We start from the raw sequence: 57,739 nt of genomic DNA, 5'->3' as shown, positions 1-57,739 counted from the left end.
AATGGCTCACCATTGGCTATGGTGGTTAGGGCTGATGGGAGTTGTAGTCCAGCAACATCTGGACGTCACACATTCCTCATCCCTGATATAGTTTTATCAGAGTGCATAGTGCTTTACAAAGTGTAAGAAGGCAGCTCCCTGCTTTGTGGCGCTCACACTCCTAACATTTTCCCACAGGGGAGGAAACAGAGGTACAGGTAAGCAAAGAAATAATGTGTTATATCAGATATATGTAAGGTTTAATTACATTAGGGCAGGGACAGGCAACCTGGTGCCCTCAGATGGTTTGGACTACAACTTCCATAATGCCTGACTACTGTCATGCAGGTTAAGCATTTTGAGCTAAACATGGCTTAGCATTTTGTGTGAACCATTCCTAACCACAGTGGCTACACGGTTTCAACACACTCACTAAGCATTTGCAGCAAGAGTTAGCGGCCGAACCATGGCTTAGTGTGTAGTCTGAACAGGCCCATTTTAACATTGCACTGGTTGTACAGCCAATCTATCCCATTTTACATTCAGGCTGAGCACACCCTCCCCTTACTGCTCTGCTACTGCTCTGCTACATCCTTCCAATGGGTGGGGGGAAGAAGACATGGAGGCAGAGATTCAGCAACTCTTTATTTGGCCAAGCCCCTTACATGGGCAGAGACACAAAGGCACGAGGGTGGCATTGACACGCAGACATTCAATGTGGAAGTGGGCTGGCTACACAGGCTCCAGCATGGCACTTAGGGACACACACTATGCGGGTCAATGCATGGCTAAGAACACCTCCCCCAGTCTCAACACAATCCCATGTTTCATTTTAGTGCACAGATACACAAAGTGGTTGGGCAGAAACAGAGTTCACTCTTCAGTGACCACTCAATCCCAACTCAACCCCTGCCCCATTTTACTCGTCCAGTCTTCCTTGCTACTCCCCCACAGCAATTAACTTTCCCTTCTATTGTCCTAGGCCTCCATTTCCATTCAGCCTGCATCTATAGCAAGGATCCTGCCAGAAGCTGGTTCTTCCTTCCATGTCATTGCTCCAGCTTAGCTTGCATTAATGTATCAGGGATGCCCTGCAATCTCCATACTGTATGTTACTGATGTGATGGGTTCCAGTGTTCGGTTCATACTTAATCCATCAAAATGCTTCTGAAGGGAGACACAGCATTACTTTATCTTTGGACCTAGTGGGTGAAATGCAGAGGGTCACCACTTATTTTTGGATGTGTACAGGGCTGTGTATATATCATTACCCTGTGACTGTATTATACAGTATTGGTCACAGAGATCAGCATCCTGAGATGTAAGGTTTTTAAAATTATTTATATTTTAAAGCAAATTTCTAGCCATTAAGGCAGCAAAAGTAGGCTTAAAAACATGTGTGCAATGCCTGCTAAATCTCAGAAGCCAGAGGCTGCACTGGACTTCCAGTGGTTCCACAATAAGGCTTTAGGTGCTCTACAATGCCTTTCCCCATGACTAGCAAAAGCAGAAAATTCATAAAATACACAACTACATGCCAGTTGTTTTAGTCTGCATAATTTATACAGGTTACCGAATTCAGCTTCCTGTTATGTAGAATTTTGGCTTTTTGAAGAGCAGGATATGCACAGTCCTGTGTATGTGGCACTATGGTGCATGGATACCATGCAAGTGCTCTGGAAGCAAAGTGGGTCTCTCCCTTCTAGGCCCTCCGGGTCAATTAGTGCAGACCCAATGTAAGGGAGGACAGCTGTGCAATGTTGACTTTCACCTAAGAAGCAACTCACAGTGAGATGGGCCCCAGCAAATTGAATGAAGCACAAGAAAGCTAGAATAAAGAGTGGAAAGAAGTCCCAGGTACACTCTGGAGCATAAGGGATAGTATGGGCCGCCTTCCTTTTGCTGATCTGCAAAGCTAGGGGAAGGCACATTCAGAGGTCTAGAGTTCTGCTCTATATATCAATACACCATTTTTGAATTCCTTTTTGGAGGGGGTAAGGGGAGACAAAGAGAAAATCTGAGCCTCATGGAGAAGGCAGGAGACAACTAGAGCTGGGTTGGACAGAAAGTAGGTTTCCAGATATTTTGAACTTCAACCCCCAGAAGCCCCTGCCAGCATGGCCAATAGTTAGGAATGCTGGGAGTTGAATTCAAAACATCTGAAGACCTCCTTTCTGCCCATCCCTTAACTAGAAGTTTAGGGCCACGTGATAGACAGGGCGCAGTGCTAATATACGTACCAGCTCCTCCTTTGACCACTGAAACCCAACCTGACTGATTTTACTGCCTCCCAGCTGCATTAACCTCAAGGTGAGGAAAGATGCAAGGCTATCCTTATGGATTCTCACAACGTATGTGGAGTCATTCCTTGTGTCTCACCTCTGCTGTAGGTGGGGAGAGAGGCCCAGTGCTTCCCACTGTGTTCATCAAAGCTGTGGGGCCATAGCATTTGCAGGCTGTCCTATGGAGAATGCAAGTCCTGACAAAGGGAATGCCACTACCTCTGAGTGGCAGTCACTCTGTCTGGCAGAAGACAGTGGCTGTACAGCTGAGGTTTGGCACCAGGTCACACTAGGGCCCCCCAAGCTGTTTAAGGAAATGACCCAGGCAGGCTGCCCAACTGATCAGGGTTGAGTTGGGATCATCTACCTCTGAGAGATGGTATTTGTGACTCTTGCACTCCACACTCCTGCCAACCTGCAGATTAGGCTGCAGATCATGGGAGAGTCCTGGGGTGGGGTGCTTTACAGCTTGCACCCATCATGCTGTGAGTCCATGTGCCAATTTGGAGGCACTCTGTGCACGGTGGACCACTGCCTGGCACTTCTCCCGTCGCAAGAGTTTGTTGTTTTCAAAGAAGCCTTCATTACGGGGGATCCCGTGGGAGCCATCAGGAAAAGTCAGGAGCCCTGTGGGAGAAATAGAACATCCTTATTCAGCAGGACTATAGGGCTGTGGGTATGCAGCACAGGGAGGGGCGGCAGGGAACAGAGTTGCAAGGATCCAAGTAAAGAGCCAAGTGATGCTATGGAGAGCTGAGAGGCAGTGCTTTGAGTCAAGATTGGACATTGGTGGAAACAGAATTCTACACTGTACTTGGATGATGGTGTTCGCCCATTCCACACTGTGCAGTGCTCCCCAAACAGATTTAGTCCTAGATAATGAGTATTTCTACTTGGCTACACCCACAAGTGAGTAACTCTCAGCACTCACCAAAGCCATCAACACGTCCACCCTTGAATTCGCCCTCGAAGATCATGTTGTCATAGCGTGTGAAGACTCCAACACCATTGAACTTGCCCTGTACAAACTCCCCTTCGTACCTGCATCAATAATAGAATTATGTCAGGATGGGGCACTGCGGTCCATGATCTGCCATCAGATATTGTAAAGTGGGCTTCCCCAATGTGGCGCTCATAGGCACTAATGCATCCACAGAGCTCTGCCATGACACCCATGCACTTTTCCTCTTAAAATAAACCCTCCCCCTGTAGGCCGGTCACACTGTGAAGAGCAGTTCTGCCCCAGGCTCCAGCTGCCCCAGAGTATTTCTGACAGGGCAGCTGATGTTTGGGCCACTGCTGTACTTCACAGTGTGCCCAGCTGCCCTGGAAAAAAGAAACCCTTTTCCACTGATGCTTGGTAAGCTATGGTGGGGGCAGGGAGAAGGCTGTGCAGGACCATGGGGGCTGTGGAGTAACTGGGAGAGGCAAGGTATAGATAGGGAGCAACTGGAGGAAGGAGGCAGCGAAGAGCCATGGGTTGGGGAGGGGGAGGAGGAGGAGGGGGATGGGGAGGGGAGGAGTGTGTATGTGTGTATGTATGATGTGTCTGTATGTACAGGTGTGTGTAGATAGGAAAGGGAGCAAGAGAATATGTGTGCATGGTTGTGTGTGCATATGGGTGTGGATGGCGAATGATCTGAGGGAAAGGAAGTGTGTGTGGGTGCTTGCATAGATGGATAGGCTATGAGTATATGAGTGGCTCTTGTATGCTAGGATATGGGGTGAAAGAGTGAGTCTGGGGGGCAGGGGTGACCCTGAAAGAAAGAGAGGACAAGAACTGTGGTTTCAGGCATGGTTTTGACTTTTTAGCTCAGACCCTGCTTCTGCCTTGAATTTCAGTTCTTGGGATTTCAGTTCTTGGGAAGTCTCTTTTCTTTTAGCCTCCTTGGTTTGCCTTTCTGTGAAATCGGCATTTGTGACTGGCTGCACCCACCACATGGCATCAACCCATGGCAGCCATTTTGTAACATCTTTCATGATATTTTTCAATGTTCCAAATTGCTCCCCAGCCCAGGAAGTTGGGGATCCCTTCTGAAAGGCTTTGGAGTACATCAGCATGAGCATGCTGTTCTGAACAGAAGCCAAAGGGCCAAAGAAGGGCTTTAATCATTATTCTGCAGTAACCCCAGTGGCTAAAGAGGAACTGTGGCAAGCAATGGTGTAGCAACAAATACCAAGAGGTGTTTATTTATGGCTGTGAGTTGCATAGGCATGCTCATGAAAAAAAAAGGTCTTCATGCAGGTGGTAGCAATGCATAGACATTCTCCAAGTTCAGTTACAAATCTGAGGCAGCCTGCACTACAGAGTGCCATTTACTCTTATTTTCCTAGGGCCATTTAGGTCATGCACCTGCACTCTCGCTATACTAGCCTAGGTCAGTGCCAGTGTGCCCACAGCCCTGTACCCACCTGGAGCCATCTGCAAAAGTGAGCACCCCACAGCCATTGAAGAGACCATTTTCAAAGTGTCCCAGGTAAATGCTGCCATCAGCAAATGTCAACTGCCCAACACCGTGCCGGCGCCCTAGTCAGAGAGAACAAGCAGTATTGCTCTTGTGTCAGTTGTCAAAAAAAGGAGACCACAGTGACTGGAAAGCCATAAATCAACAAGATCTATGGCAACACTTTTAACTTCAAGGTAGCTGCAAAAGGAACAGGAGGCAGGCAGTGATAGAGGCTATGCCAGCTGATCTGGGGTGCAGAGCAAGGAATGGACAGGACCCTGCTGTTGCTTGATCCTCCCACCAACCATTCCTCAACAAAGCATGCAGAGGCTCATTATACAGTCACACACAGGCTTGCAGTGCAGGCACAGCACCCTTTATAACGGGCTTTGTTGGCCATGAGGGACAGGCTCAGATTGGCAGGTTTGATTGTGCAGCCAGTGAAGGCACCGCAAAATGTATGTATCACATGCAGGTCCCTAATGAAGAGGTTTGGGCTTCCAACACCACGTCCCAGACAACAACTGCCAATGGAATATAGGGGTCAAGAAGACAGTCCTTATCCTCCCCACTTCCTGACAGGAGCACTTGGGGGACCAGGGCAGAGAGCACCATCGGCCTGGGAGAGAAGTGCCTTTTTCAAAGAAAGCCTGCATGCAGAACTAAGCCCTCCTCTCGCTATGACAGAACAGAAGGACAGAGTTACTGTCCAGCCTTGGCTGCCTGGTGGGGTCACTCTTCTTACAAGGAGGAGGATGGGCTTGTGCAGCAGAAGCAGAACATACTGTGGTGGGGTGGGCACACTTAAGTCAGGAATTTCCAACACCCCCTTCCTTAAAAGCTGTGCAAGAATGTGTGTTGCTAAATGGGGAGGGGAGCACCAGGGCACATTACTACTAGACAACTACAATTATCTTCTCACCCCATAACGTGCTTGAGAGATAGGAAGGTATGCGCATTTTGGCAAGAGCAGACCTGGTCCATTGTAGCAAGGTCAAAGAAGGGCTGCCTTCAACTATCCCAGCCCCACTCACCTTCCTTCCACTCCCCACGATATTCCTCCCCACTGGAGTAGGTGAAGGAGCCCTTGGTCAGGGTCATGGTGCCAGCTTTCAGGAAGGCGGGACAGCAGCTGCAATGGAGGGGGGGCAGGAGCATGAGAGAGCAGCGTAAGACAGGTATGGGAGGAGCACTTGAAAGTCTGGGGAGAGGTACAAGCAGTGGGGAATGCAGGCAGTGGCATTACCAGGGCAGGACTGCGGGGCAGAAATCCAGGGCCCCACAATGAGCAGGAGGGCTCCACAAAGCAATAGGACCGCACTCTGAAGCAAGCAAAAGAACTACCACCGAAAGAGCCCCCACCCCACCCCACCCCACCCCACCCCAAATAAGGCCAAGATGCCCAGAGTCCAAAATGACCTAACTGAAGGAAGGAAATCCATGTTTACCAGATTTGGCTCCACGTAGCATGAGCTACATGCACACAAGACTGCAGTGACCCAGACACCATTGCTAAGCTTGATATATTATATGTAATCCGGCGCTGTAATCTGTTCACAGCTCAGGATCACAGACATACTTGTGCAACATCAGTGGACATTCCACTAATACAATTTGGAGGTGATGAAACGTGTAGTAGTTAGAATACGAATGGTTGGGAATGCCTACTTAGCCTAAAGACATAGGATGATATATATGCAGAGCTAAAGGGCCAATCAGGGAAGCACAATAAGGCTCCTCTCATCCTTGATTTATCAAAGGGCTATAGAGGAAAGTGTTAATTCTATTAATCCTATCATTGACTGTGTCGGACATGTTGAAAGCCTGAGCACAGGGGTGCAGAACTTCTTTCAGCCTAAGGTCTGAATTCAGGTTGGTTTTTTTTTTGGGGGGGGGGTAGTTTCCAGTGGTTGGCAGGTCAAAATAGGTGGAGCCAAAATACCAGAAAATTATAGCTTAAAGACTACTAGTAATGAAGTCTTAGGAGAGGCATTTCAACCTTTTAGAACAGGGAAAAACTGCACAAAATCCAGCAAGCCACCAGTGATTGTGGGAAAGGGGTAGGGAGGGGGCATCTGGGGAATCCTGAAGGACCAGATTGGGGCTCCCAGAGGGCTGCATTTGGCCCCTGGGCCTGAGGTTCTGCACCCCTGCTTTAGTGACTGTTCAGTAAGCATATGCTGATGAACCCTTGGTCTGATGTTGCAGAGTAGAGTGCTCATATTCAGAATTACAGACAGACAGACAGACATGTCTTCTTTCAGTATACTCCATTCCATTTTTACCCCAAGAGCCAATAAGCATCCTATGCCCACACAGCATGCTTAATCCTCATTATGCTATTGGGGAGCAGGGGGCAGGGAAGAGCACTTCCCCCCATAGAGTTCCTTTTTCTACAGATTTTTGTACTTGCCTCAACCTTGAGATTCCTCCAAAATTGTTGGTAACTCCCTCTTGTGCTCAAATGGTGCTATTTCTACATAAGGATTCATACTTCACTCTAAGAAGGCACTAATGTTACCTTGTCCATCTCTTTTCCTTGAATGTGTTGCCTTATTTGGTCCCCAGCTCATAATTCATGTCTTTCAATATGTTAACTGCAAAGTTCTGACTTACCTGGACCAAAGGACGGGTGAATCAAGCTGTATGACAGTAAGCATGACAGAAAGCCACCCAGATGAGGCTGGGCTGCAACTCCCATCAGTCAGCCAGCATAGCAATGGTGAGGAATGATGGGAGTTTCACTCCAAACTCATCTGGAAGGCCACAGGTTGCCCACCCCTGTGTAATATGCAACTGGCTCTCAAGATTGCTTTACCACAGCTGACAGATCATTTAAGGTCCTCCAAAAGAAGAGTAGTGGTCTATGATAGAATCAGTGGCCACCAGAATGAGCCATCGATTTGGGCCTATTGCAAGGTAGTAGCCTCTGAGCAGCAGAAAGCCTCCTCTTACCCCCAATCTGATAAGGAAATATTTTATTTAAGTTTTGATACTGCTTTTCCTTCAAGGAGTTCAGGGTAGCGTAAAATGCTCTCTCCCGCCTTTTTAGCTTCATGACAACCCTGTGAGATAGGTTAAGATGAGTGAGCATGAATGGCCCAAAGTCACCCCATGCTGAGCCTGGATTTGAAGAGGGCTCAGCCCTGGTGTTGACATTCTAGTCCTAGTCTTGACACTCTAACCAAGTCTTCCCCAACCTGGTGCCCTCCAGATGCGATGGAATTCAACTGCCATCATTCTCAGCCAGCAAGGGCCATGCTGGCTAGAAAAGATGCAGTCCAACACACTTGTAGGGCAGCAGATGGGGAAGGCCACTGTAAACGATACACCATACACCTGATATACCTAGGATATACAATGCTTTCTCCTATATGAGATTATCCCTCAGCAGGTATGGATAGACAAGGCTGTAGCCATGCTAGCTCACTTCTACATCTCGGAGGACTTCTGTCCTATTTACCCACACCAGTAACAGACAGAGCAATTTCCTGCCTACACCAGACAAGAGTATCCATTCCTTGTACAGGAAATTAAAACCTTACATCTCAGGTTGCTCCTGCTTGTTGGTTTTATTTCACCAGGCTAGACTCAAATGAAGGTTGAGCAGAAAGGCTCTAGCTCTATGCAATATTCATGTGTGGAGCCTGTCCGGACTACCTGTGGACACAACCTGGTGCCCCCCCATCACAGGGGCTTATTCAGGCAGGTCCCAGCATTGAAACCTGCTTTCCTCCCACTATTGTCAATGAGGGACTGGCATTGCTGTCAGATGGCCAGGCCTCTTTGTGTAGATGGATGGAATGTATCACTGTGTATATATCTCCAACCCACTTTAAACAATTAGTAGAGCCTACATCTGGGTTGAGGAACCTGTGACTCTCCAGATATTGTTGGATTAGAAATCCTACCATCTCTGACCATGGTGACTGGGGCTGATGGAAGTTGGAGTCCAATATCATGACCCCTTCATCTCCATTTCCTTTCAACACGCTGCTGATCTGCCTTCCAGAAGGTTATTTTCTGGGGGGCGAGGATACTTATGTTTAGGCCCGGGGTTCTCAACCTTTTTGGTCCTGTAAGCACATCTGGGAATTTTAGCAGCTGCTGTTAGTGCCACAGCAAAATCAGCGAATTATGACTTCGGTGTGACATTGAACCAGGACTGATGGGTTGTTCAAAGGATAAACAACTCAACAGTTAACCCAACAACAAACCATGGGTTAACTGCTGGGTTGTTTACCCCCTAAACAACCTAGCAGTTCAGGTCCAGCTGTCATCCTCAGCAGCCTGAGAAGGAGCCAATTGTGGGTTACTAACTAAAAGCGGGAGAGACAGGCATGCTGCAGGCAGCACGACCACTCCTGCAACCCAGCATTTTTTAAACTGATGGGTTGTCATTACGTGTGAACAGGGCCATTATTATTAAACACTATTTCTACCCGGCTTTTCAAATGAATTTCCCAAAGTGGCACTTATATAAAAGTGTAAAGCATTAAAAACCAGACAAACACAATAAAAACAGTAGATCCAGTCTTAAAGTGTCTTTCAGAATAAAACCATTTTCAAACATTATCTAAAGATGGGAGGAGAGAGAGTCTGTTAATGTTAAACTTCCCCAGTCAAAACAAAGATAAAGTAGTAACAACAACAGTCACTCCCAGACAACTCCATTAACACCTACCAATCAAGACCTTGCATACCACACCAACATCTGCACAGCACACATGCAAGTAAGACAATCAATGAATGTCATAGAATCATAGAATCATAGAATAGCAGAGTTGGAAGGGGCCTACAAGGCCATCGAGTCCAACCCCCTGCTCAATGCAGGAATCCACCCTAAAGCATCCCCGACAGATGCTTGTCCAGCTGCCTCTTGAAGGCCTCTAGTGTGGGAGAACCCACAACTTCCCTAGGTAACTTTGTCGCACTGTCCATTGTCGCACTGCTCTAACAGTCAGGAAGTTTTTCCTGATGTCCAGCTGGAATCTGGCTTCCTTTAACTTGAGCCTGTTATTCCATGTCCTGCACTCTGGGAGGATCAAGAAGAGATCCTGGTCCTCCTCTGTGTGACAACCTTTTAAGTATTTGAAGAGTGCTATCATGTTTCCCCTCAATCATCTCTTCTCCAGGCTAAACATGCCCAGTTCTTTCAGTCTCTCTTCATAGGGCTTTGTTTCCAGACCCCTGATCATCCTGGTTGCCCTCCTCTGAACACGCTCCAGCTTGTCTGCGTCCTTCTTGAATTGTGGAGCCCAGAACTGGATGCAATACTCTAGATGAGGCCTAACCAGGGCCGAATAGAAAGGAACCAGTACCTCAAGTGATTTGGAAGCTATACTTCTATTAATGCAGCCCAAAATAGCATTTGCCTTTCTTGCAGCCATATCGCACTGCCTTGATTATGTCACTGAGTCTATTGCATCCATTCTCCCACACACAATGCATGAGAATACTCTCAGAAAAAACTCATGATTGTTCGTTCCCAGGGCCTAATGATTACGAAGAGATCATCCTAACTGCTAAAGAATGGTTTGGGAACTTTTTTGACCAAAGGGCCACATGGCTAGTCTCTGGAGGGCTACATACCAGCAGTGGGCAAGTCCAGAGCAAAAAGTGGGTGGAGCCATCCATCCATCCATTCCTCTCTCTCTCTCTCTCATATATGTATATACAACCCCATACCCTTCCACATGTTCATGCACGCACACCCACCCACACCCCTCCACAGTAATTAGGTTTGAAAGAAGCCTCCCGAGGGAGCCAGCTGATGTGCATGGTCTGCTTTTTGGGGAAGGAAAGGCTAATCATTCCCTCCCCAGCTGTGTCCCCCCTGAAAAACACGCCCATGTTGCAATTAGGCTTTTTAAAAGGTTCCATTAGCCCTAGAGCCATAAACTCCAGAGCACTCCTCAGGCAGAATCCTGTATCCCAATCATGTTCCCTCTGAAGGACTCCTCTTTAGAGCATGACTGGAAGAGGAGCTGCTTTTGTTTGGTGACTTTGAAGTGGATCAGGGGCATCCTGAGCCCTCAGGGGAGATAGTCATTAACCCTAACCCTTCCAACATAGTTAGCCCCCTCTCAGACTCAGAGGAAGATGCTGAGCGGCCACCTAGCATAAGGGAAAGTAGGCATCAAAAGGACAGGGCTTAGTCAGCTTTTGGATGAAGAAATGTTTGCCTTTGTATGCTGCAACTGTGCTCTGGGTGGGACTCTGAAGGCTCAGGCTTAAAAGCCTTAGATGCTGGAACAACATCTAAGTATCAGCTTCTAGATTGTGCATCTTAATTTTCCTGACCCTGATTCTTCTTCTTCTGACTGATCTGTTCTGTTGACCCCTAGACTCCTGATAAAATTCTGATCCTTGGATTGTGCTTGTATTGAACTGTTTACCCATGCTTCTGACCTCTGCCTGCCTTTTGACCTTTGAGATAGGTTTGTCCCACCGACTGCCCTAGATAATCCCCTGGCAGTGCAAACACAGCCAGCAGAAGTATATAAACAATCCTTTTGCCACAGAAAATCCAGGCCAACTAGGAAAGAATTGCTATTTCAGTCACAACAACCAGCTCACTCTGTTGCCTCAAGGGTAGAAGGGCCCACAAGAAAAGGGTTCGAGTCCTGCAGTAGAACCAAGAATTCTACATAGACAATTTTCAGAACAATGGACACAACAGCTATGTGAGCGAAACATGCATCTTTCTAATGAAGGAAAGCCCCTCGGCCAAGGAAGACGGCCAACCACAACAGTAAGCTCATAGCAGGCAATGCCTTGAGCTGCCTGACAGCTCTGTAGAAAAGAGGAAGGGAATGAGAAATATATGTCTCTATTCTTGGAAGATCAAAATATGGCCTCCGAGAGCAATGCTTACTTTTTAGGGATCAACAACTGTAACTTTAGATGAAAAGGGAAACACCGCAGGACTAGAACCTAGGGTTCTCTCTCCACTCTATGCATACTGCCACAGGAGCAGAAAGAAGAGAGGCTCCTGATGGAGCCTTTGTAGTCTCCAAGGGGCTTAGCATATATGGCATCCCCTTTCCCTGCTCCCCACTTGCTCAATGCATGTTACCCAGGGATACCAAGCATATAGCCCAGAATTGTAGAGGCCTTATGTGTTATGCAAGCCTAAGTATACAAGAGGTCCCAGGTTTGATTCCTGGCCACAAGCTCCCAGGAAAAAGGGAAATATCACATATACACCTGAGACAAGGTAGTGAGATACTTGGGATGACTAACATATGCATCAGTCAGGTATCTGCTCAATGGCTTTATGCCTATCATTTTTCTAATTTCACCACATCTACTATGCAATCAAATGATCCATCTCCCCACCCCTGTCCTGCTCCACATAGCAACAACACTACCTGTCTTATCATTACATCAACAGTAACAAGGCAGGAGTCAAGGGTATGTTCACTTGGGGCCTCCACCCTTCCTCTGGGCAGGTACACAAATGGCAGGCCATGGAGATGATGTAAACCTTCAGCACTGGTGGAGTGTTAGAGTAGTAAATTAATTAATTACCACTACCCCTTTCTCATTGGTGTGCCCTTTCATGAAGAGACACACATAGACATGACAAAGTTTTAAACATTATGCATGGTGTGGTGAAAGTTGACAGACAATTTCCCTTCAGTTTTCACTAGTACTCAGGGTCACCCAACGAAACTCATTTGTACTAGAAGATTCTGGACAGACAAAAGACTCTCAAATACAAACATGGAATTTGTTGCCACAAAAAAAAGTGGTGGGCACTGGTTCTTCAAGTTTATTAATTGTCATTGGGTGTGATAGTTACAGAACCTCCAAGTTCAAAGGCAGCATACCACTGAATATCAGTGGCTGGGGGTGGTGGGAAACAGCAGGGAAGGGTAATTGCTGCCATGCACTGCTTGTGTTGGCTTCTTGGAAGCAGCTGACTGGGAACTTGATGCTGAACTATATGGGCTCTTAGCCTGATCCATCAGGGCTCATACTATGTTTCTTTTAAGAGCATTTGTTGTGGTTATTTCCTGTCCTTCATTTTATAACATTTGTTATAAACACAGATCAGAATCCTTTTTGGAGCATGTATGTTTAATTTATAATAATAAAAGAGGATGTGTGTCTGTCCATCTGTGCCATAGTCCAAGACCATGAAACCTAGACAACTGAAACCTGGCATGTATATTAAGCAGTCTCTAGGGGTGTGCACCTCCAATTATTTTGTTGTTAAAATGTATTTTTAGTTTAAATGTGCCCATGCGCAGAACTGTCTTCAGTTACTAGGTGATAGAATTTTCTTGCCAATACATAGCTTTGCAATTGATACAGTTTGAAGCCAGGTGGGAGTAGTCTGAGGGACAGAGCAATATGACTATACCCTCCACCCTACTGTGGGGTAACCCCCCCCTCAGGTGAATGCAGTGAACAGACCCTTCCTCAGGTGCACTATGGCAGGGGCTGTGCCTAGGGGTGCCAGTAGCTGTGGCTTCACTGAGACGGAGCATACACACTGGGCTGGTTCACACAACAGCCCACTGAGTTATTTAGCCACGGTGAAATTGTGGTGCATGCCTCCACCATTTTGAATATACAATCCTAGCTCAGGGGTTGTGCTGTGTAATCTGGTAAGATTTAGTTATGTGAGGGTTAACAACCCTCCTATATCCCATGGTCTGGTTAACTCTCACATAACCCATGCTCTCTAGGCTTGCACGACACGACAACCTCTGAGTTGGTTGCATATATAACCTGGTGCTCTCAGGAGGTTGCATAAGTAACCTGGTGTCCATGGGTGCTGTGGCATATCATCAGAACCTGCTCACTGGGTCCATCTCTGGCTGCTGTGTAGCTTTTTTTGAGGGTTTTACTGTAGGGATGCACTATGGCTTCACTCAGACTGGGTACAATGGGTCCACCTCTGACAGCTGAATAACTTTACTTGAAAGCATTGTTGTCTCAAACTAAGCCTGATACATTTATATGACAACAGTAATTCCATGTGTGAAACCAGTGCGCTGGCCAGAAATATAGGAATTCCTGAGGAATAATCACATGTGGTGTGAAACACAAGGGCTGACACTGTTTCCCCCACTTTCCTAATGGCATCTCTGATTCATGTTTAAGCTTTCCCCTGGTTTGCTAGTGCTCAGTTCTGGAAAGAAAGGATAGCTAATCTATTTTCAAAGTCTACAGTGAATGATCGCATATCAATACATCATTAAAAATGGTATTGCTTGTCTATTAAACTGCTACCTTAGTAGAACAGAAGGGAAAACGAGCAATGACCACCCAGATTTTGAGGCTTGCCTCAGACTCATAGCTACATAATAATAACTCATTACAAGTCTGTGAGACAAAAAATGTTATAAATGTTATAATATAATGAAGGTATAAAGTGCATTAAGTGTCAAGCTGTAATTTCCACTCTTTTCACCACAAATAGCCAAGACTCTCAATAAGACAGAATCACATTAGACAAAGAAAAGTCATTATTACGAAAATACAAGCTTAGTTTGTCTCATCTTCAATACCTATTGAAAAGTGTGGTTTTGGTGTGGGGTTAATGGTGGCTGGTAGGGTACACAGGAAGAGATCAGCTTTGCCTACCCACCAAGGGACCACTGCTTCCCTGAAAACAATTACAACAGACTACTGAACCAGCGCAAACGCAGCTGCTCAGCAGCAGCAAACCATGCATGTGTAGCAGTTTCTCAAGCTGTGAGGACATCCCCACCCACTCTGCAACCAACAGAATTTGGCATAGTAACCATCAGGTCGCTTACGAGGCAGGGGAAGTAGTGGCATGATTCATTCCACAGAAAGGCAGCTACAAAGAGAGAACGTCCCCCTAGATCTGCGGGTTCAGTTCCTCACGCCACGACAACCACGCCTTTCACACAACCCTCCTGCGAGTCCCCACTTACCCCCAAACCGCATCCCTCACCAGCACTCCAATCCCGACTCCTCACTGCGAAGACTCAGGTGCTCACAGCTCCGCATCCGAATCCAGGTCCTTACAAGCATCCTGAAGTCACGCCATGTAGCCCGAAACCACGCCCACCTCATAGATCACGGTTACTACTACTGCCCACACCGCACCGCTGCACCCCGCCGCCACGCAGCCCTTCTCAGTGCTACCCTCAACTGTCCGTCCCCACAGCCTCCCCACCCCACCCCACCCCACCCCACCTTGAAGCGGCACCCACCCAGGACATCCCCGCCACGCTTTCTTTCCTTCCGCTCGTCATGGCACCCACCGCGAGCGCGTCCCTCACCTGGGCTCCGAGTTTCTCAGCAGCCGCCACCAGCCCCACACCCCTGTACTCTGCCCCCATCGGCCACCGCCTCCCTCCTCTCCGTCAGCTATACCAGGCAGCCCCCCCACACCCACCACCCGGGGCAACCGCCCACCAGGAACCATCCCTTCACGCCGTTGGCTGTTACCCTGGCAACCAGTAGTAACGCGGCTCTCCATTGCCCAGCCTTCCGGCTCGGCTCTCCCTCCCTTCCCTCAGCGTCCTTCTTTGTGAAGGGCAACGAGATTTTCTAGCGTGCGTCCATATTTATGACGGGCAAAAAGACTACTCTTTCCTTCCCGCCAGAGCCGAAAGCCTGCTATATTGAGGCCCGCCTGTACTTCTTTCCTCTGAGGGCAGGCTCCTGTTGCAGCTCTCAAAATATATAATTCAAGGTAAAACAGGGAAATGACCAAACACTGGGAAAAAGAAAGAAAGAGATTTCCGAAATTAGGGAAATATTTAAAGTTCAAAGCATTTTTTATTGTATTAAAGACTGACATATACAATTTAAAATGTTAGTTTCCTCTCTCTTTGGCTCTTTCACAATTTCACTTGGTGGATTTTGTTAGAAAATTTCCAAATGCAGCTTGATAGCTATGTCATTCAGGTATCCTTGATCTATCTATTGGAATGGGAGTAGATAATAAATCTCAACTCTCATACTACTGAAGCAAACTAGTATTTTATTCCAAGCTCATTCAAGTTTGATGCAACTCCACAAAAGAGTTAAGAGTTTAAAACGATCTAGCAAAAACAATTAAATGGAGTAAAGAGACAAGGGCTCACATTTTCAGAATGTCCCATTTCAAGTCAACTCTGTTATGGTTTTTTTTATTATTATTATTCAATAGCAGCTCATTGTGTATATTAGCCTTGCTTCCTTCTTGTTTTCACCTTCCAAAAAGTTTCAAACCAAACATAATAATAATAATAATAATAATAATAATAATAATAATAATAATGCTGTGACCCCCCCTTAAGTCATGACATGTTCCAGTTGTGGGTCACAACCGAACATCTGGATGGACCAAAGGAAACTTACTGGGGTTCCTGGCATTCAAGGAGTCTGAGATCTATTACCACTGGAAAACCTAAAGTGTCTTATTACAGAGACCAGGCGAATATCACAGTAGGAGATCAAAGTCCTAATCTCATCTTCTGCTTCCTTTTGACCTAGAATTAGCAATAGAAGTATCCAAACTGCCAAGCTACTAGACATAGAGAACAGTCAGAGGTCTAAAAATAAGCAAAGGGATCCAGATCGCTATGTCATATTCAATATGTTATGGAATATTCAGAACATACTAGGTAAATGTGGATGAAAATTCAGCTGATGTTATATACTTCACTTATAGTTGTTGCATTTTGTGTGCAACTTAGTTTATCTTACTGGTAGTGCAGATATCATTATGGCATATTTAATTCTGACTTCCATGTAAAATAAAGCATTTTCTTAATGTAATTTAACGTAACTTAATGTGTGTTTCTGAGGATCCAGGCTGCTACCTTTCATATCTTCAGTGCTACAGGTGAAGGAACCAATAGCAGGTCTTTGAAGCCGGGAAAGAGAATATTAGACCACACAGCTATAACGGGAAGGGAGGGGGGTACACGTTAAGCGCTAATGCACGAAACAGTAATCCGACGTCTTTTTTTAAAAAAAAGTAATTTCGCGTGGAAAGGGGAGCATTTACAGCAGAGAGCAGGTGCGGGGACCGGGGGACGCTTACGTCTTTCCTCGTTTCGTCCCCATCCCCCAGCGCCAGAGGGGTTTCAAACAGAGTACGGCCGTCACGGATAGCCATCTTTTCCCAATATTTCTGAATGACACCTGTCATTGTTAGAATGATCCACGCTGCCATTCTCCTAACTTTACAATGACTTAGAAAAACGTGGGTGGGGCAGGGATTGCAGCAATATGACCTAAGGGTCCAAACGGGTCGGGAAATGGGAAAACCAGGAAGGCTGCCCAGGACCTTCATCTTTCAACCGGAAATCTGTACATATTTCCGATGAAAGTAAGCGTGATGGGTGGAGAATTCCCCAAAACGAGAACCATGAATATACAGAGGATACGCCCAGATCATGCCTTTTATTGTGCAACCCGCTAGCTCCTCGGAATGAAAAAAAAGATGAATGGTGGCTGGGGCTTACAGAGCTTTAAGACTTGAATGCATTTGCACTTAAAGTATGGCTTTTCTTGCCTATGAAAGTTCATGCCACAATAAACATATTCGGGTTGAATTCAAATATAGTCATGGTGGATCCATTGAAATCAGCGGGACTTAAATTATTCCTGACTAACTCATCCCATCTATTTCACCTGAATTGAACTGAACTAACTCATGACCCGCTGATTTCAATGGATCTACTAAGTCTTGTCTGTAAAGTCCATAGGATATGTTGCTGGTTTTGCTACAAGTTTACATGACTAGAATCCATCCGGAAAAATGTAGTAGCAGGGGGTCTTTTTGCAGTGGAAGGGAGACAGTAGTATAACGTTTTCTCTTTTAAAGCGATGGGTTGGGATGCGGTGTTTGTTGAGATCGCACGGGATGGCAAAAATCAGTGCATGAATGTCTCTATGGTTTTTAACGTCATGGATGGTGACAATGCAGGGAAAGGAGTTATGCAAAGCAGGGTCAGTGCAGTAAATGTCGGCGTGTTTGCAAGGGAGCGGTGGAACGAGATGCCTGGAAATACGTTTTCTGGCTCAGTCAAGAAGGCGCTGCTGAATGTGCAAGCGTGACTCTTTGCAATGCGGGGCGGGGCGGGGCTGCGCTCGAGAAGCAGAGGCAGCGTCGACGATGCCGGGCAGCAGGGGCCTAGTAGCGAGGAAGCCCGGAATTGCAATACAAGGAGCGGGAAGCTCTCCATACGTACTTCGTTCAGCGTACATGACTTCGCTATGCAGCGGGAGGCAGGCTCGGCACAATGAAGGGGCGCGGCTATGGGAGCCGCGGGGCAGGTCTAGCTTTGCGAATGGACGGCGGTCTCTCTAGTGGGCGTGGCCTCGGGGCACCCTGTAAACAGGGGGCGTGGCCGCGCGGCGATTGGCTGGTAGCGCTCTGGCGGAAACGGCGGCGGCCGTGGGGCCGGTGTCAGGTGATCCGAACTGAGCCGCGCCGAGTGGTAGAGCGCGGGGCCCTTGTCCGTACGCGCAAGAGCCCGCCCGGGGTTAGATCCGCGCCTCGGTCCATGGATGAGACGAGCCCCTTGGTGTCTCCGGAGCGCGGCCCGGCCCCGGGGTATGGGCTGCCTGGGGCTGCCGTGCGCTCCCCGCCCTGCTCCGCCGCTCCCAGCGCCCCCGCCGGACCGTGTCCCTGTCCCTCCCCGCAGGGATCGCCCTCGGGCGGCCGCGACCGGGAGCGCCAGCCCCTGCTGGATCGGGCGGCGGGTGCGGAGCGTGGAGGGCGAGGCGCAGCGGGGATAGCCGGGGCGGCCCAGGTCCAGGCGCCGGCTGGGCTGGGGGCGGGAGTGGCCGCGGCCCGCTGCGAGCGGGAGCCCCGGAACGAGTTCCCCGATGACCCAGAATTCGCCGAGGTGGTGCGGCTGGCAGAGCAGGCGAGCGAGCGCGGCATCTACCCCGAGCGCATCTACCAAGGCTCTAGCGGCAGCTATTTCGTCAAGGACCCACAGGGGGTGAGAGAGCCGGGCTCGGGGGAAGTATTCCGACCAGGGTGCGGGGGCGCAAGCGAAAGTGGGGCATGGCTGGGTTTCCCGAAGGTGGAAGGTCGGGGGCTGGAGGCGTACGCGTAGGCTGGAGACTTGGCCTAGTTGGGTGATGTTCGCTGGTGGGGACTTGATCTGCTGCACTGTCTGTGGGGCAGCAGAGGAGCGACTATTCGGAGAGTCCCCGGTTCGAATTTTGCCTCTGTCATTAACTCACTACGGGTCCTTAGGCAAGTTCAACGCACCCAAGTGACATGTTGGGCACTTGGAAGCAGTACAGACATGTTAAGTGTTGTTTGTTGTGGTGGCACATGCACTGTCCTATAACATAAGCAGCGCCCAGTTCTTTGGAGTGCAGGGTTCAAGTCTCCCCTGCTTGCCATCAGATGTTGCCTAGATTCTGCCTCCTCACCTTCCCCTAGTTTATTATGGCCTAACCTGGCCCTTTTCCCCAGTCTGGGCTGGACCTTCATAATGGGCCATATGTAAGAGCATACTATAATCCAGAGAGTACAGCTATTTTGAGAGGGAAACCAAGCATAGGCCTTGCCCTTAAACAGAACCAGTATTATGATTGTAACAAGTAGCATATTTAGGCGACATGATGCTCTTAATGAGACAAACTAGAAACTCTGAGATGGTTGACTACATAATAACAGGATTTATGTATTGGGTTCAGAGAGAACATGATTGAAAATAATTCAGGAAATTTATACTCCAAATATATAATTATAAGCATAAGCCCTACTTCCCCAGTGATGAGCCTCAGCAGTGCTTGCCATGTTGAGGTGTTACTAGTGAGTTGTGTGGAATTTAGCTTGGACTTTAGTGGATTGGCTGTTTAATTGGACTGACATAGCTTTGACTTGTTTCAATTGCTATCATGGATGACCAGATTTGTTCTGTTGTTTAGGTGGTGAGAAATCTGTGAGAAGCCTTGTCATTTATTCTGGCCTCCTCATCTTCATAATGAGCTTCTGTGTGGCTGGGCCTCTGGCTCTCTGAACTTGAATAAGAAGCATATGGTCTTCTTCTAGGCTGCGTTACTGATTCAGGATGCTGTTTGCTAAGTCTGGGGTGTACCACATAACCCTTGTTACTGGAAACAAGGGTTGGGATTGGCACAAGATCCTTTAGCAATAATATGTGTGCTGTGGATAGACATGATGAATTCATTGCTGTCACCCCATTGTCCAGTTGGGGTTGGAGCAGAGGCTTATATTGCTTAGCAGCCTTCCTCAACCTGGTGCTTTCCAAATTTTTTGTACTTCAACTCCCATCACCTCAAGCCAGTATGGGCAATGGTCAGGAATCCTGGGAACTGTAGTCCAAAACATCTGGAGGCCACTAGGTTGGGAAAGACTGTGTGGTAGTGTGAGTGTGCACTTTAACACAACATTACCCAACTAATACTGCTTCTAGCTTGTGGCCCCATTTTAAAAGTGGCACAAGAAACCGAGCTAATTTGAATATGACCCTGTTAGAGGTATAGCTGGGTACATTCATTTGAAGTTTTTGTGTACTTGCTGTATGTTCATAAAGGAGATAATATCCCTTAGGAGAAGAATGGCTGGCAGTCCCTGGGAACAGCTATTCAACTTCCCTTCCTAATCATGTGGTCCTTGAACTTTTCAGCCTTTTAGACAAAGCTGGCTAGGTCTTTGAAGCTTTGTTTTTTGAGCTCGTGCAATTTAAAGGTCTGTGAAAGATGGCAACAGCTTGATGGTGAAGAATTTATTTAGGGAGAACTAAAATAACCAGACATGTCTAATTTGTAGAAGAATCTCAAGAATAGCCCAGTGTAACACACTTCAAATTTCAGGTTGCGTATTCTACCCTTTGCCCTTTGCTGTGAAGAATTTTAGGCCACCACTGCTAATATTTACCCAATGTTTACCCAGAGCACACCATGGGCTCCTCTTGATATTTTCACGTTGAACAGTTGCCACTGGCTAGTCTTAATCTAGAATACTTAATTCTTCCCTTTTGAAACCCAGCTCTTTTGAGAAGGGTTTAAACATGTTCTATAAGGAATGATAGGTCAACTGCTTTGCAGCTATTGTTGTTGCTCTGTAGAGTGGCATGCACATTAGTGATGCTATATGAATTATGTTATTAAGGGCACAATAAGAGGCAGAGGGTGTAAACTAGCCAAATACTAAAAGCACTTGGGTGGGGGAGCAGATTTTTTAGGAAAATGCTGGAATTGATGTTGCTGGAAGTTTTTTAAAAAACAAGTTTGGATAAAGATGAGATGGATATATCCATGCTTGTTCATGCTGTCAAAGATACCAATTAGATTCCCTTGAATTCCAGTTTTCAGGTTCTATTGAATCTAATACATATTAGAGAACATTTTTGAGGTTTTGCTTTCTCCTTTGGTTTACTATTTCTATCTCTGTACCTCCAGGGACTTGGGCCTCTCTGTCTGTGTTCAGTTCTGTATGTCTGCAAAGTGCTTTGAGAAAAAGGAGAAAGGAGCTCTTGAACAACTAGTCATATTGTAAAATGGTGTGCCAAGTGCTGTGGTTCCGGTCAGCTGCAGTGCATTCTCTATGCCTGAATGAGGGCTGACTGTGTGCATGTTTTTCCTTGTGATCCATCGTAACTAAGCAGATTAATTTCACTTCCTCTTTCTCAATATCTTGTGCTGATTGCATGAAATTGTGCTTTTTCTACAGGCCTTCTCATTTCTTGTGATAGCAATTCAGCCTCGTCTTCCTGTCTAGTTCTAGCTTTGAATTAACTTCTCTTTTTTGGATTCATGGGAGATGCTGCTGGCATGATGAGTCACATTGGCCTTTGTGCTTGGTAGGTGGAAGGCAAATAGACTGATGCAGCATGACTTCTGCCAATCTTGGTTGTTCATGGCAATGAAGGAGCCGCTTAACCACAAAATCGTTAATGGAATGCATTAAGGTTAATGCATTTCGTTAACCATTTTGTGGTTAAGCAGCATGGTTTAGCGTGTTGTCTGAACGGGGCCAATGTCATTGCAGGTTAGGTCATGGTATCTGGGCTTGCTGCTCCCAATTAGACCTTGACTGATTCTGTGTAGGGATGGGTGGCTGGAAGAATGAGTTGGTTTACCCAGGCTGGCTGGGGATTATTTATTTATTAGATTTCTATCCCACCTTTTTTCCTCCAAGGAACCCAAGGCAGCATACATAATCCTCCTCTCCATTTTATCCACACAACAACAACCCTGTGAGGTATGTTAGGCTGAGAGTCTGTGACTGACGCAAAGTCACCCAGTGAGTTTCCATGGCTGAGTGGGGACTAGAACCCAGATCTCCCAACTCCCAGTCCAATACTCTAACCACTACACCTGGAGTAAGGCTTGCTTAGGCTTATCCCCTGTTACTTGGCTAGGAGAGTGTATTTAGCCAGTATCCAGCATTGAATTGACATGATGGAAGATCTGGCTTTCTCAGCAGTACAGCAGCATATTTCTGTGACAGTCAGAGGGATCAGGCAGTGCTAGGGGAAAAGAGTTTCTGATGCTGGTAGATTGTCAGCATATCCTCACTTTATGTATACAGAGATATATGGCATCACCTTTACCAGAGAATAGGTCTGACCCATGTCATGGTGGAATTTGAACATGTAGCACTCGGGATCCGGCTGGCTTATGTGCATACCTATGTTTCCTAGACTGTCCCTGTGCCAGCCATGATGCTATCCTCTTTTTTCAACTCTTAGCTCCCACTTGCTTTCTAAAAGCCTTGATTTTATTTGGTGCATATAGAATTTTGTGCTAAAACTCTTTGGACTTCTGCTACCATACAGTCCAGAATCTAGTACATTTTGCCTTCTCTTTGCTGTGTGCAGAACTTTTGTCCTCCTTCGGTCACAAAACTAGGAATGGGAGATGGTGATTTTGGAGCAGCATGTGTGGGGAGAGGTTGGAGGTGAGGGAGGGATTCCTCATTAAAGGAGCCCCACTTGCTGTACTTGAATTCCAAGCATTTCACAGAAATAACCTGTGAATTTTTCAGGGCTTTGAGCAGTAATCTTGAGGCCTAGCATGCTCTTTTACAAAACAAAAGGTCAGGATTCTTTACTGTGAAAACTGGTGTCATACATTGCCTTATATGATGCAATCTCATTCATGCAGTATCTTGGACCTGCTGGTGGTACTGCACTCCCAGAACAAGGCAGGCAGCAAACAGCATTATTTTCCAGTGATGAAATTGGCAAGTGCTCCACCTAGTTGTCCCTCACCCTGTACTCAACACAAACCCTCTGAAATCAATGCTCTGGAAACTGCTCCAAAATTTCCAATGAGGTTTTTCCCCTGTGCTTTTGAGGGTGGGTGGTGGTGGCTAAGGTGACCTTGCATAGATCTGTGTGCCACATCATCAATTGGCAGGAGTGGGTGGAAGAGCATTTGCCTATATGTGGCATTTCGGGATGTGTGGTCTACTTCCTTGCTGGGGTCTATTGCTTCCTTGGCTCATGACTGAGCAGCATCCTGAGATAGTTGGTGGCTGCTTGCCTTGATTCTCTCTTACTGCTCTAGAGAATGGCAGCACAGTCTTTCCCTGAAACGGAAAAATGGGACTCTTAAGAGAATGAGAAAGGAGCTGTAATGGGAAAAGCTGCATATTTAGGCCATAGTAGTTTCCCTAGGCACACTTGCTGAAGAGATTCATATCAGTGGGCTGAAGGGTTTGGAAGGTGGCTAAGTTTTGATGGGGACCAGAATTCAAAAGGTTTGAGTGGCACTGCTTTTGGATGGACGAAGGCCAGTGATGGGGCTAGTTGTTTTTCCTGCTCCCCCAACAGCAGCTGAATGTAGCTTTCAGTCCTGATGCTCCATCTCACATCCCGTGTAGTGCTGGTCACCCTCCTTGGGCACAAACAGAAAGTGAAACTTCCTAGTTCATATCTCAGTTAGTAACAGCATATGTTTTGTTATACCTATCTACCCAACTAGTAAAGTGGACTTTAGTCTATCCCAAGAGCTGGAAGTGATCAGCCTGTTTGGTGATTATGTTGGCTGTGGTGCAGCTGGATTAATCTCTTCCTAGTGACTGATCTTGGAATTATTTGATTTAAAAAATGGATTACCCTGAGCAACATGTGCAGCTGGCAGATTGCACTCAGCTTGGCTGCCTGAATTCTTGGAGCAAAAAGGAGAACTCTTGGTTGACGGTCTGCTTTTGAGCAGTGGAGACCTCAGTGATGGTTGTATATGTTGTAATAAGTGTATGTGTAAACCTGTTGTGGGCCTTACCAGAGAAGACCTCTGCCCCTGTGTCACAACACAATATTGATCTATTTGCCAAGAGCTAGATACTTTGTCAGGTTGTGGGGGGAGGTGGATTGGGTGCTCCTCTTTGCTTTGTCCGGCTTGTGTTAACCAACCTCCCTCTTCTGTTCTTTGCAGAAAATCATTGGTGTGTTCAAACCCAAGAATGAAGAACCCTACGGGCAGCTGAATCCAAAGTGGACGAAGTGGCTGCAAAAACTTTGCTGCCCCTGCTGTTTTGGAAGGGACTGCCTGGTCCTCAACCAGGGATATCTCTCTGAGGCAGGTGCTAGCCTTGTTGACCAGAAGCTGGAACTGAACATTGTTCCCTGCACAAAGGTGAGCATCTGAATGAGGAAGAATCATAGAACAGGATTTAATCATGGATAAGGAAATCTGGATAAAGACTGTTTTTCCCTATATGACTGGGGTGGAGAATATCCAGAGCTGTTGGAGCCCCAACTCTCCTCATCCCTGACCATTAGACATGCGGGTTAGGGCCAATGGGAGTTGGGAGTTGAACATTATCTGGAGGGCCACAGATTCCCCACCTGTCATGCATGATATCTCCAGTGTGCCTCATTCCCAGACTAGAGAATCCTGCTTTCCTTCCATCCCTTAAACAAGAAGTAGACAATTGGTGGCCCTCCAGATGTTTTGGCCTACAACTGCCTTCATTCCTCACCATTAACTATGCTAGCTAGGGCTGCTGGGAGTTGTAGGCCAAAACAGTTGCCCACCCCTGCCTTAAACCCAACCCACGTTCCTGCATCTTATCCCAACATTTGGGCTCTTGTATGTTCTACCGATACTCCTCCATCTTAGTCCAGGGAGGACTTCTTGCTTTGAATTGGATGGAAGCAGGAGGAGGAGATGTCATTTGACATATAACATGGGCAAGAAGTATTTGAGGGTAGCCTCAGAACTATTATATCCTGAGCTTAAAAATAATAAATTCTGTGTTAAGAACTTTGCACATTACTAAAGCATGTCAGGTTATTGATGTTTTTGCTCAATATGGATCTTTAATTCTGATCTTCATATTTGATTTTTTGCAAAACCTTTTGAATTGGAACAGCGTGTAGTAGATGTAAAACAGAAGAACATTGACCTGGTGAAGAAACTGTTGCCAAAAGACATCTTTACAAACACTGCCCACTTCTTTTTTATCATAGCTGTCAGAGGATGAGGACTTGGCATTCGTCTTGAACCCCTCAACCCATTATGATTTTATTTAATTTCTGCCCCAAATATGAAATTGTGTAGAACTTGGAAAAGGCAGAATTTGGTAAAGGTTTATGCAATGCAACCTCATTCTGTAAATAGATGCATGCTGGAGAGAGAACACTGCTTGTGAACAGTTTGCAAACGGTGCTTCTGAGTCATCTCTTCCTCACACCCACAGGTGGTATATTTGGCCAGTGAAACATTTAACTACAGCGCCATTGATAGAGTGAAGTCCCGGGGCAAACGCCTGGCCCTGGAGAAAGTGCCGAAGGTCGGGCAGAGGTTTCATCGAATTGGGCTTCCTCCAAAGGTAGGGACTCTTACGAGGCATCTAGGTGCGTTTAGTGCCACACCTGGCTCCCCTTCACCTGCCTGCTTCTTGTTCTCAGGTGGGCTCCTTCCAGCTCTTTGTAGAAGGCTACAAGGATGCAGATTATTGGTTGCGGCGTTTTGAGGCTGAGCCTCTCCCAGAGAACACTAACCGCCAATTGCTGCTGCAGTTTGAGAGATTGGTGGTGCTGGATTACATCATTCGCAATACTGGTAGGTTAGCTCCTGACCTTTGAGGTGGGGTGCCGTTGCTGTTGTTGAGAACTCTTAAGTCTTTTGGGTCAAGCAGTGGGTGTCCTTTGCTTGAATGTAGTCCTCCTAAGTGCATATATTCCTTAACATGCTACTTCATGTCCATCCTATGATATTCACAATATTTAGGGTCAGTCAAAGGCAACCAGATGCCCTCCGGTTGTTTTTGACTGCAGCTCCCATCAGCCTGAGCCAGCTTAGCCAATGGTTGGGGATTTTGGGAGTTGTAATCCAAGTCATCTGGAGGCACCCAGTTGCCTGCCCCTGCTTAGGGTCATAGGAAGCTGACTTCTACCGAGCCAGACCGAAAACATTGTGTCTGAGTTAAGGGGGATAGCTTGCAGACCATTGGCTGGGTGGCTCGACTGTGAGCCCTGCCATCTGCATAGTCCTCATAGAGTTTTGTCTGGAAGCTGCACTGCTCCTTCTCAAGGGTACAGGTCTCTCCTTTTGACACGCAGGAGGGGTAGCTGGGACTTGCCTTTGTGTTTTATATGGGAAATTATTCTCTGTGGCAGGACAAGTCATGAGCAGTTATGACAAGGCTGGGATCATACCCCCCCCCCCAAGTAGTAGGGGATTAGAAACTGAAACATTTGTAAGCTGCTAGGTTACACTTTCTGGTGGTATGGTCCTCCCTCCTTCTCCTGGTATATGGTGTGGGGCTTGCTATTCATGGTGAGGTATCTCTCTGGCTTCTATCAGTGCATTTCTGTTCCTCCGCAGACAGGGGTAATGACAACTGGCTGATCAAGTACGATTGCCCCCTGGACAGCACAAGTGTACGGGTGAGTGGGACCCAGGGCCACATTGCTCTGAGACTTCCAGTTGGGACCTGTAGCATGTTCTACAGCAGCAGGCAAATAGGAACTGGAAGGGTTTCAGCATGCAGCGTCCACCAAGGGGCAGATTTAGAGGAATGGCTCAATCAGACAAACATACTGCTTTTCAAGTGAAAGTCCCTAGTTACAGCCTGTGAGTCCACACGAATGATTATGAACCAGGGATATCAAAAGTTGAAAGTTAGCGTACACCCCAGTGCCAAGATGTAGAGTCCAGGGGTTTGCTGATTCCTTTCCCGCAAGTGCAGGAAAGGTGCTTGCTGGAATCTTGGCTCCAGTAGGCTTACAGGGGAGAATGGAGTGGGGAAGAATGTGACTAGCTTGCCCATATCCATTAGCAGTGCTTCAGTCTTCGCAAAAAAAGAAAAGAAAAAAGAAGTGGGGGCACAGAGGAGCTGAGGCAGGGCAGCATGGGCAGTGCCCAATGTATTGGCTCTGGGGCAATGAATCCTCTGGGATTGTCCCTCCCCCTAGATTACTGGGAATAGCACCTCTTTCCTAGGTCAATCTCCATCCTTTTCTCCACAGGACTCAGAATGGGTAGTGGTGAAGGAGCCTATAATTAAACTGGCAGCCATCGACAATGGCCTGGCTTTCCCACTCAAGCATCCAGACTCCTGGAGGGCATGTAAGTATCCCCAAGCAAGAGAACCCAAGTAGGTTCAGAAGAAGTATTTCTGTCGTAGTCTGGATTCTCTTCAAGAGCTAACCGTAGGCGTCTCCACCTGGAGCCCAGGAAGTTCTCGGACGTTTCTCCTGTGACCCCTATGTCCATATGTTATCCTTGAAACTATCCTGGTTTGTGAGTAATCGTTGCCTTCTGTTTCTCTCTCTTCCCACCTACTCTTGGCCCAAAGACCCTTTCTATTGGGCATGGCTGCCCCAGGCCAAGGTGCCCTTCTCCCAGGAGATCAAGGATCTGATCTTGCCAAAGATTTCAGACCCCAATTTTGTCAAGGATCTAGAGGAAGATCTCTATGAACTCTTCAAGGTAACCGCAAGCATCAGGGCAAGTACATCTGTGGTACCATTTATTCTACTCATGAGCAAATCATTTATGTGGATGTCATGGTGGGGGTGGGTGACTTCACACGCTTCTCCACAAGGACAGAAGAGGAGCAGAGATCTGGGTGCAGCGCCTCTCCTAATTGAGGTTTGTCCGTTTCCTGCTGTTTCTTTTGTAGAAAGATCCAGGTTTTGACAGAGGACAGTTCCACAAGCAGATTGCTGTCATGCGTGGTCAGGTATGCTACTTGGTCCCGCCGGAGGGACGTGACCTATACTGGGCATTGGGGTTATCTTTGCCTCTGTTTGTACTTGGGGTTCTGTGGGCTCTTGGCACTCAGTTCCCTCTTCTGTTCCTAGATCCTGAACTTGATGCAGGCCTTGAAAGATGGGAAGAGCCCCCTTCACCTGGTCCAGATGCCCCCCGTCATTGTAGAGACAGCTCGCTCCCACCAGCGCTCCGCCAGTGAATCGTACACGCAAAGCTTCCAGAGCCGCAAGCCCTTCTTTTCCTGGTGGTAGCAGTTGCCTCTGCACTCATTGAGGAACCTGAGGACTCGGGGGGAGCATCCCTTGACAGTGGGCAACCAGTCCTCCAGACCGAGGCAGGCGTGCTGCAGCCAGTGGGAGATGTAAGCAGGCTCTCCAATCAGTCTCAACTCTGCACATTCCCAGCAGGAAGGGAAGGCCCTTCATCGGACTGACTGCTCCTCCCCTCTCGCTGTGGGCTGGACATGCCCGCTCCCCAGCCTGAGCATGGCAGCATCTCCCAGCAGGTGCCTGCATGCAGCACCCTTTGGTTCAAGCCATCCCTGTAAGGCCCATCTGGGTGGAGAACACAATATGTCCTCTGCCTGGGAAGGTTGATGATGAGGGGGTAATCCATGTTGGGTGGAAGTCCTGCTGCTCTGTGTGCAACTTGCCAGCCTTGATACTCCTTCCTCTCTCACTGCACCCTCCTGGTTGTCCTGCTGAAGAAGGCAGGGTGTCCTGCCTCGCTAGGCTTGCTCTGTTACCCTTGGTCTTAAGGAGGTGTTCCTGGTGATCTGTGTCTTGGGGCTGTCCATAGGGAGCATGGCCTCTATAACTGGCTGCTTCTGGAGGGATCCCAAGTTGGGGCAGAGGGAGGATTTTAGATATTGGGCCAAAACCTGTTGTAGCCACTTTTCTCTGCTTGGGGTAGTGGTAACTGGTAATGGCAGGTGGATACTACAAGAGAGTCCTAGAGTGGGAGAGTGTAACTGCTGTGCTTCCCTCCCCTTCCCTCAGGCAGCAAAGGTGGTACAGGCCTCAACTAGGAGATTTTAATTTGGTTTTAAATTATTCATCCCCTGTGCATACGCTCATGCTACACATACATCTTAGAGAGGAAGAGTAGGTATCCTAGCACTGTTACCTTGGGCTAGTATTTCACGCTCACCTACTATGGTCCCTAGCTGTCTCTCCTTTCTAAAAATGCTGGGTGGTGGAGAAAGGCCCTTAGCAGAGGTGACGGTCTCTCGTTTCCTACTGAGGTGGAAGCTTCCCCTGGGCTAGGTTTGAGCACAGACAATCAGGAGGAAATGTCCTTTGTGGGGTGCTGCCTGCTGGCTTGGGAGAAATGTCCTCACTATGTCCTCTGCAGCCTAGTAGGAGGAAGTACTGAAGTTAGGATCACGAGCATACTGAGGCTAAGCCCTGTGTACAATGGAGTGGTACAAGGAATGCTGCTTTTCTAGAGGCTACTGTGCTAAATCCCTGGTAACAAGAACTTCCCATCTGAAGTTGTCAGTACAAGTACCCTGGTCTCTCCCTGGGTGCTGCTGCTGATTGGCTGCTACCCAGACCTTTAAGGAGAGTTCTTGTGCCAAGTGGAGCCCAGCTTCTCTCCGGTTCTGACCTGGGGCCTGGCACCCTGTCGGTGGAGCCTGCCTTCTCCTGATGTTCCTGGCTGGAGAGACAGTTCCCTGATCTATGCCTGAGGTGCCAGGCTGAAGTTGCTGTACTTGATGCTAGGGGATACTTTTCCTTTTTGCCAGCCTGAATGGAAATGTATCGTTCTTATGCACTGTAGAAATGTATGTAATATATTTAAATCAATGCAAGTATCTTCATAACAGGTCTGCAGTTGCAGAGCCAGTCTCTTGTGTGTTTTTATGTCTCCAAGTATTATCAGGAACTGAATCTTCTCCCCCATCTCCTGCAATCATGCCTTTCTGTACAGCGGCCTTCTGCTTCTCTGCTAGTGTAGCCTTTGGTACAGACCCTAGCGGAAAGTCCCTCCTTGTCATTGCCTCATTTCACCTTTCCCGCGACATGGGAAACTCCCGTAATTCCCAGCCAGCTCGTATGGGAGTTGCAGCCCGACACATATGGAGGCTTGGGGAATCATACTGTAAAACATGATAGGGGAAGTTGTCCTGCAACTGCCAGGCAAATCACCTCCTGTAGCTTTTATAGCTGTTAGTAGCGCAAATCATGTATTCTAACCTATTAACATGGTTGGAAGTGTTCTTTGACGTAACCATTACAATTGCCTTGGGCTGTTCATATTCACACATCTGTTCTGGTTGCATTAAATCTGTACAGTTAATGAAAACAAGTTGCTCAACTTCTATCCCAAGTATGTAGCCGGTTGTACTAGGACATACTCCTGCGTGATGGAGCTATTACAACTAGGCCGACTATTTCTTCTTCAGTAGGGAAGTGTATGCCTAGATGCACATGGACAAGGTTGTTTAAACAATGAATGGGGCCTAAGTCCCCTAACTACAGTTCTCTTCTGAAACAACTATTTGTTTCTTTGCTGCTGCTCAAACTCTTACGCTGCAAATCTGATGGCCCCTGGGATGGTGTCCCAGGGCCATAGGATAGATGGGAAAGCCCCCTCCAAGAATGGCGACAGATTAATCTTAGATCCCTCCTCCCTGCGGAAAGATCCCTGACATTGGGAAGAAGAGAAGCGAGGGCAGCTCTGAATCTTAGCCCTTGACCGAGCCTGTGATTGGCTCAGATATTTTAACCAGACCTGATTTAAATTAATTCCCTCCTATGGTGAGGACATTGTTTTGGGAGAGGGGGAAAACCCCCAGCCTTTGGTCCTCTTCTGTGGGCAGAGCTCAAGAGGACATTCAGTGCTCTGGTGGCATCTGTAGGAGTGCTCTGCCCCTCTTCAGTAAGGTTGGAGAAAGGCTGTAGAGGCAAAGCAGGCACTGGCTGAGCTTCTTGGTAGCCCGTGGCCTGGCCGCCTTAGCGATGCCTGGATAGGGGCAGGATGTGAACTATTCCTGGGCCAAGTCAATATGGATCTGTACAGTGAAAGAACAGCCGAATGACCCCCATTGTGGCTGCGGGAGGAGGGTAATTTATGCAGGTAGTCTCCTTTACACAATGTGACGGCAGTCTTTGATCAGGCATTCTGCCTATGGTGCCCTTTCTGCAAATATGGGAGTAAAGGACTTGTGGCCTCCTGTGGATATTGTTTGCAGTGATTGGCCTGTGGTGGGGGAGTACAGTTTGCTGTAAGGTAGCATTCGGTTCTAGAATGTACCTGCATTAGGCTAGTGCAGGAACTTGCCATGTTGACAACACCATCCGAGTGGACCAGGTCTCACAGTACAACTGGTTGGGGAATGGAACAGATCTGTATGCAGGCAGGATAAATTTGTCATCTCCAGGCTGACTCTGCCTCCATACCTGTTACCATTAGCAGCATCTACAGAGGCTGTTTATACCCATGTTACAGGTAAGTGTTTTGCAAAGGTGGGACACCTGTGGGCCTTGGACCACATGCAATTGTAGACCTAATTTCATCAGTTCCTCTGCTAGTGATACGTTAAGACCTCTAGTGTGCGTGATCTCGCCTTCCCTGGCAGCCTGGGAGGGAGAGAGAAGAAAGGATAACTGCGCCCACTTTTGCCTCTGGCACCACCCAGCATTGGCAGGCAGTCCTCAACCAAAAAATGGTTCCCTGCCCCTAGTCTAGGATAAAACGATCATGCCAGAACTTGTATGTGCTTTCAGTGCAAACCCAAAATCTATTATTCTCTCCCCCACCCTCTATTGGCTGGCTTTAGACCGAGGAGAGACTAAAAATACTTTTTAACACAATGCATAATTCTGAAATCCATTTCTCCAAGATATAATTGCTATAGCGGGAGATGTTCATATAAAGTGCCTTCGCAGAGGAAGTATATATGTGCTTTATTAAATAGGACTCAATGCAGTCAGTGGATGTAGTGTTTGTGCTTTGGCCCAGCAAGACGTGATCAAGCCTTAAGTAACCAGAACAAGCAGAAGTGCTTGAGGCTGAGTGGCTTGATTTCAAGTCTCTCTGCTGTGACTGCCCACTTGAAGCAGGAGAACTTCGGTTGTCTCAAAGATCCTCCTCCAACAGGCGATTATTAAATAGCAGGGCTGAAGAGCGCCTGACATTAGGCCCCCTCAATTTCAGGCCTCTCTTGTCCTATACTGTGACATTTAACCACAACTGTTGGCGTGAGTTTCAGGTTCAGTTGCTCACCGGTGGAGCTGGTGCAGGTAGCCTGCAGCTCCGGTCCCCCTTTTCTTTCTGTAGTGAGAAGCAGTGTAATGGCCACTTTGATCAGCAGTCTCGGTTTCCTTACTGCTGTTGCTGCCACTGCCGCTATCAGCACCACCACAAGATGTAGTACAGTCTTCAATCCTGGGGGGAGAAAAAAGGCACCCATGAAGAGCTGAAATATATTCTCTGAGAAGTAACCAATCCATACAGAAAGGAGGGAAATGAGACCTGCCATGCTGGCTTTTCTCAAAAGAGAGGAGGGGAAAGAGTTCAGTGCAAAACCACTATTGATTATTATCTTTCCCTGCCCCCCCCCCACCGCCACTGATTAGCCTTAGATTAAGGATGGACTAAAAGTATTTCTTTACACAATGCATAATTATGAAATCTACTTCTCCAAGATACAATTGTAGATGTTCATATAAAATGCCTTCAAGAAAGTGAGTGAGTGTGTGTGTGTGTGTGTGTGTGTGTGTGTGTGTGTGTGTATATATATATATATATATATATATATATATATATATATATATGTTTTATTAATATGACCAAGCACAGTCAGTAGATGTATGTGTGCTTTGACCCAGCAAGATGTGATCAAGTATTTACACTTTTCATGCTTAGGGCAGCTCCTGCATGTGCAACATCTTACTAGTTGAGGAGAAGCACGGTTGCTCTCCCAGTTCTACGCTTCAAGAATTAAAAAAAAAGTTATAGTCAATATTAACTACATTTACTAGTTCTGCATAAATACATTCTGTTTCTATTCATTGAGGGTGAGAGGGAAGAGCTACAGAAAACTTTGCCCCTGCTCTTCTCTCAGAGGTTGCACATTACCACACACTTTTCAGTCTGTCTTTGCAGCTGTAGGAGCTAGAAAGGTTTTTGTTTGTTTTGTTTAAAAACGAAAAGCTGAGATTGTCAAGATAGAATACACAACAACTTTGCCTGGGTGTGAGGCCACACTGCAGAAGCCCTGTCCCTAGCACCAATCTAATAACCCTTACTGGTAGTCCAAAGAGCAGGGCCTCAGATACTGATCTCAATGCTTGGGCAGGTATGAGTGCAGGTGGTCCTTCAGACAACCTGGTCCCAAATGTTTACGGCTTTTACAAGGCTAAAACCAACACCTTAAATTGGGCTTAGAAATGAATTGCCAGCCTATGTAACTAGTACTGAACTCATGCAATATAGTCCACATGCCCAGCTCCTGCAAGCATTTTAGGCGCCACATTCTGTACCGACTGCAGTTTCCGAGCTATCTTTAAGGGCAGCCCCACGCAGAGCACAGCAATCCCTTTATTCTGGGAGACTGGGTGCAGGAGTGGTTCATGGCCCACTAAGGACTTGGAAAGCAGTGTGCTATCATGAAAATGGAGACCATACCGTAAGCGGCTGAAATGCTGTAGCTCGACGAGTCTGGTGCCACTGCCCTTTTCGGAAGGGGGCCTCAGGTGCGATCGCAGCCTCTGTTTTCTCTGCCTTCTATGGAGCTGTTCCAGGGCCTGGGTAATGCAGCGATTCTCTGCACACTCCCAGACTAGCTGGGCCCGCTCCTCTGCTTGTGCATCTCCGCTGCTGTGGAAGAGACGGCGCAACTGCCATAACCCCACTCCCTGAAAGATGTTGGCAGACGCTCTCTTGCGAGTGCAGGATCTGGGGGTCTGAGGCTGTGGCAAGTCACAGGCAATAGAGGCTGGGGTCCCCATGCCGCTAGAGTCCCTCCGCTCTGTAGCTGGAGGTGGTTCTGTGGAAGAGATGAAATAGGGTGAAGCAGCAAAACTGTTAGCTGATCCTGTCAGTGGTTGCTCTCTTGTCACCTTTGCATCTTAAACCTGTGCCTTTCCATTGTAAAGCAGATGTACAGGATACAGTCATTCCATAATTTTACTTTGAAGTACCCATACTTTCAGCCCACTTCCAGAACTGAGCCACCTCCTCCCTTGTAGGAGTGGGAACTCCTAGTTTTACAGAGGCAACTGCCCCCTGGCCCATCTTCTGTCCATGCAGGCTGTCAGATGTAGGGCATCATTCTTCTCCCAAACAAGAGTGCTGAGCTTCTCCTTGACCGTGGGCTGATGACATCCCCATCCAGATGCCATGCCACTGGAATGAGTGTCAAAATCCTAAGTCAGACCAGTGCTTGCAGAGTGCAGGTGTGCTCAACCCATTGGAAGGAGGAGCCACAGCAAAACAGCTTCAGGCTAACAGTGAAGGATGGCACTGCCAGCTGCTTTGCATGCATGCAAATTCCACCCAGGCTGGGATGAGTGCCAGGGTGGAGCCATGTGGGGTAGCAGCAGCGGCAGCAGCTGCTCACATTCTTGCGCTGGGCAGGTTAAGTCTTTTCCCATCAGCCTTCCAGGGTGTGGCATCTCTTATGCCTGACCAAGCCTAGCAACCGCAGCTACTTCCAACAAACGTGATCCATTTTTCCAGGGTACACCAGGAAAAAGTGGGCAATGCAAGCTAATCCACCACAGCCTCCACCCCTCAAAGCACTGTGGGCTGATCCTCCTTCAGCCTTGCCCCTTCGGATATGTTGGACTACAACTCCCAACATCCCCAGCCAGCCAATGTTATTCAACCCACAAATCTAGATGGGGAAGGGGAGCAAAGCGCACGCCTCATTTCCCAAGAGCTTAAGATGCATCACTGTAGCTCGATAGCATGGAAAACGGCATTATATCGAAACTGGCATTCCTCATACATATCCCTAGGCCCCGGTGCTGTGCAGAGGCGGGTGTTGGGTCTGGCTAGAAAGAGAGCCGGTGCTAGACCCCGGAGAGATCTAGGTTTGGGTTCCTGCTCAGCATAAGAAGATCACTGGGTGACAACAACAGGTCGGTCATATTCTGTGTCGCCCTCACTTACTTTGCAGGTTTATCTCCAATATACGCTGCCCCTCAGCTCCTTATCATTAATAATACTGCTATTAATAAATTAATCCATGCGGGCACTGAGCCTCGCTGAGGGGGGCTGTGATCTAGGATTAGTCATTCTATAACCACGCAGAATAGTTCTGAACTTCTCGGAGGAAGAGCAGAGTGCCAAAGTAATAAACAAGCAGCTGCCCAACTAAAAGGAAATTCCTCTAATAAAAAGGGAGTTTTCTGATCGACTGTCTGCCGCGAGATCTTGGTACCTTTGGTTCCCACTCTACCTCTACAAGGGACCGTGTATCTCTGCGCCACCCACCCCGGAAACACGGAATCTTAACAATCACAGATCGAGGCTGACGCCTAAGACCCTGACCAGATTTAGGGTCCTCGGCACTCACAGACCTGGAGGCGGCTGTTCTCCTTGGGGGCCCGGGTCTTTCGAAGGCTCCTGGAGACCCGCCAGGGCGGGCTCTTGTAGGCGCTTCGATCACGTTCGCCTCTTCCCAAGCCGATTCCCGTCATTCACAGGCTTAGACGGAGGAGACTCCTTTGTCCATTGAGGAGAACAGACAACATGCTTCTCAGCCAATCAGCTTCCTTTGCCTCCTAACTCCAGGGTTCTAAATCCGAACTCCGATCATAACCGGCTAACCAATCAGGTGAAGAGAGGGCGGGGCTCTGATGCCTCCTGTGGTAACGCGTGGCAGGCAGAATTCTTGACGTCAGTGGGAAGGGCGTTAGCTTGCAAGGAGAAAATGGGGAGTTGCTGTGATGGGTGGCTTCTTCCTCTGTTTGACAGGGACGGTGTCTGTGTATGTTGGTTCAGTTCGATCATGAGATCAACCCCCGGTAAAAGCCGTTGGCTTGCGGCCAACCCCGATCGTGCAATGTCACAAGCATGACACGAGCGACTTCTTTTACCCTTTCCCCCGCTTCTCGCTTCGTTTGTGCTTGCCCCCCCCCCCCGACCTGTTTGTTAGCTCGTGCCGAAGCCTCTCTTTGCTATCTGCAAATGCAGGGTTAGGAGTTCCTGGGATGGGGAACAAGGGCGTGGAGAATCGGCGGCTCATCTGGCAGTAGCCTGAAATGGTCGGGGTCGGGGGTGGGGCGCTAGAAGGGGTCGCTAGCCTGTGTGACACTGTCTCGCCTGGCTTTTCAGAGTTTCAGCGACTTCCGCGCCTGTAAAATGGATCTGTCTAGTTATTCATCATCAGAAGAGAAAACTTTTGGAAAAGGCCTACTGCACTCCACGGAGCCATGCAATGCAGTCGCAGGCAGACACGTGCAAAGGGCCAACGTGGAAGGAAGTCACGGGCTCCGCAGCCAGGTCCCATGTGCCAGGAAGCCAGAAGTTAGGCAGAACTCTCGGGCATAAATTCTTGCCGCTGTGTTCTCTTGAGGGGGGCCGGGAGAGACAGAAAATGCCATCAGTTTATTCCTTTGATTCCCAAGACGATGCACAGGGAGGGTTAACTTGGCAGCTTTGTCACCTGCCATGTTTCAAAGAATGTGTTTTGTTTTATCCACTCCATACACAGGACCCTACAGTCTCATAGAGAAAAAAGGGGATACATTGGCATGCGTTAAAACAGCACACAAAGTATTTGTTTTGATGCAGTTTCAACTTTTTGAAAACTCCAGCATGCAGCAGCTTTTAAATGTGTAGCTGCAGCCATGTTTTTTCACAAAGGATGGTGTACATGATTTATACAAGCTTTTCTTCACCCATGGCATGTGTGAAGTGGCCCCATGTAACTTAACACAATGCAGCACACACAAAACTCATTGCTTTCAGGATCTTATGAAAGTTATGAAGTCCACTAAGTTTAAAATTGGAATTATTTCAAGAATGGGTCCTTTGATATGTTAATAGACAGTCACATTTTTTAATATTCACCTTTGAGAGAGGACAGGCTAGACTGAACCTGGTTTAGGAGAGGAGTTGACAACGTGTGTGTGTGTGTGTGTGTGGAGAGAGAGAACCACATGGTCAACCTCAGAAAGGTTATGAATTTAAGGAATAATAATAATAATAACAATAATAATAATAATAATAACAATAATAATAATAATAATATTTATTTATTTCTTACCCGCCTCTCCCTTTGTGGGTAAATTGATGGTCACACCTGGGATTTAGATGTGATGGTAGCCATTGTTTTTATCATACTAAAAAGTAAATTGCATCAGAGTATGAGTCCATGTAAAGTCTAGAAAGAACATTTGTGACTTGTTTTTCTGGACAGCTTAGTTCCATATTCTGCATGACACAACTCCTATTTCCTTAATAAGCCTCCTCCTTTCTTTACTATAATTAGGCACAAAGGGTGTGGTTTTCAAGTGAAATGCTGAAGTAAGTGAGCCAGCCTTGGGTTCAAGCCAAGGACTTTTGAAATTCCCCAGTGAACAAAGGGAAAGGCCTGCAGGGGTCACACTAGTTCAAAGCAGCTGGGACAGAGGGTGCCTTTGGACATTAGAAAGAAGAAGACAGTGGGGTTCAGGCCCATAGCCTGGGGTATGGTAGGGGTGGCCGGCCCTCCTATTTCTTTAAACAATTAAACAGTTTGCAATTTTGTCTTTAAAAGGCCTGCAAACCAGATGAACTGCCCCGCTACTATTTTTCCCTCCCCTCTGTTTTTGCACCCCAACTTTTAGGCAGGCTAGAGGACTGGTGGGGTTTAAATGCACAAGCTTTGCAGTTTGCATATTTAAACTCATACAAGTTCTCTCCACCCCCACCCCACATATTAGACCAGAAGTGTAAGAAGAAGTCTGTCTGTCTTTTTAGAATATTGAAAGATGATCCGAATTGTGACACCTGGGAGAGAGCAGGATCGCGCAACCATCTCTGTACTGGATCCTTGCCCCTCTTAGCTAATAAAAGCTAGCAGAGATGGAACAGCTGGCTGGGCCAAGGAAGTGATTAATGCCTCTCTGCGAGAGGGAGTGGTCCCAGGCCTTTTGAAAGGGGTGGTAGTGAGACCACTCTTGAAGAAAACTTCCTTGGACCCAGAAAATCTTAGTAACTACAGGCTGGTGGCAAATGTTCCATTCCTGGGCAAGGTCCTTGAGCGGGTGGTTGCAGGCCAACTCCAGACACTCTTGGATGAGACTGATTATCTGGATGCATTTCAGTCGGGTTTCAGGCCTGGTTTTGGCACGGAAACAGCCTTGGTCGCCCTGTATGATGACCTATGTCGAGAGAAAGACAGGAGAGGGAGTGTGACTCTGTTGATTCTCCTTGATCTCTCAGCGGCTTTCGATACCATCGACCATGGTATACTTCTAGAATGTCTGGCTGAGTTGGGAGTGGGAGGCACTGCATTGCAGTGGTTCCGCTCCTACTTGGTGGGTCGGCTCCAGAAGGTGGTGCTTGGGGAACATTGCTCGGCCCCATGGACTTTCCAGTATGGGATTCTGCAGGGATCAATCTTCTCCCCCATGCTGTTTAATATGTTTAAAACCGTTGGGTACGTTCATCCGGAGTTTTGAAGTGCGTTGTCATCAGTATGCTGATGACATGCAGCTCTGCTTCTCCTTTTCATCTTCAGCAGGTGAGGCCTGGCTGTGACAATGGACTGGATGAAGGTTAATAAACTGAAACCCCAATCCAGACAAGACTGAGATGCTGCTGGTGGGTGGCTCTTCTGACCTGATGGTGGGTGTTCAACCTGTTCAGAAAGGGGTTGCCCTCCCCTTGAAGGAGCAGGTTCGTAGCTTGGGGGTTCTCCTAGAACCATCTCTGTTACTTGAGGCCCAGGTGGCCTCTGTGGCACAGAGTGCTTTCTACCAACTCCGGTTGGTGGCCCAGCTACACCCTTATCTGGACAGGGATAACCTAGCTTCAGTTGTCCATACTCTGGTAACCTCCAAATTAGATTACTGCAATGCCCTCTACGTGGGGCAGCCTTTGAAGTTGTTTCAGAAGCTGCAGCTTGTGCAAAATGCAGCGGCGAGATTGATAACTGGAACCAGAAGGTTCAAACATGTAACACCGATTCTGGCCCGCTTGCATTGGCTGCCTATACTTTTCCATCCCAATTCAAGGTGCTGGTTTTAACCTATAAAGCTCTACATGGCTTGGGACCAAAATGCCTGATGGAACGCCTCTCCTGAGATGAACCTACCCATACACTGCATTCAACATCTAAGGTCCTCCTCCAAGTGCCTACTCTGAGAGAAGCTCAGAGGACGGCAACAAGGGAGAGGGCCTTTTCAGTGGTGGCCCCCCAATTATGGAATGATCTCCCCGATGAGGCCCACCTGGTGCCAACACTGTTATCTTTTTGGTGCCAGGTCAAGACTCTTCTCTTCTCCCAGGCATTTAACAGCATTTAACAATGCTAAGTTTTTTTTTTTTTTAACGGAACCCACAACTGTTGTTTTTAAAATGGATACCGTTGTTTTTATACTGTTGTGTTTTATATTTTTGATGGTTTTAAATTTTGTATACTTTTTAATGCTCAGAGAATAAACTGCCCGAGAGCTTTGGCTATGGGGCGGTATATAAATGTAATAAATAAATAAATAATAAATAAACTTGCTTGCACAATTTTGAATGGTAAAGCTAACCAGAGGAGATCATAATTGCAGAGTTTGCTAAAAGAGGTAGAACTCAGAATTTGCAAGAGAGAGGTAAAACTTAGCACCTGCAGCACCCGCATTCTGAGCCAACCTTTGTGTTCCAGCCCTTCCCAACCTAGAGCCCTCCAGATGTTTCAGACTCCAACTCATCTTTGACTATTGGCTGTGCTGGCTAGGACTGATGGGAGTTGTTGTCCAAAACATCTGGAGGGCACCAACTTAGGGAAGGCTTGTTTACACAGAGTTCCGTCAGCTAAAGTACTACAGCTCATAGCGTTTGGCTAAGGAAACTCTGATATAGACGCCTGCCTTAATAGATATTTTGAGAGATCTCAGTGGAGACTGCAGGGGCGTGGAGGAGAGAGGGAGGGAGCTGTTAGCAGGAGGATGGCGGGATAGAACCACCCAGAGAAGAGGAGGGGCAAGGGGGAGGGAAAGGAGGGGCAGGGCCGGGGAAACAGAGAGGCCCCAGTGCAGGAAAGACCGTTAAGCTGCAGATGTTTGGCAGCTGCAGACAGAGGAAGTACCTGGGAGGGAGGGGGTGAGCTTAGCTCGCCTGCTGAAGGCACTGGACCGGACAGGAGCGACCGGAGGCCCCAGCGTTCCAACATGCCTCTTCCACCACCCCCTTCCTCACCGCCACCCCCTTGCCCAGCATCTAGAGATTCTCTGAGCCTGAACAGGCCCTTCCTGCGAAGTCCGTTGGGAATACTGCGCCTAATTCAGCTGGTGTTGGGTGCTGGCTGTTGGGTGACTTTGGCATCGCACAGGTATGAAGGAGCCACCTACTTTGCTGTCTTTGCGGCGGTCCTGGTCTGGCTGCTCACCTTGGCCCTCTTTGGGCTCAGCCTGTTGGGCCGCTGGGCTCTGGTGCCGGTGCTGGGGGCCCGCTGGCTCATGACAAACCTCGTGCACGATCTGCTAGTTGGGGTCATTCTCTTCACTGCTGCTGGGGGCATCATGGGCCAGAAGGCACATAAGTTGAGGTACTGCAACGTACCAGGCTACACCCGCCCCTGCAGTTACAGTGGCTACTTGACGGCCGCTGTCTTTGCAGCTTGCAGCGCCTTCTTATACTTACTCTCAGGACTCTACTGCCTGGGCCGGCGTTTCCGGGGGCACCATGATATCAACTGAAAGATGCCAGACAACAGACAGATGGACAGGGATGGACAGACCCTTCTTCAAACAGCTGGACAAGGCTCACACACATTCTCCTTACAGACTGCTCCTTACTCCAGACCTATCATTGGCTTCCTGAGGATGGAGAGATAAAATGTCGCCTTTATCTTGCTAGTACTGACGGATGCTATTGCTAATTGACATACTGACATTTTCATATACAGATGGATACATTCTTTCATGACCCAGAAGCTAGAAATGGTAAATCCTTAAGATGAAACCTTGGAGCCAAATTGTGGGTATTCACCATCTGTTATCTTCCTTCACTTGGCAAGTGGGTCTCTGTGGGTCTGGGAAAGTTTGGCCTGGTCTGTGATTCCAGCATATGTGAACGGCATAGCAAGCCTATGGTAATTCAGTATTATTCACAATCTGCACAGGAGTAGATTTTACTTAGCTTGTAGTCCTTGCCCATTTGTTTTTATACCATCTACATAAGATCTCACCCACTCACACTGAATTAATTAATGTTTAGTAATTTTGAATATTCATCCTTCGAGGTGCTCCATTATGTATATTATTAATATTATCCTATTTCGGGACTTATAAACAAGATCTTAAAAACCATCCCCACAGGCTTCCGTGACATTTTGGGGGGGTGGGGGCAATGGTATTTTGTTTTTTGTTCAGATATTTATAAATTATGGTTTCTTTTTAAACTTTTGCCATTTATAGATACAACCCTGATATAGACATTACAGCATAGCATAGCATTAGTTTAGTAATCAGTTCTTAGTTTACAAAAATAGAGGTATCAAGACTCATGCTATTGGGAACTTGCATTTTCCAACCTAGAAGACCTACTTTTAACCCCAGGTGTTGGCCAGGGGGTATGCCTAGTAAAATAAGAGAGAGATACACTTTCCATATGCTCAGAGATTAGTAAATTACTATTTAATATGTCCCAGAGATAAGCACTGACACCAAAATGGGATTTCAGAGCTGAACTTGTGGTTTACAATTCTGAGCTCTAGCAAGCCTCCAAATTAAGCCCTCTGATCATAAATGTTTGACTTTTGATCATAAATGTTGCTCTCATTACTCCTTGTATTAACAAATGCTTGACTGTCCTGAAATCTCACTGGGCCATTGCCTCATATGACAACAAGCTGCCCCACTAGCCAAACCATTATAAACAGTAGGGAACATTGGAGCCCTCTGCAGGATGTGTGGTGGTGGGACAGAGAGAGAGAGAGTGAGCAGGGGGCCCTTGTGGAAATGGCAAAGATATGCCCGTGGTCAGCTGAGGACAGAATTGGAACCAGAGTGGATCCAAGATTTGCATTCACCCTGGTTCGGTCCTTATTGCATTGGAACCCAGTCCTGATATATAGTAGGGTATCGTTAATAGACAGGTATTTCAGAATTAAGAATCTCTGGGGTCCCTAAAAATACCCAAGATCAGGCTATAAAGAAGACATCTTACTGGCAGGGGATAGAGCTACATTCTAGATTCCAGGCTGTGGTTAGCACCTTTTATGGTAGGGCCATGTATCCTTCTGCCCCTGCAATTAGGGATAAGTGCCCGGTTTATTCTGCATGAAGCACTTAAGATAAATCCCACCCTTTGGAAGAACATGGGAAGAGAAACTCTGGACAAAAACGTGCAAATGGGCACTGCAGTTGCAATGTTGACACTGTAGGAAATTTCTCTCAAATGAGGTGTTTAACTCCAAAGGGGAGGGGGGGGAATCATCCAAGCAACAAAAAAGAAAACTTAAATTGTATGGAAAACACCTGAGAGGGTCAGGGGCCAAAGTGGCTAAATTCCCCAGTGCCTAGCAGGGAAGCAGGATCCAGTGCTATCTGGTACTACACCAGAATATCTTGTGACTAGGTGTGATAGTTTTAGAATGTGACACCTGTAGATATTCAAAGATTGGAGCCAGGGTCAATAACCCATTCAGACCAGTTGCTGAAGGCTTTGTTACGCTCATGCATACATTAGATTTTACCGCTGCCACGCCGGAGGTGGACAGTGCCTCTGAAATACAGAAGTGCCACCTCTCCAAACTTCTACTGTCGAATCATGCCAGACTCCCTGAGCAGCTACCATGACTTCCTTTGGCCAAGATGCAACAGCTAAAGTGCCTCCTGTACCAATCATTTTCAAATGGTGGAGAGGGCTCATTCTTGTGGGAGTCTCCCTCTCTCATCAGCAGGGGACCCTATTCCAGCACCTCCAGATGGGAAGCCCATTTCCACCTGCCCTTTTGCTCATGACACAATAGGAGTTTCAACAAAAAACCATCTACCTTCAGCTTCTGGACGTGCCTGAAACTGTTCTTAATGCAAACGATGCTCTCAACCATTTTCATTTTCGGTATTGTGTTCTGCCAAGGGTAACTGAGCCGCTCCAATTTGGAGTATGGAGGAACTGCTCTATGCCAATTGCTTTGAAAGAAATCCACCCCTCTTCCTGGGTCGGCCAGAGTACATCCTACGGCCAGGACATGAGCCTGCTGCAAAGACCTGTGCCCAGGGGAGTCAATGACACTGCGTCAACCTGGAGGTAAGAGTAATTGGTTTTAGGAGAGGTGAAAGTACCCTTCAAATAATAGATTAATGCGGCTTTCCCCAACCTGGTGCCTTCCAGATGATTTGGACTTCAACTCCCAACATTCTTGACCATGTTGGCTGGGCTGATGGGAATTGATGTCCAAATCATCTGGAGAGTACCAGGTTGGGGAAGGCTGGACTAGGGGACAAACAAAGCAGGTCTAATACTTGGGAGGCAAGGTGAATGGGGGCAAAGTATGCAGCAGAGCTCCACCACTGCACCTTGGGGAAACCAGTAGCCCCTTTCCCTGTGCCAGTTCCAAATGGGCAGCAGGAATAAAAGTTTTGCCCACATATTCAGATGGACCTTCGGACCTGGGCAGGATAATATTTGCATGGAACAGACGAACTGTCGGGCGGCAGGTGAGGAGGAGGAAACAGAGAATGGGGCATTATCCATCATGGAGGTAGAGGCCCATTTAGCATATTGTCAGACAGCAGGCATGGTCATGCCAAGGCAATTTGGGCAAGGGTTAAAAAATAGAGGGTGGCAGCAGTCCATGGGTTCTGAGTGGCTTGTTAACCATGGCAACAAGCCACCCTTGCTGGGTTTGCACAACCTGGTGGGAGTAATTATGCAAATCCCGCAGCATGTCAATGGCATGCAGAGCAGGGGAAATAAGCCACCATACCATGTTTGTGCGAACCAGGACACTGCTAGATTTGAACAGTGGGAAGCGGTCTATCTATGGTGTCAAAGACTGTATTTTTTTCCTTGTAGGTGGTGAAGACATTGCTCTGCTTGGAGTCCTGAGCCTCAAACATGCTGAAAGCCAGGAGCCATCTGTCTCCATACTGAGGGCTCCCCATCCAGCAGCTAGTGGAAGCCCCCATCTTCTTGTTTGGGGAGGGAAGGGGAGGCAGGGGCTTTGCAACTTCCCTTCTAGCAACTGCTGGTGTGCCTTGTGTGTCTCCAGCCCTGCACATGGCAACATGGAGGACATTTGGGAAATGGCTGTGACATCCATTCGGTTTTGAGTATCTCATGACATGGTATGCTACTCTGGGAAAGGAAATCCGGGCCAAGGCTTTCTCGGGGGTGGGGTGGGTGGGGAGGAGTTGCACTAAATCATATGGGGCAGGTTTAAATATGTAGGGCTTTCCAGATGGTTCTTACAAAATTTTCAACATTTCCTATTGTGATGCTAATCCCTGTGCCTCAGTTCCTGCATCAGAACCTATTTCGGGTATGGCTCTGACCCAAAGATTACATTCTGGATACCCCTTTCATAACTAATTCACATTTTTAATAAATTTATGTGTGGAGCATAGCCGTCTGTCAAGGTGTGTTTGTGTGTTCATAACAGACCATTTCGTCCAAAATTCAGGAGCAGATCTCCCTCCAGTATTTCTGTGCTATTCCAAATGCACACCCATGAAAGTGGGAGGGGGCATTTGTAGTCCATATGTGTTGGACTACAACTCCCATAACCCCCACCCAGCATAAACAGAACATGATTGTGAGATCCACCACCTATTGTATGGCCTGCCAGGACTACACTCTCCCTTGAGCCTCAGAACAGAAAGGCTCACCCTGCCTGTAGGACTGGGTAAGGGAGCTTGTGACCAACAGGATCGCCTCATTCACCAGGTGTAGTGGGGCCCGGTCTTGCTTTCTGGACTGCCCCACTGGGAATCACTTCCTCTTCTGCTGTGTGTTTGTGTGTGCGCGAGAGTGAGAGAGATGGGGTGGCACACAGAGACAAAGAGCTATGCAATCCTTCAAGCTCCAGTTCTGCCCACCATTGGCTGCAGCCTCCAACTGAACTTTTCCATGGGTCAGTGTCCCATATAGAAAAAAGGTTCCCCACCCATGCTGTAGGGTTTCCTTCCTAGCCAGAGCCTTTCAATTTGTTTCTACAAACCCTCATCCTGGTTTGCTCAACCTTTACACCTAGCACAATAGACCTCACATGCCCTGCTCCTGCCCCATGTGTTTCAGGCATCACAATATGTCAACGTAGAAATCTGATTTGAAGATTGTGTTAAAATAGTTATCTTGTTCCAAAATAGTTCCATCTCTCTGTCACTGCTGTTTTATGAAACAGTTTAAACAGTATGTATTTCCCCTATATCACTTAAAAATCCAGTCAATTCCTCCCTCCTGAAAAGATTTTTTTAAATATTTTTTTTAAAAGGAGGGGTGGTTGAAACATTAGAACATCAACTTCTTTTGGCTTCAGGGAGTTCTATTCATAGATAAGGATTCTGGAGTCCAAGTCATATTGGGAATAAAATTCTGCAAACATTGGAAGAAGATTTTGTAGTCTGGATAACAATTGTATTAAAGAAATCATGTCGTGTAATCATATAATCCCACTATGTTGGCAGCCACTCATGCTATAGTTGCATTAGTTTAATGTAGTCACACAATCTTACACACTCTGAGCAGCAAGGTAGAAAACAAAATAATACAATAGAAACAAGAGCTAGCATAGCACATCATCTGACACTCTCTCAGCATTCATGGCAACCTCTCAATTATACCATTGCACATTGATGACACTTCCACATTAATCATGCCCGGTAGACACTAATCAATACCTGGTTGCTCTAAGTACTGTATAAAACCTAGCAGGCACAATCTGCCAGGGAGAAGGCATAATGCCATTCCCATCTCAATGAAGCGGCACAGTACTTTGTAGAGGAGAGCCCAGTGGTGAAGCAGAGGAGCACAGTTCTGGGACTTATGTCACAGCAGGAGTGATGATATCTTCTGCTAGGGCATCGAAGTAACTGACTGACCCTCTCTGCTTTGTCAAGTGAATGATGTGATAATAAGGCTTTCAAGTTTTACTATTATTTGTGACTAGATTAGCATAGAGGCAGTTAGAGCATGGAGAAATAATTAAACGGGATGGTTACATGTTTCCTTTTCTTTGATGGGGTGTCTACTTCAGGCCAGCCATTTATATGGTAGTACTTCTTTGCAAGATTGTTTACATTTCTAATGGAAAATGGAAGGATGCATTTCAGCTGACTGGAGATCTTTTGTTAAAGCTCAATGTATTTACCAAGTTTAACCTATATGCAGTCAGGAGAAGTACCACTGAGTTCACTGAAGCTTGCTCCCAGGTAACTATGCATAGGGTTGTAGTCAAGCTGATCCTAGTTAATGCTCTGCTCCTGCAACTGTGTGTGTGTGTTTGCACAGATACACTGTCATGATGCACTCCTGATCCTCAAAATCTACAACTACATCCTTGGGAGGGCAGCAACAGACACACCATACAACCACAAGCTCCAGACATCCCCTCAGAGAGGAATTTCAGTCTTGCAGCAGCCTGCTAACAACCAGTGTTTTGCTAGGGAAACAGACAGGCCCAGACAGGGAAGGAAAGATTGACATTCCAATCCCAACAGTCAACTCCCAGGCTCAGACAGTGGGACACATGCATTGAGAACCCATTGGCTCTCCAGGAGGAGGATTCAAGTCCTGCTGGGGGAGCATTGCTGCTACACAGGCAGTCATCACAACACTTCTGGACATCACAGCTGGAAGAGAATGGGCCCAAACAGGAGAAGCCACTGGTAAGCCTCAGTGAGAAAGAAGACGGCAATGAGAAAACAGCTTGAGTGACCACAGGGAGATGTTGACGTGACCTCTGCATGGCATTATGGGGTAGCTCATTTTGGAGTGTTCTGCCAGCAACAATGATGTCAAATGTAAACATGGGGGACAGCAGAACTGGAACCTCAGTCTCCAGAGCATATTGCCAAACACAAAGGGATCATTTCCAGGATCCCAGCCTGTAGCATGTTCCACAACCAACCTCATATGGATGTTTTACCCTTGCATAAGTCAACCTCTCTGGGTTCATATGAGATGATCGTAAGCCACAGTAACTGCCCACTGCAGCTTGAGTATTCAAAAGGGAAGTTGGCATGTGCCACAACCCATTGTGGCTTAAATAAGCCATGGTGAGCTGCTGTGACCACACAAAGCCAATTATATGACTTTCCTAATTTGTTCTCTCTCTTTCTGTGTTGTTGTGTGCAATGTTTTCCCTTTCACCAGTATTTCCCTCACCAAGGTTCTCACATGTGAATTCAAAGTTCTCTAGAAATGGAAACAGAGGCTTGGATCAAGACTTAGTCCTACTTGAAGTAGATTTATTGAAATCAATGGGTTAGTCATGAGTAACTTAAACTCCATTGATTTCAATGAGTCTAATTCTGAGTAAGTGTGGCTCCAACCCAGAGCAATATAACTTCATGTCATGTGACTTGATGTAGGGTGACCATATGAAAAGGAGGATGGGGTCCTGTATCTTTAACAGTTGTATAGAAAGGAAATTTCAGCAGGTGTCATTTGTATGCATGCAGCACCTGGTGAAATTCCCTCTTCATCCCAACAGTTAAAGCTGCAGGAGCCCTGCCCTCTAACTGTTGTGATAAAGTGGGAATGTCACCAGGTGCTGCATGCATACAAATGACACCTGCTGGAATTCCCTTTTCTATACTGTGAAGAACAAGGGGTCTGTTCTTCTTAGTTGCCCCCCTCGAAATATCAGCTATGAAGCTTGGGCCTGTGGCCTACCTTGCCAGGCTGGTGTTTACAAGAATCAAATTATTGGGGAAGACACATGGGTGTTGTTGCTGGGGGAGTGGGTTGTTCAGTTGTCCTTGGGCAGAATGATCAGTCAAGCAGCCATCTGGCTCCGTTATCAGGTGAGGCAACCAGTACTCCAAGGATGTTCATCAGGGCTGTTAATCATGAGAACATGCTTTGCAGCTGAAAGTGGGAACCTTCTCTCCTCAAGGGGGGAGGGGGAACTCTGGAGAGCTTGCTGTTTGTGGATTGGTGGACAAATAGGTAAGAAAAAACCTATCCAGACCCCTTGAAATCAAAACTGTGAGATCTGAGAAACAGGCGGATCTTATCGCTACCAACAATCACATATGTAGCAAAGGTAGATGAGATACTATAAAAAGGATTTTAATGTGCTAAAAAAGGTCACTGGTCACAGGAATTAAAATATCTATACACTGTATAGTGTTGTATTCAAACCACAATGAAAAACATTCAAAAAGTAAAATGCAGGTATATTTACACTATGCAGTATTACATTCAAACCACAAAGAACATTATTTATTTATTTATTTATTTATTACATTTCTATACCGCCCAATAGCCGAAGCTTTCTGGGCGGTTCACAAAAATTAAAAACATTCAAAGTATAAAACAACAGTATAAAACCATAATATAAAATACAATATAAAAGCTCAACCAGATAAAAACAGCAGCAATGCAAAATTACAAATTTAAAACACCAAGTTAAAATTTATTTATAGACTGTTAAAATGCTGGGAGAATAAAAAGGTCTTCACCTGGCATCTAAAAGCATATAATGTAGGTACCAAGCGAACCTCCTTAGGGAGCTCATTCCACAGCCGGGGTGCCACAGCAGAGAAGGCCCTCCTCCTTGTAGCTACCTGCCTCACCTCCTTTGGTGTTTGAAATACCAAACACGTTTCGACCTATAGGTCTTCCTCAGTGGTGATAGTGTGCATGAACATAGGCTGCTAAAGACTATTTTTAAATTGCTATTACCACTTGGTATTTCAAAAATAGTCTTTAGCAGGCAAAAGATAGAAATACTAAGTGGCATTTTACTTTTACCTATATTTTACTTTTTGAATGTTTTTCATTGTGGTTAGTGTATTAAAAGCCTTTTTATAGTATCTCATCTACCTTTGCTACCTTGTTGGTAGCGATAAGATCCGCCCCTTTTTCATATCTCACAATTGTGGATTGGTGGAGCCAGCCACCCCACCCGCTTAGCTGGGGGGATAAGTTAGCCTTTTCCAATTGATGGTCTCTGTTCATGTGGGGAAGGGTCATGCTGCTCAGGACCCCAAAGGCTGGCAAAGAGACCCCTGTGCTGTCAGGTAGCCAGGATTTGTTGTTTTTCTTTGGGTTGCTCTGAGTCAATGGTTTGCTTTTATTGCTCTTTTAAAGTTTTTTTACTGCTGTTGTGGCCTTTTAGCTTCATTATAACTTTTAGAGAGTTTTCCCTCCTCTGTCTCTTGTTAATTGTTTGTCCATTCAGGGCCTTACATTGATTTAATAAATTGCCTGGAGCCTTTGTGAAGTGTGGTTATTTTCAGGTGTACTGGTTCCAGTACCAGTTTTCCACATATTCATGTATACAGTTATTAAAAGTTAGAGGAGCATTGTCCTCCTTTTCATACTGTATGAGATACATCTTCCCTGGTTGGGGCTTATGTATCATTAACCATGTTCTGTAATGATTGGAGAACTAGCTGGAATCTTATCCACCACTGTGGTGTCAGGATGGGAGGAAGCATGGGGTCAGTTGCCTGGGCTCCCCATTGACTACACTGAAAATGTTTTAACTCTTTTACAGGCATAATATTATGCTGCTGTACCAACTCCTGAGCGAGCACAGGATTCCAATTAAGGCAGACTTCCTCAACCTGAGGCGCTCCAGATGTGTTGGACTACAACTCCCAGAATGCCCCAGCCAGCAGGGGTTGGGGCATTCTGGGAGATGTAGTCCAACACATCTGGAGCGCCCCAGGTTGAGGAAGGCTGAATTAAGGCCTATGCCTGATCCACCACATTCCTGCTCCATTCCTCTTTAGACTCTTCCCCACCAACATTCTGATTGCAGCACTGGATCACTTCATGACACACAAATGCATCTTTGGGCTGTGTTGGTGCAAGGGGACTGAGTAGCAATTCAGCAGGTGTAACATTATTTTATTTATTTATTACATTTTTATACTGCCCAATAGCTGAAGCTCTCTGGGCGGTTCAAAAAAATTAAAATCATAATAAAACAACCAACAGGTTAAAAGCACAAATACAAAATACAGTATAAAAAGCACAACTAGGATAAAACCATGCAGCAAAAATTGATATAAGATTAAAATACAGAGTTAGAACAGTAAAATTTAACTTAAAAATAAGTGTTAAAATACTGAGAGAATAAAAAGGTCTTCAGCTGGCGACGAAAGCAGTACAGTGTAGGCGCCAGGCGGACCTCTCTGGGGAGTTCATTCCACAGCTGGGGTGCCACAGCGAAGAAAGCCCTCCTCCTAGTAGCTACCTGCCTCACTTCCTTTGGATTGCATTGTTAGTTTATCATATCTGTTTAAACTGATTAATTATAATTTAATTATAATTAATTTAATTAAAATTTAACTAATTATATCTGCACAAGTTTGCCCATGAACAAAACACAATTCTGAAGAAAAAATATCTTTGTGGCAGCCAACAGCATCTTAAAAGAAGCATTTCTTGCTGTCGGTAAGATGGTGCCTGATCTCTCCACCCCCACCCACCATGGTCTTGTAAACTTCTGTAAACATTACAAGTAACACATTTCTTTGTAATTGTTCCCCAGTTAATCAGGCCCTCGTTTTTAATTAACTGAAAAAGGTTTGAATCACCTAACAATGAACCTATTATTTCCAGAGGCATAGCAGGGTTAATCTCTTGCAGCAAAACCAACATGAACCTGCAAAACATTTCAGCCCGGTGTGACGCCCCTCTGGTGGCAAGTAGGCCTGCTGCTTCCAAACGGGAAGCAGACGAGTTGGCTACGTTACCTGTTTGGCTGGCTATCAGACCCCAGGTCCCAGCACCATGAATCTGATGCAGCAAGATAGCCCTCCCAACTGGACAACCCTCGGGAGTACCTCATCTTCCAAGTATTTTGAAACGTGTCTGGTTGCTGATCAGCCCCTGTTGCTAGACAACCACAACATTTCCCACACAAAGGGGCAAGTTACGCCAACCCACTACTACTTTGCTTCGGATCCACAGCAGCCCTTTAGGAGTCCAAGCGTAACGATACATATTATCTACACTGCAAATGGAAACTGCTTAACCGCCCGCACCTCCCTCCCAGATCTTAATACAGGAGAACGTAAAACGAATTTGTAGAGCAGATGTATTTTGCTCATTTGTTTTGCTTCTCTGCTAGACGTTAGGAGGGGCAGGAAGTCTGGCGAGGCGCTGAAGCCTCGCCCCCTAACCGCTGGGGCTCCTACTGAGCCCCGCCTCGGGCCTCCTCCCCGGAGCTTCCGAGATCACAACAGGCATCGCGGGCGTGTTTTCAAGCGCAGCCGTTACGCCTAAAACCACTTGGTGTTTTATTTTTAATACAATGGCCGCTGAGATCTCCTTAAAATGCTACGTAAATGGTGCGGCGAATGACCAATTCTGTACGTGTGCGATGCGATCACGTATTGCGAATATTACACATCAATGCCTGGTACGTTAGGTCAAAAGTAGCGCCACGTTGGACGGATGTAGACAGTGAATACAAAATCTAGGTAGCTGGAAAGCAGCACACTGGGATCTAGGGTGTGTGTGAGTGAGTGAGAGAGAGAACTGAGATTGTAAAGCAGCCTTCCCCAACCTAGGGCCCTCCAGATGTGCTGGCTGGGGATGATGGGAGTTGCCATCCAACACCTCTGGAGCGTAACAGGTTGGGAAGGCTATTGTAAATGAATAATTTGGGGGACAGCGTGCTTGTTTCTGCTGTTCTCAGTATTCAGAAGTAAAAAAAGAAGCTTGCCTGCTATTTTATGCCTGCTTTGACTTGTCCTGAGTAGCTGCTTTTCCAGAGATTTAGCCTGGTTAGTCTATTGCAGCAAGAACAACAAAGATTCTACCTCTTCCTCGTGTCCTGTTCCAGGTCCCCTGGGTGGGGATCGAAGACCTGTTCTGGACGGCCACCTTGTGGCTTACGCGTGGAATGGCAGCTTCTTTATCGTTAGCAGCACTATTTGGGTTCCTGTCGTCTCCATCCGCCAAGCTTAATGAGTGAGTGGGGCAATATACACCACTCTTGAGCGTGCAGTGCAGCCCATTGAATTTGCTTGCAAGGAGGTTCAAGGGACGCTGAAGACTTTTGTCGTATTTATTCTTGATTTAACTAGGCCTGAGATTGGGTGGGATGTATTTTCAAAGTTTTAGCTGCAGCTTTATACCAGGTTACTTTATGGTGTAAAACAAGGGTGTTGAATATCTTTCAGTCCTAGGACCAAATTCAATTCTGGGAGAAGCTCTTGAGGGTTGCATTCCAGTGGTTGGTGGCGCTAAAAATACTAACATAATTTACCTCTTTCTGTCTGTAACTAAGCATTAGGAGAGGCATTTCAGCCTTTTACAATGGGCGAAACCCCACCATTGGGAAAACCACCAAAGAATTGGTGATCTGTGGAAAGTGGGTGGAGCCATCTGGGGAACAGCAGAGGGCAGAATTTGGCCCCTCATTCTGTACTGGTGTGACTGTAACTATGATTTCCGGCAAGGCTTTGATAGACAATTTGGATGGCAAGGATTTTTAAATTGTACTTTATATTATACTTTTATACTGGTTGTTTTATATTTTGAACGGTTTTTGTGTTTTAATTTTTGTAAACTGCCCATAGAGCTTTGGCTATAAAAATGCAATAAATAAATAAATAAATAAGGGTTTGTTCAAATTTGGTTCCTTTGTTGGCAACAAAGGGACTCCAGCTCCTTCCTGCTCATACCTCAGTCTGGGTCCTTGCAGCTCAGAGCATATCCCTCTCATTTGATCATAAAAATCCTTCTTATCATACATGTACAAAGCATGCACTCTGCCATTAAGCTAAAGCAGCTTCCCTGAGCACATAGTGCATCATGTGGGACATTCACAAATCTTTCAGAATAGTCTTCCGAAGTGGAATACAAGGATATAATAAAACCATATTAAAACATCACAACTAATATTTAAAACAATAAAACAGCAATATAAACCATTCATTTCCTTGGTGGCGGTTATTTTGTATTGTTTTATTGCTTTCTTTGTATTTTGTTGCTTTGTTTTTAGCTTACATTGATTTCAGTGGAGGCCAATCTTATCAATGGACATTCACAGCTCCCATGATTTCCTAGGGGCCTGACCCAGATAGCTCCTATTGTTTTCAATTTATAGAATCCCCCAAATATATTGGTCCATGAGGGGAACCTCCTCCAAAACCTACAGTTGGGTAGAACCTTTATTAGGCCCCCCAACCAGAATTACATGTATCCAGTTGTGCGTCCATCTTGTGTCTATCCTGGGCATCACTCAGCAGAATCATTGACAAATTTTCTTGCCCCAGGAATGCCTTGAAACTCACTGGAGTTGCAAGAGGGGATGTATTAAAATGAGTAACAAGAAGAATGCCTCTTGGAAACAAATCCAAAATCCACAGTTGGGCAATACCTTTATTAGGCCCAACTAGAATTCCACATAAATGTGGATGCTTTTGAGGTCACAGAACAAAATGGATTTAAGACTACTGCAATACAAAGTTCAAATGAAGCTACCATTATACAAACTAAGGTAAAATTTAATAGAATAACTAACTAGGTTCTTTGCATGCAGAGCTTTACTGAAAGCTTATTTTGAGTGAAGAATTGGTTTATGGGTGCTTCAGCTATATACTATATAACAGCTACAGTCTGAATGGAACAATTAACAAAAAATTTCAGTGTTTTGGGCTATAATTTTGACCAATACCTTATCCCACTGAGGAAAACCCTTGTGGTCGAATCATGTATGGGATAGGTGGATGCATATAACTTTCCATAGGACCAGTAGAAATAAGTGAAATGTATAGTTTCTGTTTAGTGTTTGTGGACTATTTAGCTTCTATTTTGGTATAATTCTATGTTATGTGTTAAATCATTAAAATTTTAATTATTAAATTTTTAATATCCCTTTTTATGCTCAGCAGTATGGATTAGTTACTTCATTAAATTTTATCTTAGTTTGTATAATAATAATACATTTATTTCTTACCCGCCTCTCCGTTTGGATTGAGGCGGGGAACAACAATAAGTATAAATACATAAAATTGATTAAAAACATAGTACACATTATTAAAACATCCTAAAATTCCACCAGGTGGAATAGTGGTAACTCCATTTGAACTTTGTATTGTATTACTACTCTTAAGCCCATTTTGTTCTGCGTATTGACTTTGGTTTAATACTAATTATTGAATCTTTTGAGTTCTTCAGAACCCTTTACCAGGCTTGGTAGGTGATAGAAAAAGTTAAGGAAGGGCGGGGTGGGCGGAGAAGAAGTAGCCTGCTGTGCCCAAGCTCAATTTTCTTTCCCTGTCCCTTGCTTTTTGCATCACCTAGACCAGTAGTTCCCAATTAGCTAAGTACTGCGGACCCTAATAGGCAAAGGATTTTAAGTATACTAAAAAAAAGACCATAAAAATTGTGGTATTACTACACAAAAATGACGATTTAGTTAGGAATATAAAGACGAATTTAATTTTACTAACGTCTAGTTCACAATTCTAGCAGCTACTAAACCTAAATGCGATGGGAGAAATCATGCCTTTTTTTGTCCTGAACAAATCCTTCCACATCCAGTTCAATATTTCCTACTTTTAATCTCAAATCTGGGTCAACATCGAGCCAATTTCTATGCTTGTTCTTCATATAACAAAATGTCAAAAATGTTTGTTCACAAAGATACGTGGAACAAAAGGGAACTAGATGTTTCAAAGCTTTTTCACCTAACTTCTTATAATCAGGAAAAACCGTTACCCAGAATTGGTCCAGTCTATATTCTTTGAAAAATGATTTCAATGAACCATCACAAGTCACGTCAACAAGTGCATCTTGCTCTTCTGCAGATAGAGTAGTTCGTTGTACATCACCACATTCAAAAGGATTCCTTATCCATGAGTTTTCAGGATTAGGTGCAGGGAAGTAATCTCTGATGCTAGGGAAAGTGGAAGGCAAAAGGAAGAGGGGCCGACCAAGGGCAAGATGGATGGATGATATTCTGGAGGTGACAGACTTGACCTTGGGGGAGCTGGGGGTGGCAACGGCCGACAGAAAGCTCTGGCGTGGGCTGGTCCATGAAGTCACGAAGAGTCGGAAACGACTGAACGAATAAACAACAACAAAAGTAATCTCTGAAGCTAGTTGCTAAATCACGCAGGTGCGTCCGCGCATGACGTCACCGTGGAAGCAAACGCAGCGCGGGAGAGAGACGGCGTATTTTCTTTTATTAAAATGCGGACCTTGCAGAGCTAATATGTGAATTGTGCCGCGGACCCCCTATTGGGAACCACTGACCTAGACTAAAACGAAGACTTCTGAGCTTGCACATTTTAGTAGAATTTTGGTTGGTCCTAATAAAGGTATTGCTGAACGGTGGATTTGTTTCCAAGAGGCATTTTTCTTGTTGTTCGTTTTAATACATCCCCTTTTGCGACTTCAGTGAGTTTCAAGGCGTTCCTGGGGTGAGTAGTGACTGCGCCCAGCGATTGTTCTGGGAGAGGTGATTTTCTCTCCTGGTTTCGGAAGCGGTCCAAGGACGGAGACGCGTTGACGCCATCAACTTCAGCAGCCGCTCCAAGAGAACCACCCGGCGCTGAATAAGAAGTCGGGCTCTGATAGGTTCAGGGCCGGCGGCTCTTGACCAATAGGAGGCAGAGCGTTTTGCAGCCGGTCGTACCCCGCGGTGGCCGCTTCCCGCGCTCTTGATTGGCTGGCTGCCTCGGGTGGGCGAACCGGGCCGTCGCTTCGCCCGGGTCGTGCGCTGCGCAGTGGAGCTCGGGCACAGCCGGGTCCTTCTCCCTAGGAAGTCGCGGTGGCTCCGGCGGCTCGGAGAGAGGGGTGAGGTCGGGCGAGCTTGACAGCGGAGGCTCCGCCCTTTCTCCCTATTTGGGATCGCGGGAGTGGGGAGGCGTGGATCCGGGCCCAGCGTGCCGCTGCTTCCTTGTCCGCCGGAGGCGGGGATCTCTGCCTACTCGAGGAGGGAGCGCGTGCTTCACGGAAGCCCGGGACTGGGGGTGGGGGCCCCCTCCAGCCTCCAGGTCTAAGTGGCGAATTGGCGCTGTTGAGTTCCTTCCTTCGAGTGCTGTTGTGCCGATAACTGCCTGGCAGGCGGGAATTCAGCAGGTCAATCTTGCACGGCATGGAGGGGAGCTGATAGCAAAGCGTCACCTGCTGGATTTATTTGTGCCAGGCGGCTGTTTAAAAAGGTCCAGGAGCCCTTCCGGGAGGAGGAGGCTTGAGGGACGCTGCTTACCTTACCCGGCTCACTCTCCCCACCCACCCCACGCCAGTTCATAGTCGGGAATATATTTCGCTGTTTATTTTCACAGTTCTGAATCAGTTTAAGTGATCCAGGTTGCCGGATTTCCCATGCCGGATTAAGATGTAGAATATGGGCTGCTCCCCGCCAGCCTCCTGTCTTCATCTTTGCCTCAGATGCACCCAGCATCCTTTGGTAGCGTGTCCTGAGGATCACTTCATAGAACAGCCTTCTGCAATCTAGTGTTCTCTAGATGTCTTGGACCACAACTCCCAGCATCCTCTAGCCAGCATGACTGGCCTGGGGTGATGGTGAGTTGTAGTCCAACACATCTTTAGGGCACCAGACTGGGGAAGGTTGTAATATAGACTGGTTAGCCCTTGTCACCCTCACCTTGTCATGTGTAACCTTCCCCAACCTGGTGCCCTCCAAATATTTTGGACTACAACTTCCACCAGGCCCGGACAGCATGGCCAGTGATCAGGAATGACTGCAGTTGTAGTCCAAAACATCTCTACGGTTAGCAAAGGTTGCTTAAAGAGTGGTTCAAGGATGGATTCTTCCCCCCCCCACTTTCCAATGTATGTTTGTTTATGTGTACGTGATGATGTATGTGGCATAGGATTGTAGGGAGCATCCTTTCCCCTCCCCACTTCCTTATTGATATCTGAAGGACGAGGTCCTTTGTGTAGCCTTCCGGTTGCCCTGTAGCTCATGGGACTCCTGGAGATCTGTGTTGTGGCTGTTCCTTTTGTGCAGGTTCTGCTTCCTCAGTGGGGCACAGGCAAAGCTTGCTGTGGGTATCTCTGCCCTTCCCCAAAAGTTGTCATCTATTGTTTCCATCAGGTGGGGTTGGGGTTGGGTGGGGAGATAATTGTTTGGTCTGTTTGCATCCCTTGACATTTACATGTGCAGTATGCAGGTGTCAGAGCGTGAGGGTGGAGGAGCGACCACAGGGAATGGACTGGACAGCCCCACAGCATCTGACGTCCCACCAGTTTCTCCTTCACCCCCGAAGCCCCCTTCCTTGGACCTCTTCAATCTAGTAGTGTCATATAAGCGGCTGGAGCTGTATGTGGAGCCATTGCAGGATGTTGCTGAAGGGGTGTGGTTCCTCCTCAGGTGGGTGCCCATCTACTCGGTTACACCTTTTGCAAATGAAGTAGAGATCATTGGTTGGCTGCTGTCACCGAGGGCAGAGAAGCATAGACCCTTTGCACGTACTGCTTTTTCTGGTGGGAGCGCGAGAGAAAGGAAGTCCTTCAGATCTAATACTTAGTTCAGAAACCAGATGCTATCCCTGTGTGAAGAGATCCCAGGCTGACTGTACTGGGAACTTTGTGAGTGGTTGGGCTTGGTACTCCATTTGTGAG

The 57,739-nt window shown here is 46.7% G+C and overlaps 5 protein-coding genes across 9 annotated transcripts in view; 3 read left to right on the top strand and 2 right to left on the bottom strand.

Moving 5' to 3' along the window:
• Positions 1 to 1,314: 1,314 nt before the first annotated feature.
• Positions 1,315 to 15,193, bottom strand: MORN4 (MORN repeat containing 4). 3 transcript variants are annotated; one of them, XM_063132500.1, is made up of 5 exons: positions 15,146 to 15,193; positions 5,743 to 5,840; positions 4,674 to 4,788; positions 3,193 to 3,302; positions 1,315 to 2,888 (listed from the first exon to the last, which is right to left on the bottom strand). In XM_063132500.1, the coding sequence occupies exons 2-5, from the start codon at positions 5,807 to 5,809 to the stop codon at positions 2,740 to 2,742; spliced, it is 441 nt and encodes a 146-aa protein (XP_062988570.1). In that variant the 5' UTR covers positions 5,810 to 5,840; positions 15,146 to 15,193; the 3' UTR covers positions 1,315 to 2,739. The 3 variants fall into 3 exon arrangements, with proteins under 3 accessions (XP_062988570.1, XP_062988569.1, XP_062988571.1); XM_063132499.1 differs by lacking the exon at positions 15,146 to 15,193 and adding an exon at positions 14,977 to 15,076; XM_063132501.1 differs by lacking the exon at positions 15,146 to 15,193 and adding an exon at positions 14,626 to 14,689.
• Positions 15,194 to 18,168: 2,975 nt separating this feature from the next.
• Positions 18,169 to 29,678, top strand: PI4K2A (phosphatidylinositol 4-kinase type 2 alpha). Its single transcript, XM_063132502.1, has 9 exons — positions 18,169 to 18,642; positions 24,065 to 24,265; positions 25,332 to 25,463; positions 25,543 to 25,696; positions 26,462 to 26,523; positions 27,106 to 27,205; positions 27,435 to 27,568; positions 27,762 to 27,821; positions 27,943 to 29,678. The coding sequence occupies exons 1-9, from the start codon at positions 18,199 to 18,201 to the stop codon at positions 28,102 to 28,104; spliced, it is 1,449 nt and encodes a 482-aa protein (XP_062988572.1). The 5' UTR covers positions 18,169 to 18,198; the 3' UTR covers positions 28,105 to 29,678.
• A 2,061-nt stretch (positions 29,679 to 31,739) lies between these two features.
• AVPI1 (arginine vasopressin induced 1) lies at positions 31,740 to 35,592 on the bottom strand. Its single transcript, XM_063131548.1, has 3 exons — positions 35,386 to 35,592; positions 33,488 to 33,848; positions 31,740 to 32,245 (listed from the first exon to the last, which is right to left on the bottom strand). The coding sequence occupies exons 2-3, from the start codon at positions 33,808 to 33,810 to the stop codon at positions 32,080 to 32,082; spliced, it is 489 nt and encodes a 162-aa protein (XP_062987618.1). The 5' UTR covers positions 33,811 to 33,848; positions 35,386 to 35,592; the 3' UTR covers positions 31,740 to 32,079.
• A 4,440-nt stretch (positions 35,593 to 40,032) lies between these two features.
• On the top strand, positions 40,033 to 44,347 carry MARVELD1 (MARVEL domain containing 1). 2 transcript variants are annotated; one of them, XM_063132497.1, is made up of 3 exons: positions 40,033 to 40,950; positions 43,091 to 43,261; positions 44,030 to 44,347. In XM_063132497.1, exon 1 carries the CDS (start codon positions 40,177 to 40,179, stop codon positions 40,702 to 40,704), a length of 528 nt encoding a protein of 175 aa, XP_062988567.1. In that variant the 5' UTR covers positions 40,033 to 40,176; the 3' UTR covers positions 40,705 to 40,950; positions 43,091 to 43,261; positions 44,030 to 44,347. The 2 variants fall into 2 exon arrangements, with proteins under 2 accessions (XP_062988567.1, XP_062988566.1); XM_063132496.1 differs by having other exon boundaries at positions 40,033 to 43,261.
• An 11,504-nt stretch (positions 44,348 to 55,851) lies between these two features.
• Positions 55,852 to 57,739, top strand: part of ZFYVE27 (zinc finger FYVE-type containing 27) — a 15,099-nt gene continuing 13,211 nt past the window's right edge. The window contains exons 1-2 of one of the 2 annotated variants that reach the window (XM_063132495.1): positions 55,852 to 55,945; positions 57,282 to 57,488. In XM_063132495.1, the coding sequence (XP_062988565.1) occupies positions 57,283 to 57,488 (206 nt within the window). In that variant the 5' untranslated portion in view covers positions 55,852 to 55,945; position 57,282. Of the gene's footprint in view, positions 55,946 to 56,586; positions 57,489 to 57,739 lie in introns of those variants that run through there. The other variant, XM_063132494.1, reaches the window with a different exon arrangement.

Source organism: Elgaria multicarinata, chromosome 8 (assembly GCF_023053635.1).
Source record: "Elgaria multicarinata webbii isolate HBS135686 ecotype San Diego chromosome 8, rElgMul1.1.pri, whole genome shotgun sequence".
Lineage (NCBI taxonomy): Eukaryota > Metazoa > Chordata > Lepidosauria > Squamata > Anguidae > Elgaria > Elgaria multicarinata.
The sequence above is the reverse complement of the archived record's forward strand: the minus strand, read 5'-3'. Positions and strand labels throughout refer to the sequence as shown.

Bases quoted from the DNA above. Each gene is read 5' to 3' on its own strand.
- AVPI1 (XM_063131548.1), bottom strand. From the start codon at position 33,810: ATGGGGACCCCAGCCTCTATTGCCTGTGACTTGCCACAGCCTCAGACC. The intron at 32,246-33,487 runs GTATGGTCTCCA...TTCTCCCCCCAG, and splicing joins CAGCATTTCAGCCGCTTACG to GATTGAAGACTGTACTACAT.
- MORN4 (XM_063132500.1), bottom strand. From the start codon at position 5,809: ATGACCCTGACCAAGGGCTCCTTCACCTACTCCAGTGGGGAGGAATAT. The intron at 4,789-5,742 runs GTGAGTGGGGCT...CTCTCTGACTAG, and splicing joins TCGTGGGGAGTGGAAGGAAG to GGCGCCGGCACGGTGTTGGG. The intron at 2,889-3,192 runs GTGAGTGCTGAG...TTTCTCCCACAG, and splicing joins TGGACGTGTTGATGGCTTTG to GGCTCCTGACTTTTCCTGAT.
- MARVELD1 (XM_063132497.1), top strand. From the start codon at position 40,177: ATGCCTCTTCCACCACCCCCTTCCTCACCGCCACCCCCTTGCCCAGCA.
- PI4K2A (XM_063132502.1), top strand. From the start codon at position 18,199: ATGGATGAGACGAGCCCCTTGGTGTCTCCGGAGCGCGGCCCGGCCCCG. The intron at 24,266-25,331 runs GTGAGCATCTGA...TCACACCCACAG, and splicing joins ACATTGTTCCCTGCACAAAG to GTGGTATATTTGGCCAGTGA. The intron at 27,569-27,761 runs GTAACCGCAAGC...TTTCTTTTGTAG, and splicing joins ATCTCTATGAACTCTTCAAG to AAAGATCCAGGTTTTGACAG.